Here is a 50805-nt window from a genome sequence, read left to right as displayed (position 1 = left end):
TAAATTACAAAGAAATAATAATTAAATAATATCAGTCCGGTGCAATGTACATGTAACATTTGGAGATTATTGTTCTTTATATATAAACCGGTTATTTTTCCAATAATTGTCCAACAGGATTTCAAACTGATAAACAGTTTCTGCATTTATGACATGTTGGGGAAGACTGTTCCAGAGATCAACAATTCGATAGCTAAAGAAGTGTTTCCTTGCATCCCGTCGACATCGTTTTTTGAAAATTTTCTGGGAGTGATCTCTAGTTCTGTTGTTATTGTCCATTTGGAAAAAGTTTTTCGTTACTCGACTATCATATATATTGTTCATTATTTTAAAAACATTGATGACATCTCCTCTAGTTCTCCGATGTGAAAGTGTTGGAAGATTTAATCTTTCCAAACGTTTCGAATACGATAGCGCTTTAAGCCCTGGGATGAGTTTAGTTGCCCTCCTCTGCACATTTTCAATCAGATCAATATCGTTAATTCTGAAAGGGTTCCAGACGCTCGCAGCATATTCAAGATGGGGCCTTACTAGTGCTTTAAATAGTAATGTAAACATTGATTCATCTAAAAAATGATGGTTCGTCTTTTCGGGGCGAAAGACGAAATAAAAGTTTTGTTAATTTTCGTCTTTTCGGGGCGAAAGACGAAATAAAGCTTTTGTTAATTTTTGTCTTTTCGGGGCGAAAGACAAAAGGACGAAATGGCACAAATCAGCCACCGTAGTTTTGAGTGTTTAGAAATGCGTTAGAAAGTGGTGATTGACTTTACATAACATGTTTTATTAATCAGCTAGTATCAACAAGTATGTTATATTTCATTTAAAATTATATTCCGTCAAGTCCTTTTTTAAAGTCTTCGTCAACAGGTAAAATCCTTTGTTATCTTGGTAAACTACGGTGTTCGGTATTTATATCGGGTTTGTTTTTATGTGCGTATGTATGCATTTTCATGCATCAATGAAAATCTAAATCTTCCCTCTACTTGCGTGAACTGTTCAAATGACCTGCCACAGTTGGCCGTCTTTACTAATCTGGATGATTTGGAGCAGTTGCCAGGTACTGACCGTGGTGCCGGTGTTTTTTCTCCAGGTACTCCGACTTTCCTCCTCCTCCAACACTAGACACGTCCTTACATCAGTTCTTTGGTCCAAACTGTTATCCAAAAGTCACTCAGCTGATCAGTAGCTGAATAGTTTCTTTCTGTTTCACCAATTGGTAGAGAAACATATTTTTCATGGTAACCATATAAACATCAGCCATGTGTTCCTGATGTTCGCTGTTTGATAATGTGGTCATGACAGAGCAGTAAAACAAGATAGATGAGACAAGAATTTAACAGATATTTATTGTATTACCAGTAGTTAAGCTCAATTGATAATTCCCACTTAAAGTGACTTTTTGTTTTATCACTGTTTTCAGTTACTGCCCATGCTCCTGTAAGTTCCCTCTACAATGAAATAGCTATAGTATTTTCACACTTTTATGTGATTATATGATATTTTGTTTGCATTACATATCGGATACTGAGCAAACATGAATTTGCCAACCATAACCTATTTAAAAGAGAAATTTTCCATTTGTACTATCTGAATCAGAGGAGCTAACGAAGTTTTGATAAAAGCTTGTACTGCAAGAATCACCTATCTACTTGTATAGTATTCTAATAGGTGTAGGCAATATTATGGTCAGTACTGGTTATTGCGATATGAAATTGGAAAACCATTGAGGCATAGAATACTGTTTTTTTTCTATATGGTTTTGGTCGTGTTCAGTATTGTTTAACGTCTTATCAACATCTATGGTCATTTAAGGATTACCTCCCCTTTGTGCAAGATACAAGCGCATGGGGAATACATGTGTTTTGGGAGGCTGCAGTATGATCATGTTTTGTTTGCTTGTGATAGCGTGGAACTGATGACGACTTTATAGGGCTATCACACTGAACCATACTGCCGAAGACACCCAGCAGGACACTCCACCCTGTCACATTATACTTGCAATGGGTGAACCAGTCATCCCACTCCCAAAAATGCTTAGCGTTATGTAGGGAGCAGAAACTACCATTTTTATAGACTTTTATTAAGTCTCAGCCAGAAGACAGAACCTGAAGGCTTTTTCACAGGGGTGAACGCTCAACTAAAGGCCAAATGTAAGGCTGTGTTGAAGGAGACATTAGGAAGAAGAAAGTTGCTTAGAAAGAAGAGAAAAAATTAAGATTCCAAAGTTAGTCACCTCTTACAATCATACAATTGGAACAGCAGGTACAATTCTTATGCCCTAAAGTCGCAAAAGAAAATAAGCTCTTACTTTTTTTTAACTTTTTTACTCAATTCCTTGCATTGTCAAGGAAACACTTTTAAAATGCTAATATATGACTGGTTAACAGAACATCAGTCTGGATATAAATAAGTCAGTAAAATAGCTATTTGAAAATTATATCATAGTTATTTGATAAAGGGAATATTTATATCAAATTAATTTGTAACATCCATAACCAGTCACCGATTCTGTTATCATGTTAGACATCTGATAAACCTTTTGTTTGTTTTCACAAAGTATGTCAAGATATAATCATTTAAAACAAAATGACAAGCATGAAAACATCTTTCTATTCAACATATTTTCGACAGGTGACATTGTATGAATTCCTCCAAATAAGAAGTCTGACTTTGTGTAATTCTATGGCTGTTCAGTTGTCTTCAATGGAGACAAAACCTATCACTATTGCAAACTTGGTTGCAGTATATGTAACAGCATGTCACACTTGTTGTAAAGCATCACTGAACAAGGAAAGATATACTTAAATTTGATTCATTTGACAAATGGAAGCCATTTAATGTTTAATGCTACTGTAGAACTTCTTTTAAGGAAAGTATGCAAACTATTACAAAACAGCATGTTGTAAGAATTATCTCCCTTAAATCCAACATGACAATAGAGAAGACTAAAACACAAATATGTTCTTAATGGTAAATGTGTGGTTTATTTTGAAAACACGTAAAAATATCTTAATGATATCAATTTGAAGATAAATTTCCTAAAAATTATCATTTTAATAACTACATAACAAAACATCAGTAACTGTTCTAGTACTTTTACAATTCTAAAAACAACAGTACCACAGGGCAGGGCAGGCCAGGTGTGTGTTAAATGGAACTTATCACTAGTCATATTTTATTAAAATAAGAAATAATTTTATGCAGACAGTTTGAAGTATACATACTACAAATTATCATAGTTCTTTTTTAGTGGAAAATGTGATATAACTGAAAGAAAAAACAGTAACAGAAAAAAGTTTTAAATAAATCACCTTTTACACAAAGTTTCTGTTGAAGCCAAGCATTTTGAAGCATAGAAAATGAAAGGGGTCCCATTTTTTTTCAAAAGGTCCTTTCAAATTATAAGAACCTAGTTTTATCTGAAAAGGACCCCATTTGCAACATTCCTCAGTGCAACCCCTGAGCATTGTCTTATAGACTATCTCTGTGACTATTTTCGGAAAAGACAAAAATAAACTAAAACACAGATAAAGACAGAAATTATCACAGTTTTCCACACATGGTTGCTTTTCACATCACATGTCCATTTTTAGAATCCCTAATAATTTTTACGGTCAATTCTTTTTTGCTGGGAGTTCTGGTAGTGTAGGTAAGATGTCATCCACTCTTTGCAATAGTTCTGACTTCCCCATTTTAAAGTCACTTTCTTTCCAAATATTTCGGAGTTCTTTTAACATTAACTGCATGTGTGGTCCCTTTTTTACATTACATTTTATCAAGTCGCCTCCACTGATAGGAAAAGGGGGTGGGGTCCAAAGGGAGGGGTCAGCACAAAGTTGTCTCTCATTTTTATACTTCATCAATTCACAAATTCTCTCAGCTGTCTTGTGTTGCTGGCCCACTGTATCACACATTAAGTCCTTGTAAAGCTTTATGGGATTTCCTGCATCAGGTAAATGACGATTCTCCACTATGAACAATCCTAGGCGGAATTCATCTGCAGATAACTTCAATCTCTCATTCATATCATACAACTGGAAGTGAAAATGTTCCATTTAAAGTGTCAAGTCATACCATTGATAAAGAAAGGATATCACTATGGTAAATTGATAGGGAAATTGAATCGAAATTTATATTTTTAATTAACTGGGTTCAACAAAAGATTAAACTGTTTAAATATGTCGCTATACAAGCGAACAACAATAACAAACTTACAGTAAGTGTTGTATGCAACACTCGTCCCCTGTCGTCAATAAAATTTTCTAAGCAACATAGACCTTGATAGTAATGAACAAATGTCTCATTTTAACAATCTTTTCTAGCCCATGAACATCTGTCTGAAATTAACAATCATTTCTTCAGCTACACTGTATTTTATGAGGCTGAGCGTGAAATGAAAATATGGTGATGAAAACCTTATTTCAGTGACAGTGACTTTTGTGTTTGAGTCTTTTACTTGGTATACAGAGCAGTATATATGCAAGTTTGACAAACAAAGTTAATAAATGTTTATTCTAGTAAGTGACCTTCACAGATGACCTTTGGACTCCTAATTCAATCATACCCTATATGTTTTCTAATGATATCAAATTGCAATTTCAAGTTTCAATACAAAATGTCAACCCAGCTATCACAAGTTATCATCTGGAAGCCAAAGTTTGAGAATAAAAGACTATTTTTTCTAACAGTGACCTTTGTAGTTGATCTTTTGACTTTTTAACAATGTTTGAAGTTTCAACCAAATCCATCAATCTTTTCTGAAGATATTATCTCATTCTGGAAACCAACATTCAGATAGCCAGACAGACAAACAATAAAGTCCCTTCCAGTTTCACTGACAGGGGATTAAAAATTCAAATATTGTAATGCTTTGAAAATCTATACCAAAACTTATACAAGTTTTTTTTATCACGATTCCTCCACCAACTAACCCCTCAACTTTTTATCAATGTCATATTTACATTAAACACTGTAATGAAACCCACTGGGGGTCAACACCCGTCAACCTCGAGGTCAGGAGGTGGATTAGTTACAGGACAATAAAATTAAGATTTATTAAAATACTGTATCATATCGTTACAGTCTTAGTGCTAATGTATCTAGGTCAAGACATTTTAGTGAGATGATACTTTACAGATATTGGGGATTCAAAATACACAAAACAAACAAAAACTATATAGATACCTCTTGCTCATTAATAAACAGTGCAGACATCCGTGTGACAGGTTGTGGTTGTAGCCCTTCTGTGTTATGACAGACCTGTCTGTAGTGATCGAGATCAACTGTGGTCGGCAAACCTGGAAATATATGTATCACATGTAGGATTGCTGAAGTACCATGACAGCTAAGTATGATTGAGTCAATTCCATCAAACACAAATTTTCGGTTTTATTAATAAGTTTACTCTTTTAGAATATATTTATGGGTACTAAATATTCATGGTTATGGGTACTAAAAAGCACCCCCCCCCCCCCCCCCCCCCCCCATCCTCCCACCTTTCACTAAGACACCAATTTGAAGAAAAAAAACTTGATTAATAACAGATTTACTGTACTGTCTAACTATCAACAATACATTTATCTTTATACTTATATCATATTAGCACATCATATCATATATGAAGCTGTTTGGTTCTAGTCATCATTTTAACAGTATTTCCACTGGAGTACCTACCTAAGTGGTTTTGGTCATCATTTTAACGGTATACCAACTAGAGTACCTATCTAAGATATTTTGGTCATCATTTTAATGGTACATCCCCTGGATTACCTACCTAAGTGACTTTGGTCTTCATTTTAACAGTACGTGTATATCGATCCAATGGAGAACTTACCTAAGTACTGTGGCATTCCAACATCATACATGATGGGAATAATGTCTGCAGCATGGTTACCACACAGTATCTTCTTCAGCTCCATCCAGATCCTCTCTCCAGATATACCTGTTGGTGACAAATTGTCATTTATATCTAATGTGGTACAATATGATGGGTGACAAAGGGCAATTCCCTGAGCCGACCTTCATGTCTGGTATAGATTTATAATTAATGATGGAATATGGCTAACAACTTAATTACAGTATGCTATGGATGATCAAGGAGCATTTTTAGTGGTTTTTTAATAACCTTTTAACATTTATATAAATCTTACATGATAAAACTTACGCTTCAAACCTTCTACATTTTCAGCTATGGCTTTTAATGTGTCTGGTAGGTGTTTATCTGGATATTCAGCTATTCTCCCGTAGAACCTGCACATACAAATTTACAAATGATAATAAAACAAATTATCTTCCGAATGATAAGCAATATACATATAAGCAAAAGATAAAAAAGATGCCACAAAAAATGGAAATATTTTAATCTCTTTTGTAAAAAAAAAAAAAAAGAACCTCCTTCATCCTAGGGTTCACTTTGCCAAGTAAAATTCTTTTCAAATATAAGTACATGTAGTTATGTTGTTTTTTTTATTCAACCCTCAATTCCTGTTTTGGGCTCTGCCTCTACCCTTCCAGGGGATTCACATTTGTACAACCTTCCATCCCTAATGTTCAGGCATGATCCTTGCCAATTGAGTCCCAAATCCCTTCCGGCTTCCTCTGTGATTTTACGGTAGATTAAGTGTATTCCTTTTTGAATGCTTCTTACCAAGGTTTTTATATCTTACCTAAAATAGCGGAGAATTCTAAGGTAATCTTCTTGTATTCTCTCTGTCGGTTCCCCAACGAACTGAACTCTCCTGTCCTGGAGATCTTGAACACCGCTAAAATAATCATGGACTGTGCCGTCGAACCCTGAATTAATTGTTAAATTTGTCAATGTCAAATAAAGTGTAAAGTTTTAGTCAAGTAATAAAAGCTTAAAGCACAATAATATGGAATATAAAATTGTTAAATTCATAAAAATCACAACTTAAATAATTAATTTACATCCGTCACACTTTAATCACTTATTCATGTTTATGAAGTATAAAATATTCTTAATCTTATCAATCTGTATGACAAGTAGTAGCCAGTCGTTCCAGTACAATATGGCACCTCATCAGAATAATGCTCTCAAGATTGGATATAGGGTTTATATTATGAAATCATTTCCTAGTGATAACCAAAATCTCCATGAAATGGACAGATAAGACATGTTTCTCTCATTTTTGAAAAAAAAAAGAATTCCTTTCAAACTCTGAAAGTGCTAAGATTTTTAAAAATAAATGTCATAGGTCTATCTTATGAGGAAAATTATACTCTTACTAGATAATGAAATGCATAGTCTAATATTAAGCTTCCAAAATGTTTCACATCTCATCATCATATCAAAGATACACAATATCTGTATCAACTAATAGCATGGTAAAAAGATATTACCAACGTCATTATGCACTGAACTTGAATCAATAGACCTCCACAAAATCTTATAATTCTATGAATTTTGACAGACATACCCAGAAACATAGCATTGATAGTGAGGTCTCTACGATTGGCATCAATAAGCCAGTCTTTTGTGAATTCCACCTCTGCCCGGCGTCCGTCAGTTACAACATCGATACGTAGAGTAGTCACCTCAAAGTTCTCCTGATCATCAAACAGAAAATATTTATCAATGGCATTCAGATGTATGATAGAGTTTTACAGATCTGTTTCATATAATAATGATACATTATTGTGTTTAATTTCAGTAATGGTCGTTGATCATAATAAAAGTTATTCTGGATCTACTACACAGCATCGATCCCTTACTAAACGTTAGGATGCTACTTCAAACTAAAACCAGCAAAATCACATGTACACAACATCAATCTAAATACTTGAGGCATGTATCTTTTCAGGTTTACATCCAGAAATTCTAGTGTAAAGTAAATAATATCAGCTTTAATTTATTTTATTTTTTGAACAGGTGAGCTAAAATCTTAACCATTGAGCAGAAATCCTGAATCCTTTGTATTAAGCCTTTCCTTGTTTAAATTGGCCATGCATTTATAGTCTTTTAAGTTAACAATATAATCTGATCTGAGGAAAGAAACACGTTTACATTATACATTTATATATGAATTCTCACCTTATCATTGATACGAACACTGATGGTACCATGCTTAATTCCTTTTTCATTGAACATACGAATGCTTTCTTTTGTGAACATTTTTATCATCTCATCTGGAGTAGCAGTAGTGGCAAAATCGACATCGGACGGAGAAATACCGAGAAGTAGATCTCTCACTGCACCACCGGCGATTCTCAACTCATAGTTGTGTCTCTCAAAAACACCTATCAGTTCCTTCAGTTCTGGTGTAAACAAATCACGAAACTTGGGAGTTTCTAACTTCATTGTAGATAGTTGTCCCTTCCACTTCCTAGTTCCACTGGGGCAATAATATTTCACAGGTTGTTTAAGGGAAGTATGTATTCTAGTCTGTTGAAATATACTCTTCAGGGCATTTCTAAAAAACACTCGAGTCATTTGTCTGAAAAATAAAAAACAAAAGATATTATTTAGAGAGAAAAAACCTAAGAAGATTGAATATTGATTATGATCATTTAGCACCATTTTGCATTGTGAATGTTTAAGAAAATGCAGTATTTGATTCTTGCAAGTATTTTTGCGATATATTCAATATAATTGAAATTTCAATTTAACTCTCTTTAAGGTAAAATAATGAAATGGAACATATATGATACGACAATTAATGGATGCATGCAGGTAAAACATTAAAGGATTTATGACTTTATCTCATGCATATTACGCCCCATCCCCTAGCTCCAGGGGAGACACATCCTCCATTTATACATTAACATTGGTTTTACTTTGCTCAATTATGCTTCAAACCAAATTTCATCAAATTCCATTTAGGCATTCAGGACTAGAAGTGATATCAAAGAAATATTAACAGACGACAGATATTGCACCTTATGATCAACGGCCCTTTGGGCCAGGTGAGCTAATTAATATCTTCTCCCTTTTTTTTGCCATTTTACAGCTAATTACTGTTTCTGAAAATTATCACATAATTATCATCAAATGACCTCCAGCTTATTAGACTAACACTTTGATGAATGATTGAGCTCTACTGCAGTAGAGGAAGAAATCTCTCTTGCAAAGTCAGTATATAGGAAGCGACAAGAATTTTACCAGACTTGACAAATTGTATACACAAACTATAAAGTTACATGTATGAAGCCCAAGTTTCCTCTGGTCCTGATCATGACACCATGTCTGGTGTAGGACCAGAGCACACTTCTATATGAAAACATGGAATTCTTTGACACCGTTTGGTGTCACTAAGATTTAGGTGCAAACACAAGAAAATTGGGCGTGACATAACACCTACCTTGCATATATGGATAAATGAGATACATATTTATATTTATAAATATTTATTTACCCAAAAACATCCATTTAGTCCCAAATTTAGTGACAATATATAACTAACTACTTGAATCAGAACGCAATGGACCGAAATGACCAAATATCATTTAATTTGTGTTTTTCTTCTTGCATGGTTTTAATCAAGAAAACTAAGCTTATCATTTCCCAAAACCTGTTATATTTATATAATTAATATAAGAATACATATTATAATTTACAAATCATAAGTGGTAAAATATATAGATATAAATGTTTTATTTTTTTCCCTTTTGCTCCATCGCACATTGCTAAGGGTGATTAGGCCACCCGCAACCTACATAGTTAGCAATATACGGTGAGATTTTGACCAGCGTAAAGTGAGGGTCTATACCGACGGAATATTACAAGGATTTGGGAGTAAATTGGTGTTTTGAGGTAAATTTTGTATATCAGCACATGGACTTTTGGTCTAGCCACTAGTTACTGTCTCTATATCAATTAACTTTGATGTCTACAATTGTTTATTTATTTCATTCGGAACTGAATCACTGTTATATTTGTTTATATTTATGTTAAAGTGTGTATGTGTGTGCAAGTGCTTTATGTAACATATTCTGTGTTTATCTTGTGTTAGAAAAATAGTTACTTCCCTTTAATTCCTTTGTTTATATTATGTATTTCATTTCAAAATATTTAGACCAATTAATTTATAAGATTGTAATTATATTCGATCACTCAATCCACCATGGAAAGAATTTATATAGGCTTGCCTGTTATTCGATCCAATTGATATTAACATCATGTCAATAAAATTTGTTGAAATGAAAATTATGTATATATAAATAATTCATTTATCCATATTATAAAGTAGGTGTTATATCACGCCAAATCTTATTGTATTTTCACAAAAATCTTAGCAACACCAAATGGTGTCGGAGAATTCTGTGTTTTCATATAGTAGTGTGCTCTGGCCCTACACCAGATATGGTTGTCAGGACCAGAGGAACCTCAGGCTACATGTATGTTATAAATTACTTGAGTAAGAAAACTCATGATCAAGTTCAAAGAAACAACCAGTAACTTACCAAGGTGACAATTGCATGTATCGTTGTAAACATGTATTCAATAAAATCAATATGAAGAACTGTTTTGTTACAAATACCACAGGCGTTTGAAGTTTTGACTGTAAATTGAGGTACAATGTATACTGTATAAAAAAATTACTTTTATAGTAAATACTCTTATTTTTTATATGGTATTAGATCTCAATTTACAGTCAGAACTTGCGGCCATAATGGATGATACTGTAGCGGAACTGACTGGAGCGATCGTCGGCAATAAGGTAGCTCAATCGGTAGAGCATCCGGCTATTGTTCGAAGGTCCCGGGTTCGAACCCCGATCTGGCCGTGCATTTTTCCACTCCTCTTACACTACTCCTGTACGTATATGAGGTCTTATTCCACCTGATTACATTGGTGGATACTACATGACAGCCTGTCAAAAGTTTCCTGTCATGTAAACCTCTAATATTACTGTAGTGGGATGATACATTATTGATACATACAATGTCTAACATGGTTAATGCACCTCCAACAACAACCAGGCATATATAATAGCTGCGATAACGCAGCTATGGACGATGGACAGACAATTTCTGACAGATAGTCGTGCCGGAGAGCAGTGTAGGCAGAGTATGAATATTCGTTCCAATATTGTATATCCTATTAGCTACTGTACTGTACTCGGCATTCTTGTCACCACAGATTCCCACAGTTGGTTATTAGTCTACATCGACGTCTTATGACTACACACCAAATAAGCATTACATACACTTACCCGTACCTATGGCTTGTTAAAGAAACTAGCTGTCAGCTGTATCACTTCTATAAACACTTATGTATCGATATATTACAAAAGCTTACGAAACACGTGTGGGTGTTGTGAAAACAGGATGATGCAGCCGAGAATACAAAAAATCAGAGTAACTAAAATGTTTGTTTTTCTTCCCGAAAAGGCACAGCGTTTTAAGCGTTTCACAGACAAAGATCATCGAGTGCATTGACCCAATGACCCGTGCGATGCTGAAAAACAAATCAGCTGACATAAAGAGACCAGAAGGAGTACCTGTGAGTTATCATTTTATAAGAAACATTCATTTCTTACTAATTTTTGAATGACGCGAATTGAAGGCAGATTGCCATATCTGAAAATCTACAAGGTCTACTCTTTGTGAGTGACGCGAACTTTAAAATTTATTTACTAACTTAACATGAGACAGATTGACACAATGAGCTGACACATGAATCATGATGACTATCACAGATTGATGTCAAAGCACCCATGAATCATTGAATAAGTTAATAGGTATATATATATATATATAATCTGAATTTTTAATGAGTTATCCCCTATCCCTTGAATGAAACAAAAAATAGAAATTAGAAATCTAAATCAAAATCTTTACGTACTTCTGCGAGTTAAGAAAAAACTTTCTGGAGGCAAATTGTGTGGAAAGATACAGACTTATTTACATATAGAAATATAAGTCAGTGACTATACATGTATACATTAAACCAGACTCACGTATGCATATAACATAAGTAACTTTTGCAGTGTACTTAAAAAAAACACTCTTAAATACTAAGATGATGTAAGTTTGGAAAATCAAATGAAATTATGATTATTTACATAGAAAATGCATATGGTATACATAGACTAGAGTGTATTTAATTCATGACAGCTATGGCAAGCTGTTTGGGCATATTTTTTTCCATTGATTCAGTTACATGTACCGTATATTAGTGTATTTGGTCATGTATTATATACATTTTATAAGCCTGAGTTTCCTCTGGCCCTAACATAATGTCTATCAGACATGGTGTCAGGGCCAGTGGAAACTTGGGCTAGTCATGTATATATACAGTACGTATACATGTACAGACAAGTAAATTTTCAAATTTGAGACAATCCACCTCTTAATAAGATACATGTGAATTACAATTTAAATAGTCACATATACAAGTTTAGTAGAACAATACGGGCCCGGGTATACAAACAGAGACAACAATAAAACAGAACATACAAATGTACATAAACAAAAACAACAGATAGGATATTCTGGATCACAATTTAGGTATATGTAGCCTAGATTATGACGTGAATTACTTCGTTTGATAGTACATGTATATCAATACATATTTGTATATATGTATTTTAAACACAAACATCTCTATTCTTGATTAATAATATAAGATATATATATATTTACAGATATCTGCATTGGTTAAGTATAATTAAGCCCAAATAGTTTGCCATAAACAGCACACTAGTATTACAATATTAATCAGCTGTTTGAAAATAAAAAAGAAATTCGCATTCAAGTTTCTTAAGTATTGAATCTTGATTTGGTCGATTTCATGGGGTCATGAATTGAGTTGCTCTTGAGACAAATTCAACATTCAACATGAACTGCGTTCATGTTGAATTTGTCTCAAGAGCAACTCAATTCATGACCCCATGAAATCGACCAAATCAAGATTCAATCCTTATATTTCAATTTTTTTTTTTTTCGAATAAAAAAGTCGGTCTAGATATTAATGTCTCGAAGCTTGTGCTAGTCCAAATGCGGAAAAGCCCGAGGAGTTCCGGATTGTGGATGTCTAGTCGGTCGAGTAAAATAGTCCGCAATTTTAGGATTAAAAACAGCATTATTTGATCAAAATAGAAGTATCTAGCATATCTGGTCTTTCATAAAATACAAGAATACATTATAAATTTGATAATTTTAATAATTAATCCATGTTTATGACAACAATGTAGAAAAAGTGAAATCGTTCCGCGGAAAGATTTTAACCATGTATTCATACGCACTGATCAGTGTTAATCTGGTCAAATTCATGAGCAAATGAAACAGATTAAGTTTGGTAGTTTCATTGAGTCCAACTTGAGTAGAAATTGAAATATTAATAAATGCTACCAATTATTAGTTTGCGCTGAGTTCATCAGAATCTAAATTTAAAGATGTACAAAAAAAGCTTTAGAGATAGAAAAATGTAGTGCTCAATAATCCTTACCCTTACAGTGGTGGCTGGATGGAGTAGTGGATATTAAACTCGTCTTTCATTTATATAGGCGACTATATATATAAGTATTTGAAAGTAAGATGGCTCAATTAGACATGAAAAAGTTTATGGCATTATTGTGGTCACGACATGTATGTGGTTAATTTTTTCCAGGAGATCCAGTTTCCTCCAACATTAAGGTTATTGCATGCTTTCATCGGGACAAACAATAACAGTAGTGTTTTATTATTAGAAAAATATTTGTAATATAACTTAAATGAGAGCGTTCAGCAATGATTACCGAAATATCCACATAAGCAATGCAGGTCTCATGTACCTCTTGTATTAGTTTTATTACTTTGTTTCATATAATTGTTGCGAAAACAAAAAGTTTCTTTTAACACTCATGGATCAATACCTCTCTTCCAAAGAAAATTTATTAGCTCACCTGGCCGAAAGGGCCAATATTGATGAGCAAATGCCATGGCACGCCTCCCACATCCATCTGTCAACTTTATGTACGCCCATCAAATTTTTTCAGGAGTACGTATAAAATGGTATGGTGTTGTCGTTCGTCCATCATGTGTAAACTTTGATTTCCAATCTCTTCAAACATTTTTTGACTGATTTCTTTGAAACTTGGTATACATTATTACATTAGAATCATGATATGAAGTTGTTTCCCTGAAAAGAATTTTGATTCAACAATTTTCGTATAAGTTATTTCCCTTTGTTTATTTCGGTATTTGATTTTTTTCCGGCAATATTCTCCTACATTTTTTAACCAACTTCTTTTAAACTTGGTTGGCTTTATAATCATGATATGAAGTTATGTTTCCCTGAAAAGAATTTTGATTTTACTATTTTTGCAAAAGTTATTGCCCTTTTTTTATTTCAGTATTTGAATTTTGTCCAGAAATTTCCTCCTACAGGCTACATTTTTTTACCAATTTCTTTGAAACTTAAAATGCTTTCTAATCATGAATCATGAAAATATATGTTATGTTTCCCTGAAAATAAATCTGTTTCGAATATTTTTGCAAAAGTTATCGCCATTTGTTCATTTCAATATTTGAATCTTGTCTGTCGATCTCCTAGTTTTCTGTTGATTTCTTTGAAACTTTATAATCATGACATCTACTTATGTATCCGGGGTACTTGTATTTGTTTTCCTCAAACTATTACACAAGTGAACATTGACTTTATAGTGAAAGATGAGATTTATAGCATTGCCAGCTAGCCACTCATAAGTTGATGCAAATCTTATTTTAATGTAAATCGGTATCTTATATAGTATAAAACACTAAATGGTATTTGATAGGTGTATATTTTTCGCCCCACAATACTGTGGTTCAAATAATTGCTACTTTAATTTTCATTAAAGATTTAGCAGAATTTTACCAAACTTGGTCAGTGGCATCATTGCATGGATGAAGGAGAGCTAATTTTGTAAAAACAGTATTTGTGGGCCCCGGGTCTGGCTCCCAAGGGGCCTGAAGGGCAGGGCCAAATAAGGGAAATAAAGTAGAAGGGGAAACAATTTTGTTTAAATAGTTGGTGGGATCTTCCCTGAACACCAACTCTGGTTAGGGTTGGGTGTTTACATAGGGGTTAAGGTGTACATGTGTTGATAGGGAGTTATATCCTCAGTGTAAGAACTCATCAGGTAAATCAGAACACAGGTAAATCAACTTAGCTGATCAGAAAACTGTTTCAAAAAGAGTGAATAAAACTGAAGCACGCTTTGGAAAATCATCATATTTTGCTTCGATATTTGAATTATCAACATCTTGGCATACATATGTATTTACTGAATCTTATATTGTAAATCAATTGTATCGTTGGATTTTAATTTTATTAAATTTAGTGTCTTATTGATTTAATTTGTGCTTGTTTTCAGATTTAATGTAAATATTTAGAAAAAAAGTACTTTAATGTGATTGTTTAATTTACATTCTTTTATATCATTTCAGCAAATTCAACCTTGTGTCATTTTTCATTTATGGTGCAGTTATTATATATATCTGATTATCAACATTTAAATTGGCATAATTACGGAATCTTCAATTCATACTTTTTACTGTAAAGCGATATTAGTTAGATTTTGTATTTTTTTCATATTGAGTAACTTCTTACTTTTTTCATATTAGTATAGATTGTTATTGTAGAATTATTATAATATTCTTTAAAAGGTATATCTGTTTCAGGTTTATATTTAGTTAGTAGTAATAGTTTTTGTTTATATTTTAACTTACTTAGAATAGCTATACATATACATGTACATTTGAATTGTATTGTATTTTTGTATATTTTTTATTATATAACACAATATAGATCAGTTAGGCCTACTGCAAAACTATTGTAATATTTTTGTAAAGTTGTATCTGTTCCAGGTTTGATCAGTACAGGTTTTCTTCAACTAGCTATATATATATATATTGCCTTTTTTCCAGATTTGATAAGATTATCATATACAGTACATGTAATTACATTATAGATCAGCTCTTGTAGAGCAATATTCATGTGTGTATCTGTTTTAGGTTTAGTTAGTAGAAATATTTTTTGTTCATCATACACAGAATAGCGAACGCACAAGTCAACGTTAATTTCATCATCAACAGATATTGTCATTATTAATAGCAGCATCTATAATTAGAGCTTTGAATTTAGAAAACAATTCTATTTATTTCTATTTATATATTTTATATCTGATATTGTCATTATCAATAGTAAAATATATAGTTAGGCATAGCGCTTTAAATTTTTTTTTTTTTTTATATATTTTATATAGATTTATTGAGATAATATTGTCATTTCATTTTTACGAGTAAAATAATCTAGATGAGAGTGCTTTGAATTTAGACAACTTTATCTGATTCATACACCTGAGCTGACCCTATTGTTTTTTACCTGAGTTGGTATTTCATATTGAAACAGACTATAACTAAACTTCAAAGAACTTCCTACAATAACACCTTCCTTTGTCTTTACCAGAGTTGGTGTTCGGGGAATGAGTCCAGTTGGTCTGGGCCCCTAGGGGCCTGAGGGGCAAGGCCCAAAAGCAGAAATAAAGCTAATCTGTTAAAATCCTTCTTCTGTTTTAAGGAATAAAAGGATTTGTACCATAAATATTTATTATGCAGTGTATTTTTAGCTCACCTGGTCCGAAGGACCAAGGTGAGCTTATGCCATACCGTAGCGTCTGTCGTCCGTCCGTCCTCCGACCGTCAACAATTCATGACTTCTTCTTCATAACCACAGATCAGAATTTGACCAAATTTGACCAGAAGCATCCCTATGGGGTGGGGACTCAAAATTGTACAAATGGTTGGGCTGACCCCCCCAGGGGTCTGAGGGGCGGGGCCAAAAGGGGTCAATTTGGCTATATTGATATAAACAACTTCTCTTCTGAAACCGAGCAATGGATATTGCTCATATTTGCCTGGTAGCATCACTATGGGGTGAGGATTCAAAATTGTACAAATGATGGGGCTGACCCCCCAGGGGCCTAAGGGGCGGGGCCAAATGTGGTCAATTTGGCTATATTGATATAAACAACTTCTCTGAAACCGAGCAATAGATATCGCTCATATTTGCCTGGTAGCATCACTATGGGGTGGGGATTCAAAATTGTACAAATTGTGAGGCTGACTCCCCGGGGGTCTGAGGGGCGGGGCCAAAGGGGGTCAATTTGGCTATATTGATATGAACAACTTCTCCTCTGAAACCAAGCAATGGATATCACTCATATTTGCCTGGTAGCATCACTATGGGGTGGGGATTCAAAATTGTACAAATTGTGAGGCTGACTCCCCGGGGGTCTGAGGGGCGGGGCCAAAGGGGGTCAATTTGGCTATATTGATATGAACAACTTCTCCTCTGAAACCAAGCAATGGATATCACTTATATTTGTATGGTAGCATCCATAGGGGGTGGGGACTCAAAATTGTACAAATGGTGGGGCTGACCTCCCAGGGGTCTGAGGGGCGGGACTAAAAGGGTTCAATTTGGCTAAATTGATATAAACAACTTCTCCTCTGAAACCAAGCAGTAGATATTGCTCATATTTAACTGTGGGCATCCCTTTGGGGTCAGGATTCAAAATTGTACAAATTACGGGGCTGACCCCTGGGGGCTGAGGGGCGGGGCCAAAAGGGGTCAATTTGGCTAAATTGATATGAACAACTTCTCTGAAACAACTCATATTTGTCTGATAACATCCTTTTGGGTAGGGATTCAAAATTTTATAAAGGAAGGAACTGACCCCAAGGGGGCAGAGGGCGGGGTTAATTGGTTTAAACAACTTCTGTTCTGAAACTAATCAATGGATATCACTCACATATGTGTGGTAGCATCCCTATGGAGTTGCACAAAAAGTCAATTTCATTTCATGGATGAATGCATTTTTTGGCATAAAAACCTCACATAACCATATAAAATGCCTATGATATATTGACATAGCGATAACAGTGACAAATATACTTAAGCATCATTCTTGTTTCATATTTCATGAAAACCAGGTGAGTGATACAGGCCCTCTGGGCCTCTTGTTTATTTCCTTCCTCAGTAAGACCCCTTGTGTTTCCTTCCTAGTCAATCAGATTGATAACATATTATACTATTGAAGTTTCTATAGTAGCAATATCCCTATTTTTCTTACCTGTATCAACTGTGGTATGTCATATATATATGTAATGATTTATCTGAAAAAGGAAGAAGTTTGATCAGCCCTTATCCGCATGAGGAAGTTTGATTTACGTGTGTATATATATACTAGTGCTACACTTACGTAATTGTCTGTAACCAATCGGATTACCGGTGTACTCATAGAACTACATTATATCTACTGTACCTATTTCTTCGAACATTTTATAGTTTTATATCTGAAGAGAACACGTTTCTTTTTTTCAGATTTTCCTATTTACATTGGCAGTATATAGCTATGGTGTCACATTTTGTTTTCCTGGTGTTGGTGATTACTTTGATTGACTGCATAAGGTAAGTCTAACTTGAAATACACCTGAAAGGCTCATGTATATTATAGGCGCTTTTTTTTTCACGATTATGTTTTTGCTATTTTGTGGGTCATTGCATGATGTAGTCGCAACTATCTGATTTGTGAAATAATAAGACAAGGATAAATCTGCAAAATAAACTGGTAAGACTGTCATTATGTTATATATATACTGTCATTAGCTGACTCGGACGCCTCCAATCATATAGGTTATTTTGACAATTATAATAATTATTTTTCTTATCTGTTAAGTTATGATATATGTGTCTACAATCATGCAATTAGCACTCCTTAATTTGAGATCCGAAGTGATTTTCACGAAAATTTGATATATTCTTATAAATCATAACCAGATGGCATACTTTTAATTCGTTAAAAATTGAAGTCTTTCTGTTTAAAATTAAAAAAAAAAAAAACAGTTATATGGTAACATGTAAATTGTCAGGGTAGACATGGGTATATTGGGATTTAGTTCTCAGTCATACTCTCAGTGTAAATTTGGATCACAGGGTGTACAACTATAATCATAACAAGCATCCAGATTTGAAAACTTTCTTGTGAAAGGAGAAAATTTTGATGGATTTTGTGATTTGTGGATAGCTCTTTCTATACTTCTCTGAATGACTTAAAGCTTCATCTGCATTTCAATGTGTACATCGTCTGTTTGTCCATCCATCCATCATCAAATTTTCACTTTTTCTGTTTGTCTATCCATCCATCATCTAATTTTCACTTTAAACGACATCTTCTCACTAACAAAGAGGCTCATGATCAGGGTCAAAGTATTTGGCATGTAGCATATAGCTAGGATGAGAAGAACCACTAATTTGTTCAAATGAATGCCCTTGACATACAAATTTAAACAACTCCTTTTCATTAAACAACAGTAGAAGGTGAGCAATACTTACCCATGGGTCCCCTTCTTGGTTTATGCAAATGGATTTTCTTTTCTTATTTCTTAACTATTTTTTGGTTCATATAGTCATTTTAGTCAGAGTGGGTTTTTAGGTCACCTGAGGCAAAGGGTCGAAAACGCGAGAATGTGAAAACGCAACAGCGAAAACGCAAGATTAATCTCTCGCACTCTTGCCGTCGAGTTTTTGCAATCTAATGATGTACATGTAGCAACAAAGATTGGGTACACATGATAGCACCGATGATGAACATTAGATGCATGCAATGGATACAACACATGTAGCTCACTGTTCATCATCATTATTCATGTTGAATAATTATATATATTCATGTTGAATAATGATATGTTGTGGACTCGCAAGAGTTCATCAGTCATTCAATAAATGACCTTTTAACAACAATATACTTTTTGTTGTCTTTGCGAGTCAACTTTTTGCAACAAACAAGCTTCAGTCTCTGAACATGATCCAGGCTTACACAAATGTAGTTACGTATAGTTCTGTTAACAATGTATCAAATTTAATATAAATTCATCTTTTGTTATACAGTACAAATATACACTGAAAGCAAACTGTTGGTTTACTTATGATATAAATAGTGCTCATTTGTTATGTATGTATGAATGTATATGTGGTGCTTATTATATTGTATTTTGAAGATAATAGTGCATATCAGTTATCCATTGTACACGTATCATATCATCAGTAAAAAGTATATATATATATATGTGCATAATTTTAAACTTTTAAAGTGTAGAATATGTTTGAAAAAACATATATTCACATATATATGATTATGTCAATGAAATTTAATATATAATTTCACATCTCAAAGTATAACATTAAATTGACATTTTTGTAGTTCTATCACCTATTTACCTGTATCTACCTGTATTAACCCTGGATTTTGCAATAAATGAATGAGAGATAGTGACCTTCTGTGTTTACTTAATAATTAGATCCCTGTGTAAACAAATCCTGATTCTCCCAAAACATTTTTACCTGGATTTTCGGTTTTGGGAGAAACAGGATTAAACCAGGATGACCTATAGCCATTTTGTCTGTCGTAGTGCTCAGATCGAGTGTAAAGTAATAAAACTCTTACTTTCAAATAAGATTTCGACCAAATTTAGTCTTAAAAGTCATTGTGGAGCGCAAATATAATTTATATAAATGAGGCTGGTCCGACCCCTGGGAACTGAGGGTTGGAGCATCAAAAGGAGAGCTTGGCTGAAAATTTCTTTTAAAATGCTGCTCCTCCTTAATTCCTTAATGGATTACAACCAAATTTAGTCCGAAACATCATTGGGGTAGGCCTAGGGCAGTCATAATTTATATGAATGAGGCTGATTTGACCCCTTGGAATGAAGGGGTGCTGTAAGCCTTTGTCATATGACCATTTAATCTCAGGGGGCCATTTTTTTGTGAGATATGGTTTTGTTGACTTGCTGTTACTAAAAACTCTCAACTCTGTCTTTTACAGTCTCTGTGTCTGTGATAACTACAAATGGGACCGTTTCATCTTCGCACAAGAATGGCCAACGGCTGTGTGTCAGAAAGCTAATGAAACAGTAAGTTGATAGCCATAATAAGTTCACTGCATTTTACACATTATTCAATATATCAAAATTCAAAACAATAGACCTCTTACTAACTTTCACTACATGAGCTGTTATAATTTGTTAATTTCCTGGAAAAGATTATGATGTTTAAATTGAAAACTGTTTTCATTGTTAATCAGGAAACAAGCACTCACATACAGCGATGATGCAATATTTCTAATTAACTAGAAATGGTGATGGAGTGGGCATCCATCATTCGGCCATCCATTGACTATTAACTTCTTCTAGATATTTATGAGTAACTGAGAAATGATATTTGGCCAGGATGTACGTGAGGAAGAGTATATTAATGTTTCCCCAAATGAATTATGATTCACCACAATGCATCAGTGAATCCTATCTGTTAGAGATATTGGATACCATTTCCTAAAATATCACATGAAAATTTGGCAATAGTAATTTTGCCATTGGGTCATGATGACGTATTGCCATCATGCTTCGTGTGTAATCCCCTATCATTAACTTTTCATATTTCAAAGTTCCACCAGTGAGAGGCCCCTCAAACTTCTTCTGAAGTTCCACCATTTGGATTCAGCTCGCACTTGCCTTAAATGTTAAGTTTCCAGAATGGTCAGAAATCCAAGATGGCTACCATGTCCAACAGTATCACTATACACTTGTATTTACCAATTACTACTAAGAATGTATACTGCAATAGTACTAGGACATTTAAAGTCAGGTGTTCATTTTCACATAGTAGATTTTAAGACTGTGTGAATATAAGTATACAAAGGACTCTCCAGATGAGTTTATTTTGATGTAATGTACCATGAACTGACAGAAAGTTTTTGCCTTATTTCAGGGACACAAATGTCATATTCCCTCCCAGGTAAATACTTGGGGTATACATGGTCTATGGTGAGTATATTATAAAAATGTGATGATTTATTTAGTTCTAGTTAATTAATGATAAACACTGAAGAATTCTACTGATAATTTATGTTCAAATTAAGGTAAAATAAAAGTCCCCTCCCAAAACAGGAAGAATTGAATTGACAAGTACATTATGTGTATGCACCTGTCAAAAATTGTTATTACGGTAACTGCATCTACGCAATATTACTGACGTGGAGTATAGCTACCTGGTATAATTGTACACAACTGTTCGTCTGTTATGTCAAATAATGGGTGTATACAATCTTATTTTTAAACCAGGATATACACATGAAAATACACACTTATTGGTCTGAGTCATTGATTATCGTACAATGTATACAAAAATCTGGTGTTAAATTTAGGATGTACATGTACATTGTGTAATTTTCACCTACAAAAGTACATTTCTGACAATTGCCATATCTCCATAGTGCTAGCGTCCATAAAATAGGTTCTTCCTTATTGTACATGTAAGTAGTATCAATCACTTGTAAATAACATAAAGAAGGAAGTGTAAGGCTCTAGTGCTTCCTTTTGTTTCCACTTCTCATTTATGAAAAGAAATTCCTTTGCGAAAAAAAAAAAAATTTCACTTTTAGTTTTCATTGATTGAGGAAGAAGTGAATTGAAAGATTGAGCGAAGTGTGTTGTAATGAAAACTTGAGAATAATTAATGGATTAACAAGGAAATATGTAGCCTGATCATTCTTCTGTTACTAAGGAAGATAAAGTATTTATTACTCTATGTGTTGAAGATTGATAAGGGCTGCTGTGATAGATATTTTCCCTATGATAACGATGGTCTTAAATTTTTATGTTCTGAGTCGAACTTCACACAACACGTTCTTATCTACAAACTTCTCACTTGAAATCAAGATTTCTGGTAACTCTTCACACTGAGTCTCTTTCACCCTCCTTTAAGTTCTGTGATAAGTTTATGGGCAAGACATTCATGAAATTCACAAAATTTTAATCTTATGAAATGAGGAAGAGGGACAACTCTTGAAGCCAGGTTTCCATACATTACATTTCACCTTCTACAGCTGGTTGGCGACATGTTGCCAAAACATGTCTGAGATTTTATTTTTAAGTGGGCACTGTATACCACAAGGTATCATCCTGAAAACTATTATGTGACTGAACTACAAAACACATATGAAATTGGCAGGATTTGGGTTCATTTTGTCAGTAGTTCATGATCAGCTAAATTAAATAAAAAGAAAAAGGAAAAAAATGAATGATACTTTACTATTACCATCTATTGTTTTACAGGCCTACTTTTGAACATACAAAAGGCCCAACAGAATGTCAGATATCAAAGCCATTCAACTTTACGCTGATAAAGGTAACGACGAAATGGTCATGTTCATCTGATTAAGGGTATCATCCTATCCTCAACATTGTTTCTGTTAATTATTTGTCACATGACATTCAAGGAGTATATGACTTTGTAAGCTACAGAAATTCAAGGTCGTAATAATGCTCCCCTATGCTGTAATCTTGTTGGAGCCCTGTATGTACAGATTGCTTCAAGATGATCATGTGGAATATATAACCACATGATAGGGCACCTGTTGACCTTACTCCAACAATGTTAGAGGTTTAATAAGGCGAGATATTTTTGACAGGCTAAATCATATCCGATAGAATAAGAGCCAACCAGCAGCCTCTTATGTTATAGGAGTACTGTTGACCTGTCATTGTTCTAGTCATACCTCTACCATAAAATAGGGGGGGGGGGAGGGATATAATGTGGCCCATGGCATCGCATCCCGATGCATCGTAACTAGCTAATCTTAGGAACTGCTGATTCTGTCATAATCAAACTGTGTTTGGGGTTATGAAGTCGCAGCGGGGAGCGGGCATATATGTCTTACAAACATTTTCTAGTTTTATAATAGTTTTAGCAGGAAACATTGGTTACTAACTGTTACAAGCTTGTTTTCGTTTCTGACTGTTTCAGCCATTGGTGAAAGAACTCCAGGTTTTGTGGCCTAACATGTATGTCGACACTGTGACAGAAAGCTTCTGGTGTGTAACATACCTGAAACCATTGTTTTAAGGAAAATACAATACAATACAATATATGTAATTCTAAATTTTCTAAATTTGTTTGACTTTCAACCATTTTAGCAGATATTGATACAATGTAAAATTGGTTTAAGACCAGATCAATGTTAATCCCTGGAGGTGGTAAATCTTAACTTGCTTTTATGTTTGTAAGACACTTGTGACAGAGGTATTTTTTTGTATACAAGGAAGCAAAGCACAGCATATTTGATACCAGATATGAAATTATTCTGAAATCTCTGAATCATTTCTCCTATTGCAGGCAACACGAATGGGATAAACATGGACGCTGTGCTACCACCCTCCCCGCTACTGCAAATGAATATTTGTACTTCAAAAAAGTGTTACAACTCATGGAAAAATTCAGTGCTTCCACGTAAGTCAAGGTCAAGTGATTTCTGTAGTTTAGGCAGAGTCTAATAAGTAAGACCAAACAACTGCCATCCAAGGTCATCAGATATTTGTATTTTTAGTTAAGGTCTAAGAGACAAGGTCACACTCAGTCATTCAAGATCATTATTAACTTCAGTTAAGGTCTAAGAGGCAAGGTCACTTACTGTCAGTCAAAGTCATTTGTTTCTTCAGTTAACATTTAAAATGATATATCATCTTGTTACATACACTAATTTAAATCGACATAATTATCTTGCTTTTTCTTTTCCTCAACAGGTTATTGAAGAATATGGGCATTTTACCTAGTAAGACGGCACACTACACAGTAAGTGTACATCTCCCCTGACGTGTCTGGTAGTATAACATCTATCAGTTCCAGATTTAATAAAACTCATCTATCACCGCCACATATAGGACTGTAGGTGGAGTAAATCTCTCCTTACGTCTATACTGCTATTATAGGACTGGATCAAAATGTCCAAAATCAAAATAATTCAATTTGATAAAAAGTCATACCATGTCACTCAAATAAGTAAATACATGTAGTATAGTATACTACTTTTTACAAAATTAACTGACCATGTCAAATGAAGCCACATAGTTCAAAGTTGTAACGTATACACCGGTCGGCAGGCACACATGGTGACCAACTCTCCTCTCTCACCAAGCCCCAGGCCATGGCAGCTACACAGGTTGTGGGGGTGTTTTGTTTACATAATCAGTTCAGGGTCAAAGTGTCTGAGATTTCTGGGGTTTTATGAGGGAAGACTGCTCAAATCCGGGAGAAATATAACCCCGATTCGGGAAATGTACCAAATCGGGATTTAGGGAAAATTTTCATGATTTTCTGGGCACTTCCCGCGTAATCCGGGATGGTTGACACCTATACTATACTGTATATATAAATGTGCTCAACTCAATGTACAGTGTAATTAAACAGATTTTTTTTCTGAAAACAGTTGGACCAGATACAGTTTGCCCTGATGCGAGAATTAGGTAACAAGACCGTCGTCATTGAGTGTGTGAAGGATTCTGTAAGTATCTTGTTTTCTTACTCTCCATATTATTTAAATTAACATACAAAAACAATATTTTAAACAGGATATGTCATCAGTCTTTTTTCTTTGATTGTTTATATATATTTATACAATTGTATAGATATTAATTTGCTTTCCGTGAGATTGAACATTCCAGTTTTTATCCACAATATGGGGAAATCTCTTTTCTACTTATAACTAACCAAAGTGACTGCCTCTTGCAAACTTCTTGTAAAAGTTTAATTTTTGCAAAAATAAAATGATCTTATATCGATTGTTAATGACAACATCCTTGAATGAATCTTCTTGACCATGTCATTAACCTGTGTGTTTCCATGAAGATCGTTTTAGTTAGGGGACTATTGGGTTCCTCTCTGTCTGTCTTGTATACGTATATGTAACACCAAAGTTTGTCAGCCCTCTAGTGGTTTCATTGATTGAAGGATTTTTATCAAACTTAATACAATGATAAAGAACCATAATATCTTTGAAAAGGTCAAGTTTCAGGGTTTTTAGGTCAAGGTCATGGTCATGGTAACTGTTACTATTTTTAGCAGAGGACGGAAGGGGAATTGTATTGATTTAGCAATAACCAGTATGCCTATAAAAATCAATGATTATCTTCTCCAAATATCTCATGGAAATCCATCTTAAACAGTTTTTGTTTTTTTGTTCAGAAAACTGGCTTGGACATGATATTTGAAGTGGAGATCTGTCTGGATAAGGAGTTCAATCCAATAGACTGTTACACTACTCAGAATCGCCAGGACAACTCCGCCAGTGGCCATTTTCTCAGGAAACACAGTGGCAATGAAGAGGGAAACTGTCCCCGTGACAAAAAGGCTTTTGAATATCCTCCTATCCCAGGAAATTGAGAGTTCGGACAACAAGATCATTGCTGATGTACCAGCATATCGGCGCTGATGCAGTTAAATCTGTATCTTATGCCATTTACTGTTGTATACCTTACCTGGAAAGAGATTTCGGAAATATTATTTATTCTTTTCTCAAACATCACCTGAATTCATTTATCCATGATATTTTTCTTTCAAATTTTCAAAAATTCACATTATTTTCTTCAATCAGATTTCTGTTTACAAAGTAGCTGCAAGGAGAGAAATTATTTTAGCATCCTGTTTATGTAGTAAGCCTCGTGTACTAGTTTATTAATATTATGATAATATATAGAGAGAGAGAGACAGAGAGAGAGTCTGTATACTGCACATATTGATCTGAGAAATTAACAAGTGTTGTATTTTTGTAAACAATTATCAAAAATTAAGGCTCCTGAAAGTTGTACTAATTCAACTGTGGATCTGTTTGTTAATTGAGAATAGATATTTCTACCACAATAGTTTAAGGTTTACACAAGTTTGGAATTTGATCATATTAAACATCTAAATAACATTTAAACATTTAGCAGTGTCATGTTATTACCTCTTTTTCATTAATCCATAATTAAATCTACATAAGTAACAATCATAGACGTAAAATTCCAATTATTTACATCTCCATGCTTAATCCGGTAAAAAATTAGCTTGAAAATGGTGGTCCAGTTAATGTAAAAAAATGAATGTAAAACAAAAACAAACAAAATGCTATTTTCTTTGTACTTCATATTTGCCCTGCTTGGCATACACAAGAACACATTGATGCAAAACAGGTCAATTTATCCTCAGAAAAGCTTTTCTATTGTGGTAGAATCAGATTACACAATATCCGGTTGTTGCATATAGAATTTCATTTGAGTTACTTTTTTTCCACTAAAGCTCACGTTTTTTGTATGTTTTGAAAAATAATGAACTTGAGTTATGAGATGTATAACCTCTATAGATATGGAAATATAAACATATAAAGACACCATATTTTAATGTTTGTATATATACAATAGATATATAAATCATAAATACGTACAAACTATGCAATGTAAATTGTTTGATCAGGAAAACAAGTGTTTTAATTCAGAAGCACTTGGTCTATGTATGATTTTACCTTGATGAAAATATCTAACTTGTTAACAATATATTTTGGTCAGTTTTTAAGTATTTATTAATATTTTTCAGTACATGTATTTATCAATATTTATTTTAAACCTAATTTATATTCATATCAGATCTGAATTACTGGTGTGTTCTTGCTGTTTATGTTCAGTCTTCTTTTTTATATGGCATTATTAAGATCTATACTGCAAATCTTTGCCACCATTTAATTTTCAGTTTCTTTCTCACGACTATGAACATCTCTCTCAACTTAATAATCTCTGCTGTCTGTTGTCTTGTTTTTCATACACTAGGAGTGTGATATCTAAGTTATTTGACAGTCTTTTGGGTATATGTTGTATTTGATTTTTGTTTCTGATCAGATGATTTGTAATATGATCTCACAAATTACCTCCCTTTATATTCCAATGTGATGTTGCAGTGTCCGTCTTCCGTCTAATATAAAATATTTATTTACATCGTGACAAAGATGATAGGTCTGTGATATGCTTGAATCAGAGTTACTAAATTTCAAATGAATGACCTTGACCCAAGTTCTGGACCAAGGCGGACTTCTAAAATTGCCTTGTGCTGACCCAGAGGTCCAGTCATGCTTTGCCAATTCTTTGCCAATTCTAAGTTGTTGCCCTTTGCTTATTTGCATGATGTGCATTAAACAAGGTTAAGTTCTTTATTAGATGCATATGTATATTTAGGGAAAGACTGTAGATGTCTTTAGATTTTGAGGCTACATTTGGAAGGTAGCTGCATTTTGACCTCTTGCTTGAATGTCAGTCAACTTTCAGTCATCCAACCTTCAATCCAGATACATTAATGTATTGCCAAACATATAATGCTGCCTGAACCATTTTAAGTACATATATAAAGTCTGTATGCTCAGGTCACAGGAAGAAGTGACATTTGACATGTAGGTTTCTAGGATGACAAGCTATTTAATTTAAGAAATAACTATGATCTTTGATCGAAAAGAGTGAAAATCTTCTTTAAAATGATATAAGTAGTGTAATGATATCTGACCTTTCACTTTCAAGCTGTGAAACTTGCTAAAATTTGACATTTTCCTACTTTGACGGTTAAAAAAAAATTGGCAGCATTATTATCAAACAGGTGAGCAGAACGGGCCCACGGGACTCTTTGTTAAGAAGTTGGAGGGGGAGAAGTATGTACCAACTGTTCTAGTGCAATATCAACATGGTCTCTACAAGTATAACTGTACCATTGTTGTAGTTAATTGGATTACTGTTTTTGTATTTTGTGTTATTTCATGACGAAGGCGTCACTTTTGTTTAGTGCTAAATTTTCGTAAGAGAATGCTTATACATTGCCGTTTTGCATTACAACATTGGTAAGGGAGTGCTTAGCCATTCAGAGCTTCCGGTAGACCTTTGAGTGTATGTATCAACTCCCCAAAATGAGATTTGACTTTTACATTTGGAGGGATATGTATGTTTTGACACTTATGATTTCTGTGATTTCTGAAATAACTAAAATGCACTGTCATTGTTGTTGCATTATAACAACAATGCTGTCACATTTTTGTTTCATATTGCGACATCATTCGCATTGTTGGATTTTGCCGATTGTCAGGTCATAATTTAAATACTGTACATATATATATAACAAATAAGTTCATTGCTATATATATATATTGTCATTTTGGGAGTGTTTTGAGCTCTGTAATTCAAATGAAGATGGAATCAGTGATGGTTATGTACATAAATGTACATTGATGAGAGTTATGTATCAACATGTGTAGTTAGTTTGTATATTGGAAACATTCCATAACTGTATATCTATCTACATTTGTATATCAGGGACATAAAAATAGATATGCATATATATTTGTATAAAGATATATTTTGTATAGTCAATATCTACTGCCTATAACAATGATGGCATTCAAATGGTTCTTTGTGACTTTGAGTAATTAAAAACATACTTTGAATTGAGAACAGATGTTGTTGTTCTTTAAAACGAGTGGGCTTGCCATCCAAACCCCCCACATCAGCAAGACAATTAAAAAAATCACCGAAATGTTTATGATGAGGAGCCACATTAACTGAAAAAATAAATGAGAAAACCCAATGTATTTACGTAATTGCAAAATGGCTGGATTAATGACATTCAACTTGAGTAATTACATGCAAAAAGGATAAAACAAAACCAAGTCCCTCAGATGATTCACTTATCAGAAGACACCACAATTGTTTTGGGTTAGCATGGATACTCGGGCATTCATACCAACCTGAAACCAAGTTCACCCCATGAGAAAGACGTAATCTGTTTCATATCGTCAAAGGCACGGAGAAATGGAGGAAAAAAATTCTAAACTTCCTAATTGTTATACAGTAGATGAACTATATCGTGCTAAATGTATAAAAACGATGTTCGTTGGTTAATAAATACAGTATATAGGATTGAAATATATTTTGAAACATTTATAATAGTATAAAACATATTGGGTAAACATTCGCTTCCGTCCATGGTTGATAATATTCGACATTTAAAATTGTCTGTTCTGTACTTCTCCATCTATTTAATGTTAAAATACTCTTGTTGTTTTCTGTTGGTAAATCAAATATTTTGTTGAAAGGTAAAGACAGCAATATGTAAGCAGAATGATCATCGGATTTTTGTATTCAACTAAATTAACATTTTTAGGAGGGAAAGCCAACCTCACCACAACCACCAAAATGTTGCTCTTGATGCATAATTTCAGGAATGCAGGACCGGCGGATCATAGGATTTTGTTAGGGATATTCATGTACATCAAGTGGAATATCGTGTACCCAAATCTAATAATAGTACATTCGGAATATTAATAAAGATGCTTCCACTGGATCTGAACATTGAGCTTCATATTACTTAAGAAAATAAAGGTTTCTCAATAAGATCCTGATAATAATAACATCAAAACCTTCCCATCGACCTTTGTAGCTCGGGACTGAACAGAGTACACCTGTTGTTGCAAGCTGCATTTATGTATTGGAAGGGGATTGGTGATATAACCCTGCATAGCGACTTGGGAATTGGCTTAAATACCATTTCCCTTGGTACTCTCATCGCTTTTCTAATTAGTCTTAGCCGATGCAACTTCAAGGAAGGTGATTTGGTTTCCGTCCCTTTTTTCTAACAGAAACTAGAATTGACATTCAATTGAAGTGGCGTTATAGACTCGCAGACCATCGATATACTGTGACACGGTGATGTGTCGTGCTACCCTCTGCAGGTATGGCATTTCAGTGTAATGACACTATAGAAAAGCACCATTAAGTGACTTCGTTATCAGTTATAGAAAATAACGTTACTTCATCATTCAAAATGGCTGCCGTTATTTGATTTTGTAATACACATTTTGCTGTTAAAACCTGTGAAAATGTAAGTTTTCTGAGATATGTGATAAGATAAAAAAAATTAAATTAAACTATGACTGGTTTGATAAAATCCCATAAAAAGAATACTTGTTTAAGATCATATATTGATCGAGTATTACTTTAAACTACCATAGCATACTGTAAACCTGTATGGAACTCCATTTCTAACACAAATAAAAGTTATCTCGTTTGTTTGTTTGTTTGTTTGGTTTATCTGTGAACAGCAAGGACCATTTGAGGCAGGGTCTTTTTGTAGTAGCTGGTGGCTATCTCATTCGACATCATACGGAAGGCCCGCCGCAGGCCATCCAGAGCAACAACAATGAAAAGGGAAAAGTGTCTTGCCAAGGGACACAACCATGACAGCACAGACATGTCATATCTCAGCTTCCTTAGGCACACAAACCTCCATGTGTAGGGAGCGTCAAACCACGCACCTCGGATCTACACGTGAGGTTGCGTAGGCCAACGCTGACTGAGCTATCGCGAAATATTTTATATTGTATCTTATCTATCTCACATGCACCTGTATGGACACACCCACTACATAGAACAATCGTGACCAAATGCCATAGATAACACAGTTTTAGGACAGATCAGAAGCTATGTAAGCTATACCATTCTTATTGTTGTCTTTTGTGTGTTTAAGGACCAGCTTTGAAATAAATGGTTAGGTTAAAACTATATTTCATACATTTTTTACATTGATAGTTCAGTTAAGTTGCCTGATGTAATTTTGAAACTGTACGTGTGCACTAAAATTGTGGAAATAGGGTGTTATTGGCAATTCGACTCTCATGCTTTCTTGGATTTGCAGTTTCGGTTGACCGTTATAGGTAACACCTTCTCTTGTGAGGGATGTATGATGTTCGGGACATTTGAGCGATCGATTTCCACAAGACTTAATATGCCAAATTCTTATATACTATGTGTGACTTTTCAGTGTATGCGGTACAAATCAAAATGGCTGTTTTTTCTTTGACTGAGCTACATGTACTTCCAACTGTAATGCTGTCGAAGTGTTGTTTTGATTATCTGTCGTTTTTAATCGAACGGTATACTTATTCATGTGAATTGTTTTAATTGATAAGACACTGATAAGAACCATTGTTTCAAGTTGGGGCGGGACATGTCATTATTTTTATTTGTTTCAGATAGCAAATAGGTGAGCAATACAGGCCAGATAAGCCTATTGTTTAAATATCTCCATTTTTTCTTCTATCGCTTTTTATATCTTTAATCCTGTCCGTTTTTGTTTTCTTTTTGACTCATTTTATTTCAGATACAATTTTATTACTAGTTCCTTTTCCCTTTTGTATTTGATAATTCAATGTTACCATCACCCTTATTTGCTTTACAGCATAAACGTGGACACTAAGTGATATCAAGCAAAGACTTCGACCAAGATAAGCAAAGATTACCACAAAGGTAAGCAAAGATTACGACAAAGGTAAACAAAGACTACGACTAAGGTAAGCAAAGACTACGACTAAGGTAAGCAAAGAATACGACCAAGGTAAGCAAAGACTGCGACCAAGGTAAGAAAAGACTACGACAAAGGTAAGCAAAGACTACGACTAAGGTAAGCAAAGACTACGACTAAGGTAAGCAAAGACTACGACCAATGATAGCAAAGACTTCTACTAAGGTAAGCAAATACTATGACCAAGGTAAGCAAAGACTACGACAAAGGATAGCAAATACTACAACTAAGGTAAGCAAAGACTACGATCAAGGTAAGCAAAGACTACGACAAAGGATAGCAAAGATTACGACAAAGGTAAGCAAAGACTACGACTAAGGTAAGCAATGACTACGACAAAGGATAGCAAAGATTACGACAAAGGTAAGCAAAGACTACGACAAAGGATAGCAAAGACTACGACAAAGGATAGCAAAGATTATGACAAAGGTAAGCAAAGACTACGACAAAGGATAGCAAAGACTACGACAAAGGATAGCAAAAATTACGACAAAGGTAAGCAAAGACTACGACAAAGGATAGCAAAGACTACGACAAAGGTAAGCAAAGACTACGACCAAGGTAAGCAAAACCTACGACAAAGGTAAGCAATGACTACGACAAAGGAAAGCAAAGACTATGACAAAGGATAGCAAAGACTACGACAAAGGATAGCAAAGATTACGACAAAAGAAAGCAAAGACTACGACAAAGGTAAGCAAAGACTGCGACAAAGGATAGCAAAGACTATGACAAAGGATAACGAAGACTACGATCAAGGTAAGAAAAGACTACGACAAAGGATAGCAAAGATTACGACAAAGGTAAGCAAAGACTACGACTAAGGTAAGCAATGACTACGACAAAGGATAGCAAAGATTACGACAAAGGTTAGCAACGACTACGACAAAGGATAGCAAAGATTATGACAAAGGTAAGCAAAAACTACGACTAAGGTAAGCAAAGATTACGACAAAGGATAGCAAAGACTACGACAAATGTTAGCAAAGACTACGACAAAGGTAAGCAAAGACTATGACCAAGGTAAGCAAAACCTACGACAAAGGTAAGCAATGACTACGACAAAGGAAAGCAAAGACTATGACAAAGGATAGCAAAGACTACGACAAAGGATAGCAAAGATTACGACAAAAGAAAGCAAAGACTATGACCAAGGTAAGCAAAGACTGCGACAAAGGATAGCAAAGACTATGACAAAGGATAACGAAGACTACGATCAAGGTAAGAAAAGACTACGACAAAGGATAGCAAAGATTACGACAAAGGTAAGCAAAGACTACGACTAAGGTAAGCAATGACTACGACAAAGAATAGCAAAGATTACGACAAAGGTAAGCAACGACTACGACAAAGGATAGCAAAGATTATGACAAAGGTAAGCAAAGACTACGACTAAGGTAAGCAAAGATTACGACAAAGGATAGCAAAGACTACGACAAATGTTAGCAAAGACTACGACAAAGGTAAGCAAAGACTATGACCAAGGTAAGCAAATACTACGACTAAGGTAAGCAAAGACTACGATCAAGGTAAGCAAAGACTACGACAAAGGATAGCAAAGATTACGACAAAGGTAAGCAAAGACTACGACTAAGGTAAGCAATGACTACGACAAAGGATAGCAAAGATTACGACAAAGGATAGCAAAGACTACGACAAAGGATAGCAAAGATCACGACAAAAGAAAGCAAAGACTACGACAAAGGTAAGCAAAGACTGCGACAAAGGATAGCAAAGACTACGACAAAGGTAAGCAAAGACTATAACCAAGGTAAGCAAAGATTACGACAAAGGATAGCAAAGACTACGACAAATGTTAACAAAGACTACGACAAAGGTAAGCAAAGACTATGACCAAGGTAAGCAAAGACTACAACAATGGATAGCGAAGACTACGACAAAGGTTAGCAAAGACTGCGACAAAGGAAAGCAAAGACTACGACAGAGGCTTGCAAAGACTACGACCAAGGTAAGCAAAGACTACTACAATGGATAGCAAAGACTACGACAAAGGTAAACAAAGACTACAACAATGGATAGCAAAGACTGCGACAAAGGTAAACAAAGACTACGACAAAGGATAGCAAAGACTACGACCAATGATAGCAAAGACTGCGACAAAGGTAAACAAAGATTACGACAAAGGATAGCAAAGACTACTGCAAAGGTAAGCAAAGACTACGACCAAGGTAAGCAAAGACTATGACAAAGGTATGCAAAGACTACGACCAAGGTAAGCAAAACTTTGGACTTCAAACTCCAGGTATTACTCCATCTTGTATACAGCATATTTGTTAAATGGGGTTCGCCATCATTTCATTGTTTGTTATCGCCCAGATTTATTTTATCCACTGTATTATTTTACTGTTAATTTCAGCATTAAATTTTCAAAATGTTTCTGACCTGCTTCCTTTGGTCCGATTTAGAAAACACCTTTCATGTTTCTTGTTATTGTAGATTAACCCGGGTGTTTTTAATGTTTCTTTTAATGGCTCAAATCTGCCTAAAATGTTTCATTTAAAATAGGTGCCGATCAGTATGCAGACCTTTGTTACAACATTCCTGTTATGTGTGTGGTAAGTATAAAATCAAAATAAGCTCTCATATGCATATAAGGATATTTAATTGTTTGTTGTCATGGCTCCGTGCTGAAAACCGAGAAACCAAATACCATCGAAGTTGGAAAGTTAGTTTTGATGTATAGCATTACTTTTGTGTATTCATACCAATGTTATATTGTAGGGAAAGGGCTTGAATAGGTTGTAAAACTTGTGCCCAATCCCCTTGCTAAGAAAAGGCAATTATATATGTTTAAATTAAATATTATTGTCAACACAGTTTCAACCAAAGCTGCGTAGTTCTAGACAGATAACTAGATATCATCTGGACCCTGGGCGGTTATTTGCAATTTCAAACATATATGTACAAGATATTTTCCAGAAACCAACATGGAACGCATGCTTTGCAATGGAAGTAACATTTTACAAGTATGAATTAATGGTAAAGATTGTTATGACACACTGAATGTGTTTCCAGTCTAGTTGAGTCGTCACATCATCATTACCCGGAGGGGTCCAGTAATGACCATGATTGGGACATCTTCACCTTTACACAGGAGTGGCCAGTCGCCGTCTGTGTCCTCGGTACTAAGGAGGTTAGTATCAAAGTAAAACACTCCACCTTACACAGGAGTGACCAGTCGCCGTCTGTGTCCTCGGTACTAAGGAGGTTAGTATTAAAGTAAAACACTCCACCTTACACAGGAGTGACCAGTCGCCGTCTGTGTCCTCGGTACTAAGGAGGTTAGTATTAAAGTAAAACACTCCACCTTTACACAGGAGTGACCAGTCGCCGTCTGTGTCCTCGGTACTAAGGAGGTTAGTATTAAAGTATGGCCAGTCGCCGTCTGTGTCCTCGGTACTAAGGAGGTTAGTATTAAAGTAAAGCACTCCACCTTACACAGGAGTGACCAGTCGCCGTCTGTGTCCTCGGTACTAAGGAGGTTAGTATTAAAGTAAAACACTCCACCTTACACAGGAGTGACCAGTCGCCGTCTGTGTCCTCGGTACTAAGGAGGTTAGTATCAAAGTAAAACACTCCACCTTACACAGGAGTGACCAGTCGCCGTCTGTGTCCTCGGTACTAAGGAGGTTAGTATTAAAGTAAAGCACTCCACCTTACACAGGAGTGACCAGTCGCCGTCTGTGTCCTCGGTACTAAGGAGGTTAGTACTAAAGTAAAACACTCCACCTTACACAGGAGTGGCCAGTCGCCGTCTGTGTCCTCGGTACTAAGGAGGTTAGTATTAAAGTAAAACACTCCACCTTACACAGGAGTGACCAGTCGCCGTCTGTGTCCTCGGTACTAAGGAGGTTAGTATTAAAGTAAAACACTCCACCTTTACACAGGAGTGGCTAGTCGCCGTCTGTGTCCTCGGTACTAAGGAGGTTAGTATTAAAGTAAAACACTCCACCTTACACAGGAGTGGCCAGTCGCCGTCTGTGTCCTCGGTACTAAGGAGGTTAGTATTAAAGTAAAACACTCCACCTTACACAGGAGTGACCAGTCGCCGTCTGTGTCCTCGGTACTAAGGAGGTTAGTATTAAAGTAAAACACTCCACCTTACACAGGAGTGGCTAGTCGCCGTCTGTGTCCTCGGTACTAAGGAGGTTAGTATTAAAGTAAAACACTCCACCTTACACAGGAGTGACCAGTCGCCGTCTGTGTCCTCGGTACTAAGGAGGTTAGTATTAAAGTAAAACACTCCACCTTACACAGGAGTGACCAGTCGCCGTCTGTGTCCTCGGTACTAAGGAGGTTAGTATTAAAGTAAAACACTCCACCTTACACAGGAGTGACCAGTCGCCGTCTGTGTCCTCGGTACTAAGGAGGTTAGTATTAAAGTAAAGCACTCCACCTTTACACAGGAGTGGCCAGTCGCCGTCTGTGTCCTCGGTACTAAGGAGGTTAGTATTAAAGTATGGCCAGTCGCCGTCTGTGTCCTCGGTACTAAGGAGGTTAGTATTAAAGTAAAGCACTCCACCTTACACAGGAGTGGCCAGTCGCCGTCTGTGTCCTCGGTACTAAGGAGGTTAGTATTAAAGTAAAACACTCCACCTTACACAGGAGTGGCCAGTCGCCGTCTGTGTCCTCGGTACTAAGGAGGTTAGTATTAAAGTAAAACACTCCACCTTACACAGGAGTGGCCAGTCGCCGTCTGTGTCCTCGGTACTAAGGAGGTTAGTATTAAAGTATGGCCAGTCGCCGTCTGTGTCCTCGGTACTAAGGAGGTTAGTATTAAAGTATGGCCAGTCGCCGTCTGTGTCCTCGGTACTAAGGAGGTTAGTATTAAAGTAAAACACTCCACCTTACACAGGAGTGGCCAGTCGCCGTCTGTGTCCTCGGTACTAAGGAGGTTAGTATTAAAGTAAAACACTCCACCTTACACAGGAGTGGCCAGTCGTCGTCTGTGTCCTCGGTACTAAGGAGGTTAGTATTAAAGTATGGCCAGTCGCCGTCTGTGTCCTCGGTACTAAGGAGGTTAGTATTAAAGTATGGCCAGTCGCCGTCTGTGTCCTCGGTACTAAGGAGGTTAGTATTAAAGTAAAACACTCCACCTTACACAGGAGTGACCAGTCGCCGTCTGTGTCCTCGGTACTAAGGAGGTTAGTATTAAAGTAAAACACTCCACCTTACACAGGAGTGGCCAGTCGCCGTCTGTGTCCTCGGTACTAAGGAGGTTAGTATTAAAGTAAAACACTCCACCTTACACAGGAGTGACCAGTCGCCGTCTGTGTCCTCGGTACTAAGGAGGTTAGTATTAAAGTATGGCCAGTCGCCGTCTGTGTCCTCGGTACTAAGGAGGTTAGTATTAAAGTAAAGCACTCCACCTTACACAGGAGTGGCCAGTCGCCGTCTGTGTCCTCGGTACTAAGGAGGTTAGTATTAAAGTAAAACACTCCACCTTACACAGGAGTGGCCAGTCGCCGTCTGTGTCCTCGGTACTAAGGAGGTTAGTATTAAAGTAAAACACTCCACCTTACACAGGAGTGGCCAGTCGCCGTCTGTGTCCTCGGTACTAAGGAGGTTAGTATTAAAGTAAAACACTCCACCTTACACAGGAGTGGCCAGTCGCCGTCTGTGTCCTCGGTACTAAGGAGGTTAGTATTAAAGTAAAACACTCCACCTTACACAGGAGTGACCAGTCGCCGTCTGTGTCCTCGGTACTAAGGAGGTTAGTATTAAAGTATGGCCAGTCGCCGTCTGTGTCCTCGGTACTAAGGAGGTTAGTATTAAAGTAAAACACTCCACCTTTACACAGGAGTGGCCAGTCGCCGTCTGTGTCCTCGGTACTAAGGAGGTTAGTATTAAAGTATGGCCAGTCGCCGTCTGTGTCCTCGGTACTAAGGAGGTTAGTATTAAAGTAAAACACTCCACCTTACACAGGAGTGACCAGTCGCCGTCTGTGTCCTCGGTACTAAGGAGGTTAGTATTAAAGTATGGCCAGTCGCCGTCTGTGTCCTCGGTACTAAGGAGGTTAGTATTAAAGTAAAGCACTCCACCTTTACACAGGAGTGGCTAGTCGCCGTCTGTGTCCTCGGTACTAAGGAGGTTAGTATTAAAGTATGGCCAGTCGCCGTCTGTGTCCTCGGTACTAAGGAGGTTAGTATTAAAGTAAAACACTCCACCTTACACAGGAGTGGCCAGTCGCCGTCTGTGTCCTCGGTACTAAGGAGGTTAGTATTAAAGTAAAACACTCCACCTTACACAGGAGTGGCCAGTCGCCGTCTGTGTCCTCGGTACTAAGGAGGTTTGTATTAAAGTATGGCCAGTCGCCGTCTGTGTCCTCGGTACTAAGGAGGTTAGTATTAAAGTATGGCCAGTCGCCGTCTGTGTCCTCGGTACTAAGGAGGTTAGTATTAAAGTAAAGCACTATATGGGACGACTTTGTGAACCCCTACCTGTAAAATTCTGATAAATCACAGTGGACGGGGAAACCCCTACATGTGGAATTCTAAGATGTAAAGGCCCTTATGCAGAACTCTCCATAAAATTTTAACTTCATTTAAATGTAGTTATAATGTGAAGTTTTATCTATACATATTTTGAAGAAATTGGTTTTAACTATAGATTGACATATATGTTGTTACAATATTATTTCATTGACACAAAAATACCTTTTTAAGGTTATGACCATATATACAAGTAAGTCAAACGATGGAAGGGGGTATTATATTACAATGTTACGTTTGTATGACTACGGCCTTGTTTTGAATCAACAGCACCACCGCTGTGCGATCCCACCTGATGTCCGCACCTGGGGAATCCATGGGCTCTGGTGAGTTATAATGATCGGATCGGATGATGCGGTGTCCATCATCCGCCCGTCTGTCGTCCGTCCAGTGTCAACTTTTCCATTTAAACGACTTCTTTACATTAAGCAAGAGTCATAGTGTCATGATAATTTACTGAAAGGTTCCTTAGATGAGACCCGACAATGTTTGATAAAAGAAATGGCTTTAGCCCATATTCAGGCTCACGGCGCAAATTTATCAAAACCTTTAAATAGCATCTTCTGATTACTCAAAGGATATTATATTTGGCTGATAGGTTCCTAGAATGAAGCCCGATTCTTTAGACATAATGTTTTCCTGGTAGGTTCGTGGGATAAAGCCCCACAGAGTTTGCGAAAAGAAATGATCTTGACCCATCTTAAACTTAAGACGTTAAGATAATTTCTGAAGACATTGTACATGAACCCCATTGGCACAAACTATAAAAAAGTTAACAACACATACTGTTTGCTATGTCTTAGTTACCCTGGTTCTCATTTCAATGTATCTGGAATTGACTTTTATACAGCTGGAAGACGCTTTATCTTCTAGACCGTATGGTCTTGTTTTACTTGTATTTTCCAATGGTCCCATGTAAGTTTTGTTATGGGTGATCAATGTGATAAGATACTTGTCTTTTGCATGAAAACTTTAGGGGTTCACCTGTCCAACCACTTGGGTTTTCTACGAGTACTCCTGTTTCCTCCCACACTAAGACCCCTCGCGCGCTTTCATCCGATCCGGACCAACAAGCTTATAATATAACTTGATATAAATTGTTGTAAAGTAAATAAAGTTAACATTTATGTTTTTCTCTGGTATATTATATGCTATTGTTTGATCGAGCTAGGTTTTGTTTATTAATCAGTATCCGTTTTTTTCTTTACATAGGCCGACAAAAACGGGAACACGGGGTCCAACGTCTTGTAACAGCCAACTTCATTTCGATTTTCGTCGTATCCAGGTAAAATACCCTCAGATTACAGGTAATGTCCAATTTGTCCTCTTTTTTCAGTACTTGACATTTTATCTTTAAAAATGTGTTATAAAGTGCTTGTGTCCTCCTTCCTAAGTGGACACTTGCATGTACAGTAAATGTATTATAATTCATGAACCAGTTTTATTCTAAATGGTAAGAATGGTGGGAGTGAATTCATATGTATATCACAACCTGTCTGGTAAAGGTGAGCGAGTTTTACATCTTATTGACAACTAACGAGTCCTAAATGGACGATAGGTTATACAACTGCTATAGGAAAGATACTGCTTTTTCTTTCTGATTGCATTTATTCTTCAAATTTGATAAAAATAAAAGTAAAAATATAATCAATTTTGTTTCAGACACTGAAAAATGTAGCTTTTATGGGTGTTATAGTTTGTGCTTATCTAAAATATAAATAGATATCAAATAAATAAATAAATTAATAGTAGATAAATGAATAATTAAATAATAGACAAATAAAAACGTAATACATGTAAATAAATGGATATCTAAATATCAATATAACTGCTTCAATTTTATAATTGTGGACAATGAGCAACTATTGTATAAAATGCATTGTTTCTGTTCAGTCATTGGTGCCAATGATGAAAGTGTTGTGGCCGAACATGTATGCTGATACCAGTATGGAGAGTTTCTGGTGAGCGTGAATATCTATTAGCCGATAAATGTCTTAAGTATGGAAAACCAAACTCCTGTCGGCTTAGATATGTATGAATTATGATAAACTGGTACTGGCTGACCAGGAAAATATGACAGAGCATCCCATTGTATGTAGATCACTGATTGAGGTGATCTACGCTTTTGTTTTATTTAACCAATAGTATTCTGTTCTTAATGGAAATAAAATTGATACATTCCGCAACGAAGAAAGTGTGTTCTGAAATCAGGACGCCAGTCCGTCTGTAGACGAAAGTTTGTCCGAACTAAAATTTGTTACGAACTGGACGCATCTGATCATTACACGAACATTAGTGATTTGTTTTATTCATTTCGGTGATTTTACATGTAGTTGTACTCGTTTTGATATCTTTCAATAAAGTAGTAGGCGAAAGGGAGCATTTAACCTGTAATTGTAGTTTTTGTTACATAATTTTAATTTGTGGTTAATTTGATTCAACATATTAATGTTCAAAGGGAACATGAGTGGACAAAACACGGGACATGTGCCTCTTCCCTTGCTGCCACCAGTAACGAGGCCATGTACTTCCAAAAGGCGCTCGACCTCGCCGGAACCTATGGTGTATCACAGTGAGATGAACTTATGTTGTAAAAAACTATTTTACTTAGTAAATATCAGAATATTTTGCGTAAAGTTTAGGGTAGTTAAAGAAATACTCTCTCAAAATTTGTAAGAAAAACTGCTAAAACATACAGGAAAATAAAATAAAGAGGAAATATGGGATAAGTAATGTATAATGTACGAAATAAATATAATTTAAGAAAAGATTTTGGTATCCGTTAAAGGATCTAGCTATTTCTAAAAGCAAAATCTGTTGATGCTACCGGAAAATATTTTATTAGATATAAATGATATGAACATTCGACCTTATACTGAGAACGCCATGGAGGCACCTTAATGATTGATTCATCTAAAACTCCAAGGATACCGCAATGCACACGAAAACTCACGCCGGAGAACACAAGAGGTATAAGAACAAAATAAAGATCCACATAGAGACAGGTGACATTGTTTTATAGTTTATGAAGAAACAAAAGTCTGGTTGGTTTTCGTTATATGTCTGACCTTCATATGTAATGCGATGTATATTCGTTTGGCTTTTTACAGACTCCTTGCAAAAGAAAATATAGTCCCAAGTACATCACGGACGTACAGAGTAAGTATTGTTAATTAAATTGATCTTTCAATTATCATTTTATGGTGTAAAATTTATGTAAATTGACTTAAAGAATATTATTTCTTACATATAGTTGTTTTACGTGCGCTTTTTGTTTCGTAGATATACCCAAATATAACGTTTAATATTTTTGTTAAAACGTTGTTAAAAATACCGATACATTGCTAATGTATATTCTCAATTTCCAATAATATAATAATCATCTACAAAACCTTGTTCACATTTGCATATACAATGTATACGGGAGAGGTAATGGCACCGACGTTCCTCCACTTACTGAAGGGACTTACAATTGCACGTGGTTTACCGATGATGGGAATAGTGAAATAAATAGTAGGTTGTTGAAATATAAATCGGGATAAATGGGATAAATAAAATTACACAAAACGTGTATATTCTATGACAAGGATGAACACCCAGAACAGATTCCTTGTATCCTATGGTATAGCCTGTTGATGTTGACTTGAACACTCTCTTGTCTAGCTGGAGGAAATCGAGGTTGCGCTGACTCACCAGTTAGGTGCCAGAGCCAAAGTCGAATGTACTAAAGACGAGGTAATATATAACATGTGTTTGTTATTATTTTTTGATTATCACACGAATACATACATGCTGTAAATTACTTCTATTTCGCGTGGGATTTATTTTCACGTTAACACGTAAGAATTGCGAATTAAAATCCTTCGGGATTATTTGTACGAAAATAACATCTTCGGATGACGGCCAAGCTATCGGTTAATGATAAGGAGTCAAACAGAGTTTATGATTTTAATAGCTCATCATTCGCGGTTCAAAGTCATTTCAATATCAGCGTTCGTGAAATCTTGTACTCTCGATTAAGCTTGCGAAATAAATTGTTCGCGAATTTTTTCTTCAGTACAGTACCCTCTTAAAACGTAATACACAGCATCTTCTTTTCTCTCTAATATCTATCTTATGTCTATAACATTTTCTTCTTAGTGCCCATTTTGACACTACTTTGGAGAAGCGCGGTCACCTATGTAAGGATGTTATGGGTAATGTGTACTGTTCAGTCGGATTGCACTAGAGCTCTCTAGAATGACCCTGAACCGACCCTTAATAACTTTATTGACTTCGTGAACGATAACAACAACGACCAATTGTTTCTCTGTAATAATCTGAGAGTGTTTTTTTTATGGTTTTAGAGAACAGGTAAAATGATGCTTTACGAGGTGGAAATATGCTTAGACAAACAATTCAACCCAGTCGACTGTTATCAGCCAAACGGAAGCAGCGATTACCATAGTGACTGTCCAAATTCTGATCTGGAGTATCCTCCCCTGGCCACCAGTGGATTTATATCTCCCATCACAGGGGTAAATCGTCTTCTAGGACCAATGATTGAATAAGCTCTAGCCAGCGATGGCATTGTATTCTTGACTTTAATAAAAAGAAAATTCTAGAAAATAAAATGGCTTGATTTCTTTATTAGTTGAGGTACCTTAGGTATAAAGAGCAAGTAACATAATGAAGTAAAGGTGGAATGGACCGAAGCAGTTACTTTGAAATTTCCCTTACTGCTCCTGATATATTGATGCCTGTGAGTATAACGTGCTGTATATATGTACTTGGCATGAGGATATCCGAACCTGTGAATAGGAAGTCACGTTTCTAAATAGACAAGTGGAATTCTGGTTCAGAAAAGTTATTGTCCCTTTATTCACACTAGGATTTCAGACAAATTAAATAACGCACGTTAGGTTTAATACTTATATTTCTTATATTCAGAGTAATTAAATTTCCCACTATCTATGGGATCTATTTCTGTGACGTCATGAGTACACACGGCCGCTCCCGACAAAAAAGTATGGTTCGAGGAAAATAAAAACAAAAACAATTTGATTTCAACATCTTAATCAGTATATTTCGTCGTGTGTATACAATGTAGTCACCTTTTAGAGAGCATAACTAACATGGTATACCCTAAATTATTGCAAATAACATTTATCAATCGGGTTTTTTTAAATCCTGTTGAACGAATTTTCGAAACATCTGGCAAAACGGCATCATTTAGTGATGACGTTACGAACTTCTCATATATATGTGTACAGCAATTATGTGGGAATTATGATATCATAAAATTTTATTTTGCTTGGTATGGTTATATAGTGAAAATGCAGAGCAAATGGAATTATGCACATATCGGTGTCAACAAGTAAGCATTCAAAGTTATTGAAAGCACATGTCAGAGTAACTAAGGAAATATTTAGGCATTAAATTTTATGATTTTTTTTTATTACCTTCATAGGTTTTGATATTTAACTTTTACATATCATTTCACAGTTTTCCAGAGTCAGGAAATTGTTATCGTTTCCGTCACATCCTCCGTAGATAAATTCCAAACAGTCCATTGCTGTATTGTCGAAATAGTACCGTGGGAAGAACCCCTTACATGGTCCGGAAACCTTTGGGTTGGCACAGGCTGCAAGAAAGAGGGGGAAAAACGAGAAATTATTAGTAGTCACCCATAATGTCCTGTTTGCGGTAGGGGTAAGATAAACGATACCATTCACATACGCAAACAAACTAGCGTTCAAGTACATGTTTTAATGGGGTTTGTTTTAGCACATCTTTTGTTTAAGAAATAATTAACGATGATTCGTGTATTGTTGCAGGATATACAACGAGGAGGAGGATATTTTGCAATTAAATTAATAACGAAGGCCTGAGTTATTAATTAAAATTGCAAAATATCCGACTTGTATATCCTGCAACAATACACGAGTCAAAGTTGATTATTTCTATTCTACCATGTACTGTTTTGTTCTGAGATCTACCTCTTTCTAATAGAAAACGGTAAGAAACCCCGGGAAAACCTTGTAAATTATTTCTTGACTATTGCATTATTTGTTGATAAAATATACATTTCTTTACAGGCACTACAGTACTACGATCAAGGAAATATTCATCATATGGCATTGATTTTGAAAATAAAAAAAAAAAATGATGAAAAAAAATGAAAAAAACGGCCGTCGTAGGATTCGAACTCGCGTCGTGATAAAAAGTTAAAGAGAGACCAACCCATTAGCCCACTCGGCTACAGTAACCGTATTAGCAAAGTGGTGAATATTAGATACATAACACTGTAACAGCTGTGACTGACGAGCGTGTATTATTGGCACGAGCGTGTATTATTCGAAAAAAATTCATGGTTTTAAACCAATCAAAACTGGCGTTGCATAGCAAACATGGTAGAATTGAGGTTAAATTCTGGCATATGACAACTGCAAATTATATACATTTGTTTTTCTCTTGAGTTATACAATAAACAGAATCCAACACTCGTATTCATTTAATATTGAATTTAATCATCTCGTTTATTTAATCATCAATGATGTTCAATAAATTCAATATGACTTAAAACCGGTGTTAGATCCTCTATTTAAAACTAAAAGAATGAATACTGTTTGATAATAATAATCATATGGTGCGAGTCACTTGTAATATATATGGTCGTGAATCATTCATCTTTTTATGAATCCATGATACTTGTAAATACTTTCATGTTTGATATCATCGTCGGATAACCACGCGTGTAGCCTCGTACAATGCACAGGCGCTTGCATAGAAAATGCGATTTTCAAAAAAAATAAAAAATTGATATGACAGTGGTATGTGTAATCTGTTAAGCTCCTTGAGTTTAACAGATTACACATACCACTGTCAAATTTTATTTTTTTTGAAAATCACATTTTCTATGCAAGCGCCTGTGGTACAATGTAGTAGTGCAATCAATCGAGGGTATCCGACGATGGCTAAACATTAGATTCATTTAAAATACCATGCATCAATCTAAATTTCTTCAAACAACAAGGATAGTAGCGATTCAGCCTCACCTGAACTGTCTGGGGTCACAGTCATGGGAGTGGTGGTAGCTGTAAAGGCAGTCGCCAACAAGAGAGTCAAACAGACACAAAACAGGCAGGCCTTCATATCCCTCATCTGTAATAACGGGTTTTTATCAGATTCAACAAGCAACGATATTGGTGTCGACAAATTTAAGATGTCTAAACGTTACATGCACGCGAACTGCATTTTTATTTACACTTACGAATTGTTGCACGGATTAGAATTTACATATTATTGCATTCAATATTTTTTTCGATTTTAACCGAACGTTCATATTGAAAAGTTCTTCAATTGCTTCATTAAATGTCTTAAATAATTTTCAAAGCTTACCTTTCTTTTACCTATATCTGGCTGACAGCTGGTAGATTCGGATATAAGGCTAGGCGATAGATAGCTTTGAGTAGTACGCGACTTCCTTATCAACAAGAAGTTAGTCTCTAAAGCTAAACTGTATATGAGTTCACAGCAAAGGTCGCAATGCGTCACGTACGTAATATGGAGTTTCGGAAATATCATGATAATATTTATTTCATTAACATAAACGTAGTCTCTACAGCTAAACTGCATGTGCATGAGACTTTAGGAAGTATTATAATATTTCAGGTTTTCGTTAATTTCCTGTTCCAGTATAAGATAACGTATATATGGTATGTTTAAAAGAAGGAGTGCCAGTTGGGACCCTCTGGTGGGCGTCACCGATATGGGTTTTTTTTTATACAGTATGAAATTAAGGTAAGGTCAGAGGCAATTTCGAGTTATGAGGGGGTAAAATGGAGAGTCAATTTCCCGATTGACCCACATTTGATGAAACTTAATTCTTGGAACCAATTTTTGGAATCTTTTTGGAATTCATAATTATGACAAATTGTTATGTTGAAAAAAAAAACAATTGAAAAAACTAACCCATAGGCAAAAAATTGGTCTTGGTGACCCACTTTTAGAAATGCCAATTTTGTTAAACATATACAGGATGTATTCTATTGTCTTCCTTAAATACATAAGAACAATATATCTTCCAGCCTGGTATAGCATATCCAACTGCTTCATCGGGTTATTTCACCTGTGTGGATGATGTGATGATGATTGAGAACTGGTTTGAGTCTAAGTGTGACAGTGAAAGAATGATACTACCAGTATGTCCCAACAAGAACCGGCAGAACAAGACATATATGTTTTATGTATTCTTTGTTTGAAATTATTTTATTATACCGTAAACACACAAGACCAATACAAACATGTATGTTATCGCTCTATTTCACAGCTCGAGTAGTTCTGATACTAACCAAAGCATTTGTTGTTGAACAATTTTCACAAAGTCCATTTCCCCCTAACTTGTTCACCCCCAACTTATTCAATGACTTATTCATTTGTTCTTATATTATGCAAAACTATTTCTAACTACAGTGGAAACTTTGTTAACTCGAACTCGACGGAACCACGAGAAAACTTCGAGTTATCCGAGTGGTCGAATTAAGCGAGTTGTCATTCCGATGCAAAGTTTGGTCAATGTTCCCAACATTATATGATCATTATAACTCCGCTCTGTCACTCATCAGTATAGTGTAAAGAATGGTCAATACATGTACATATATATGTAACATTTCCTTCTGTCTCTCGTAGTTTGGTGTAGTTTTGCCGATAGACAGTCACGATAGAGTTTCTTTCACTTAGTTAGTCACTTCAATAACGGTATAATGTTCACTGTCATGTTTGCAAAAGGAATAACGATAAAACGGAATTCAACCGAATAACAATTTATTAACGTCATATCAAATAGCCGTTTAAATTTAACACAAATTATATGTAAAATGTAACAGAACTACTACCTTCTATTAGACATATACAATACTGTTTGATAGACCTACTTGCGTTTTACCGATAACCACGCCATTTCTATGTGTATTAACACAGGAAGTTGAGCTGCGCATGTGCGAAAAAATGTTACTGTTACTGAGTTGGCATGTTATCCGATTTAATAGACAGCGGTGAAAGTTTATACAGGCGTACTTTCAACACCTCGGAAGTAATTAAGCTATTGTTTCAGTCGTGTAAAGATTTAATAGGCAGCGATGACTGTTTGTAGATACTTGTTTTTTTTTTAAACTTAAGCGTTTGTCTCATCTTTAATATCTTAAAAGCTAGGGACCAATGTCATCGCCTTGACATACACCTTTAAATGTTTGTAAGAAAATGTTTGCCTCTGACCTTTGGACCAATGCCAAAATGGACTAATTATATTACACTGCAAAATGTTGAAGGGTGATATAGGTATACCACAAGTTTAGCTTTGTCACTTTATTTGAAACAGTTGAAAGCTATCCGCCAGGAAAGAATTATTGTGTGCATGGAGGCACAAAATAGAATATATATTTGTCATAATTGGCATTTATAGAATTTGGCCACTGTGACCTAAATTTTGACTATGGGTTAAGAAAGATTCCAAAAATATAAAGTTTCATCGAAATTTGGCCAATCGGGAAATTAACCCTCACTTTACCCCCTCATAACTCGAAATGGCCTCTGACCTGACCATAATTTCATGTCATATCATGACCATCTATCCTCAAGGTATATACAAAAATAAAACTTATCGATAATAGCCACCAGAGGGCCCAAAGTGGCACTTCTCCTTTATTATCAAATGAACCGTTCTATCCACATTACCAACACTAATCGGGTGCCGAGAGATGCGCGTTAATTAATACATTTGAAGTTTGATGGTCGACATCGTGATCTCATTTGGAAAAAAATCGGTTAGAGCGCCGACCACGTAACCTCGTGTCGAAGATCCGAGGTTCGTCACTCCCTACCCACGGAGGTTTGTGTTCCTCGAGAATCTGAGACACTGTCTGGTCTGTGTTGTCATGGTTGTGTCCTTGGGTATGATACTTTACCCTTATTGTTCTGAATGGCATGCGACGGGCACTCCGTATTTTGTTAAGTGAGGTAGCCACCAACTACTACAAGGAGAACCCAGCCTCAAAATGACACTGGATGTCCATGGGGTGATAATCCCAGCGAACAAATAAAGAAACATTGGAAAAGATTATATTTCCTTCTGCGATATGACGTTCTATTCAATTCAATTCATTTATTGACTTTAGGTCTATGACCCATCAGTACATAAATTAATATACATGTATATATATATGTATATAGATATATATGAATACAACATGTATTATAATAAAATTACAAAACGTAATTGACTTATTATAATTAAATACGGAAACCGATTAACCATCATATGTACTATATTATGAGGAATATTAATCAACCATATTGTCTACTGGCAACATCAGCAAAAAATACATTGTATTCCACTTAATCTTACAAGGGCTGCGCCCAATCACAGAATTGATACTAATTATAATACACTGTTACAGAATAAGGATTCTAGGAGAACTTTTATAACAGTCAGTCAGAGAGACATGGAAAAAAGTATCAGATAATACCATTTGGTAAACACGACAGACGGACACCGGGAGGTTCAACAATTACTAGTACACTATTATGCAATAACGTGTTACATCAAAACTCAACACCTACACAAACCGAGTATATTTACACAATTCTGCAACTAAAAGCTTCTTTGATAAATCTTCCTAGCAAATTCAATTCTTTATGACTATTTGTGTTCAGTAATTCTATTACTTTGAAGACTGAAGGTTTTTTCCCAAAAATATTTCTTTATATATTTTCCTCTAAGAGATGAATATTTTTGACATACGAGCAAAAAATGAAATTCATCCTCAACTTCTAAAGAATTACAGTTAATGCAATGCCTATGACACCTGGGAATATTCCTATACCTTCCTGATTCTATAGCTAGATTGTGTGCTGAAAGTCTCAATTTTGTTATCATTTTTCTCAATTGACTTGGTAATGATTTGGTGAGGTAGAATTGCAGTGTTACTTTATTAACCATATGTTTGTATAGATCACATTTACTCGACATATGTAATGAGTTAAACAATGTCTGAGAGGCCTGGTCATTAATTCTTTCTTTTATAATAGGCATACAAACAATATCAGACGGTAACTGACGTAACCATATATATCCAAATCCAAGTTCAAATAATTTGTGCTTCACATGCAAGAGCCAATTCTGTTTTGGATTCTCTTTCTCAATTTCCATGTAGAGCAAGTTGTAAGCCTCTCTTAGTATACAATTATCAGAATTCAACAATTTAAACCAAAATTTTAACATTCTATTAAGTTGCATATTCTTCAGTGGGAGTCGCCCAAGTTCGATATAAATCATAGCGTTACAGGTAGATTTTTTTAACGCCCAGTAAGTTTTTACAAAATTCTAAATGTACCTTTTCAACTTCCAAAGCATTATGAGTACTCCATACTTCACAGGCATAGCAAAGAATACTGCTAATATAAGTATCAAACAAATGCAACATAGTTTTTACATTTAAGTTCAAATTATTACACTTTGAACGTAGGGCAAAAAGAGCTTTACGACCTTGTTCGGCTAAATGCTTAGACATAAAGTTAAATTTATTATTAAACTTAAGAAGAAATCCTAAATAACAGAACTGGTCTACCACTGAGATATTTATACCGTTATTTGTCCATGTTTCGTTATCTTTGACTTTACCGCCCTTCCGAAAAACTACGATTTTTGTTTTATCTGTATTAACTGTCATTTTCCATTTATCTGAGTAAGACCTTAAATTATCCAAAAGGCTTTGCAATCCCTCGACTGATTCGGAAATCAGTACAAGATCATCTGCATACAACAGGAGAAAGAGACTCAGTTCTCCGAAATCGTAACTTGGGGCCTCGTTTTCAATAAAGTAGTTTTCAAAATCATTAATGAACAGGGAAAAAAGTAATGGTGATAAAATTTCCCCTTGAAATAAACCGACCTCATTTGAGAAGAAATCTGAGCATTTCCCGTTTAGCAAGACACATGATTTTACTGAATTATATAGAGATTTCACTGTTTTTAAGAAATTACCCCGTATACCCAATTTAGAAATTTTATACCACAGGCTTACTCTGTCTACATAGTCGAATGCTTTCCGAAAATCAACAAAACAGCAATAAAGG

General features: G+C 35.4%; 3 protein-coding genes and 1 long non-coding RNA gene across 10 annotated transcripts; 2 read left to right on the top strand and 2 right to left on the bottom strand.

Annotated features, from left to right (window-relative positions):
- Positions 1-2959: 2959 nt before the first annotated feature.
- LOC117323485 (CCA tRNA nucleotidyltransferase 1, mitochondrial-like) lies at positions 2960-18149 on the bottom strand. 3 transcript variants are annotated; one of them, XM_033878738.1, is made up of 8 exons: positions 18057-18149; positions 8051-8453; positions 7437-7566; positions 6666-6792; positions 6164-6249; positions 5834-5941; positions 5185-5297; positions 2960-4034 (listed from the first exon to the last, which is right to left on the bottom strand). In XM_033878738.1, the coding sequence occupies exons 2-8, from the start codon at positions 8447-8449 to the stop codon at positions 3615-3617; spliced, it is 1383 nt and encodes a 460-aa protein (XP_033734629.1). In that variant the 5' UTR covers positions 8450-8453; positions 18057-18149; the 3' UTR covers positions 2960-3614. The 3 variants fall into 3 exon arrangements, with proteins under 3 accessions (XP_033734629.1, XP_033734628.1, XP_033734627.1); XM_033878737.1 differs by lacking the exon at positions 18057-18149 and adding an exon at positions 11178-11303; XM_033878736.1 differs by lacking the exon at positions 18057-18149 and adding an exon at positions 11172-11290.
- On the top strand, positions 11384-29274 carry LOC117323486 (ribonuclease Oy-like). The gene is made up of 10 exons (XM_033878739.1): positions 11384-11461; positions 18308-18394; positions 20808-20895; positions 21749-21804; positions 23095-23167; positions 23786-23853; positions 24155-24268; positions 24562-24610; positions 25245-25319; positions 26000-29274. Exons 2-10 carry the CDS (start codon positions 18339-18341, stop codon positions 26195-26197), a joined length of 777 nt encoding a protein of 258 aa, XP_033734630.1. The 5' UTR covers positions 11384-11461; positions 18308-18338; the 3' UTR covers positions 26198-29274.
- A 1946-nt stretch (positions 29275-31220) lies between these two features.
- On the top strand, positions 31221-43304 carry LOC117323484 (ribonuclease Oy-like). 5 transcript variants are annotated; one of them, XM_033878731.1, is made up of 11 exons: positions 31221-31303; positions 32057-32124; positions 34706-34755; positions 35216-35333; positions 38962-39017; positions 39904-39976; positions 40585-40652; positions 41150-41263; positions 41802-41850; positions 42355-42426; positions 43038-43304. In XM_033878731.1, the coding sequence occupies exons 3-11, from the start codon at positions 34718-34720 to the stop codon at positions 43239-43241; spliced, it is 792 nt and encodes a 263-aa protein (XP_033734622.1). In that variant the 5' UTR covers positions 31221-31303; positions 32057-32124; positions 34706-34717; the 3' UTR covers positions 43242-43304. The 5 variants fall into 5 exon arrangements, with proteins under 5 accessions (XP_033734622.1, XP_033734623.1, XP_033734621.1 ...); XM_033878732.1 differs by having other exon boundaries at positions 31276-31365; XM_033878730.1 differs by lacking the exons at positions 31221-31303; positions 32057-32124 and adding an exon at positions 32418-32718.
- Positions 43305-43729: 425 nt separating this feature from the next.
- Positions 43730-46215, bottom strand: LOC117323483. The gene is made up of 3 exons (XR_004531749.1): positions 46072-46215; positions 45729-45834; positions 43730-44314 (listed from the first exon to the last, which is right to left on the bottom strand). It is a non-coding gene; the product is annotated as an uncharacterized LOC117323483 (long non-coding RNA).
- Positions 46216-50805: the final 4590 nt, after the last annotated feature.

Source organism: Pecten maximus, chromosome 3 (assembly GCF_902652985.1).
Source record: "Pecten maximus chromosome 3, xPecMax1.1, whole genome shotgun sequence".
Lineage (NCBI taxonomy): Eukaryota > Metazoa > Mollusca > Bivalvia > Pectinida > Pectinidae > Pecten > Pecten maximus.
This window is presented reverse-complemented; position numbering and strand designations above follow the sequence as displayed.

Excerpts from the sequence above, each read along its gene's own strand:
- LOC117323484 (XM_033878730.1), top strand. The coding sequence starts at position 32,506 with ATGACTACGACAAAGGATAGCAAAGATTACGACAAAGGTAAGCAAAGA. Across the intron at positions 40,653-41,149 it reads ACCAGTATGGAGAGTTTCTG|GGAACATGAGTGGACAAAAC; the intron begins GTGAGCGTGAAT and ends TAATGTTCAAAG. Across the intron at positions 42,427-43,037 it reads TCGAATGTACTAAAGACGAG|AGAACAGGTAAAATGATGCT; the intron begins GTAATATATAAC and ends TTATGGTTTTAG.
- LOC117323486 (XM_033878739.1), top strand. The coding sequence starts at position 18,339 with ATGGTGTCACATTTTGTTTTCCTGGTGTTGGTGATTACTTTGATTGAC. Across the intron at positions 18,395-20,807 it reads ACTTTGATTGACTGCATAAG|TCTCTGTGTCTGTGATAACT; the intron begins GTAAGTCTAACT and ends TGTCTTTTACAG. Across the intron at positions 24,269-24,561 it reads GAAAAATTCAGTGCTTCCAC|GTTATTGAAGAATATGGGCA; the intron begins GTAAGTCAAGGT and ends TTTCCTCAACAG.
- LOC117323485 (XM_033878738.1), bottom strand. The coding sequence starts at position 8,449 with ATGACTCGAGTGTTTTTTAGAAATGCCCTGAAGAGTATATTTCAACAG. Across the intron at positions 6,250-6,665 it reads AGAATTCTCCGCTATTTTAG|GTTCTACGGGAGAATAGCTG; the intron begins GTAAGATATAAA and ends TTGTATGTGCAG. Across the intron at positions 4,035-5,184 it reads TGTTTATTAATGAGCAAGAG|TTGTATGATATGAATGAGAG; the intron begins GTATCTATATAG and ends TTTCACTTCCAG.